At 48.0% G+C, this 72,089-nt stretch overlaps 1 protein-coding gene across 1 annotated transcript; it reads right to left on the bottom strand.

Moving 5' to 3' along the window:
- Positions 1–24,668: 24,668 nt before the first annotated feature.
- On the bottom strand, positions 24,669–34,119 carry LOC109732693 (uncharacterized). The gene is made up of 2 exons (XM_020291884.1): positions 33,726–34,119; positions 24,669–24,766 (listed from the first exon to the last, which is right to left on the bottom strand). Exons 1-2 carry the CDS (start codon positions 34,117–34,119, stop codon positions 24,669–24,671), a joined length of 492 nt encoding a protein of 163 aa, XP_020147473.1.
- Positions 34,120–72,089: the final 37,970 nt, after the last annotated feature.

The following is a 72,089-nucleotide window of genomic DNA, read 5'->3' as shown; positions in this document are numbered from 1 at the left end:
CAGCAACTCGCCGCTCCAGTTCAGCTCGATGAGGAGTGGCAAGTTGCTCCACGCTGGCACGGCGGCGAGCACACCAGTACGGGCGTCGTCGCTGCCGCATCGTACCACGCCTCCCGTATCTGTGGGCGCGCCTCCCGTGCCTGTGGCAGCGCCATGCAGGCAGAGACAGAAGCCGGGTGCGTGGACTACGACGAGTCGGTGGCCAGCTTCTCCGTGTCCACCGCCATCATCGAGGAGAAGTAGAACACGGGAGGCCGCCGCCACATGGGTCCCATGAAGGCCACCGCCGAGGTGATGACTGCGCATTCAGGTGGTTTCTTTGCTTCTTCGTCTCTTCCGAGGACCTTCGTCGACCCCGCAAAGTGTCTGCCGGACATGAGGAAGACAAAGGGATCCGCGGGCGGCCATTTAGATTATGTACTCCCTCTCCAGCTGGCGGGAAATTTTTGTTCTAAGAATGGATAAATTGTATGTATCTATAACTAAAATAAGTCTAGATACATCCATTTCTAGGACAAATATTTCTGGACGGAGGGAGTATTAATTATACCAAGATAGCCGGATTGGCACCGCTTAGTTCATGTAAATGTAATAAAATCCATCATGTTTATATGAAGATCCGGCTTTTTTATACGAAATCCTTCATGCTTATATGAAATCAGTCCGTGTTTGCATGAATTTCATCTGGTTGGTTAGAGTTGTGAAAATGTATGCTGCTGGCGTTTGATGTCGTCCTCCGCGGAAGGAAACGGGAGGAAATTTGCCGGCTGCCGTTGGAGATGCTCTTATGCTGGAAATAGTAGAGTGACATCCAATCCATTTGAGTTAATTGCGTGTATGATTGTCCCTCTATAAAAAGTTAATTGCATGTACAATGTACACGTGACTTGCAGGGTGGCTACAGCTTCGTACAGAAAGTTAAAAAGAAACAAGTCCATCCTTAATCTTGTATTCTAAGTACTCTGTGGGTTCCACTGTCAGTACAGTAGCGAAAGAAGTATATATTAAATAAGTAATATATAATATAAAAATCTAAAGTTAAAGACAGAATTCGAACTCATGTCATCGCGTTGCGAGCATCCGGCGCTAACCAGTCCAGCACATTTTTGTTGTAGAGCATGCTGCTGATATATCTCCATGTCTACTCTTATACTCCATCCGTTCCTAAATATTTGTCTTTTTCAGATTTCAAATGGACTACCACATACGGATGTGTATGTAGACATATTTTAGAGTGTAGATTCACACATTTTGCTCCATATGTAGTCACTTGTTGAAATCTCTAAAAAGACAAATATTTAGGAATGGAGGGAGTAGAAAACAGAGTTGGTGATGATGGTGTGCATGCCATCCTGCAATATAGGCCGTCGGATTTATATCTAACGGATAGGAAGAAAACTATGGCAATTTTGCAAAAATTTACCCACACCACTCTCCACGTTCGCAAATACGGCCTTCCCTCATTCATCCTTTTCTCTCACAAGATAAACTACTCATACAAATGCATCTTGATTTTTCGTGCAACGCACGGGCATCTAGCTAGTTTCTTTTAAAATAGTTACTGCGATAATTGGGTTGTGATATATTTTATGTCTGCCCCGAATGATTTCAGATTCACTAGTAGTAACAAAGAAAAGGTTGCCTTGTTAATTAACAGAAAATAGGGTGACCACTATCACATGAGGCCGGTAAAAACGAGGCACACTGGGTTCAGCGTCATCGTCACTACAACTGTGCGCGCGAGAGAAGTCTACATATCGAGGGGGCTACTGAGCGAGGCATAGAGACACAATGTTCGAGAGAGAAACCAATTGACAGATTACGATCAGATTGAGTTGCACCCTTCTGCTGTCAATTTTGGGGTGGGGGGGAGGGGGAGGGAGAGAAAGACGTATCGAGAGTGTGCGCGGTAGGCACAGAGGCACAACTAGCGAGTGTGTGTGTATGTGTGTGTGTGTGTGTGTTTTAAAGAGGAGTAGATAGATTACTATCAAGATTGAGGTGCCGCCCTACTCCTTCAGTGTTGTCGGAGTAAATGGCCACGGGTAGCCTAGCCGACTACCCCTGGCTCTTTAGGAAATTTATCAGGCCTTTGGGCCTTCAAAGCGCTCCAAGCACTTGGGTCGCCTTCCCTGGCCGGCTACCACTAAAGCCGACTCCCGGAAGGCGGCCCAGCCTCACCGACTCCAAGAAGCCGGCCAAGAAGGACGCCGACTCCTAGAAGCCGGCCAAGACCACAACCACTCCTACATAACGGCGACCTGATGGGGTATGGCCACAGTGCGGCCCACGACCCCTGAAGCCCGAGGCGGGCATGGCTACAGGAGGCCGTACGGGAGGGACGTCTCCCGTGCGGCTCGGCACTGTAGCCACGCTAGCCTCGACGTCATCCACGACCCACTCCTGTACGGCCCAAGGACTGCGGGCCCCTTCAGCTAGAGAGAGGCGTGAAGGCGGCTCGGCTTTTTCCTAGTCGGCCAAGAGTATAGCTGGCCTCCAGAAGCCGGCTACTCCCTTCCTCGAAGCAGGAGCCCCATTAAGGAGACAAGACGAGGTGAGGCTACAGTGATAGCCCCCGAGGCGGCCCACTGTAGCCATGCTTACCTCGACAAAGCCCTCATCATCAGAGGCGCGGCTACAGTAAGCAGCCGCCGACAAAACCCTAGGCGGTGGGACCGGCCTGTCGACCAAGTAGCCGGCAGCCGGCGGGACCCACCAGCCGGCGGGACCCAGCGGCTGGCGGAGAAGCCGGCGAGCATAGACGCTGACGGCTAGGACCAGTTCCCAGTCGGATTACCATTGTACCCCCGGAGCACCCATGCAAAGGGTTCGCACCTCAGCATAGTTCGCTTCTAAGCATAGCACACACACACCATAGATAGAGAGAAGAGCGAGAGCTAGCCTTGCTCTTCTTCTCCCTTGAACCCAACAGTTCTAGGAGCGATTGTAGCTACCCTTTATCGATCTAGTGATCATGCGGAGACCCCGTAGAGCAGGACTAGGGGTGTTATCTCCTCGGAGAGCCCCGAACCTGGGTAAGATTCGCCGGCGTGCATGTCTTTGCCTCATCCCGTTTCCAGGCACCAGCGACGTCTTATTGGCTCCCACAATGATAAGCCATCCCTTGGCATATGTCGCACCAACCACCAGACATTTGGCGCCCACCGTGGGGCCAGGTGCACCGTCGTCCGGAGACCTGTTCTGGACGGGAACCCTCTTCCTTCCCCGCGAGTGCAGCCAGCCTGCTGCGCCCGATGGCGTTTGCCCCGACGCGCTGCAAGGCGTCGACGACGCCTGCGCAGCGAGCCGTCTCGCCGATCTGCTTGGCGAGACTCGCATCTCCGACGAGCCTGCGTCCGACGCAGGCACCGACTACCCCGAGAGCCGCCTCGTCAGCCTCCTCGACCAACTTCACGTCTCCAGCGAGCCCGCTGCGGACATGGAGTCGGTCGGCTCCACCGACCCGATGCTCATCGACTCCGACACCGCGTCGCTCGACGCCTACCCCTCCGATGTGGTGGTCTTCGACGACCCCCTCCCTCGAGCTGACAACGGCAGCAGCGCTGTCACCGAAGTGCTGGTCATCAGCCACGTCTCCAACTCGGGCGAGAACGCCCGCGACGCTCAGCAAGCGGCGATGCACGACCTCTCCGTCCCCATCCCGGCCGACGCCGACGCCGAGACCCTGGAGGCACGCCGCCTTGCCCTCATCGCGGAGAGCAAGAAGATAGCATCGATGAGACGCCTCACCGAGGCCCACCAGCGCGAAGTCGACCGCGCTGCCTTCGGGACGCCGCCGCCTAGCGGCCCGAGCCGAGCCGGCTTCGTCCAGAAGCGCGGCGCAGCCGTTGCCAGCATGCTGGGCGCAGATCGCCCCGTCTACGCCACCCCGCTCGAGAATCTGCGAGCCGCTCAGGCGGCTGCAGAGGAGCTCAATGGGCTGGGAGCTGACGAGCTCCCCTACATGACAAGACGGATCCAGCAGCTGATCGACGCGGCTGCAGAACGGCACGAAGCCAGCGCCCGAGCTGATAGCCCTCCCCCGCGCCGGGAGCACGCCGCGGCGTCCCGCTCGCCGACTACGAGCTGTGCGCGCCAGAAGAAAGACAAGGAGCTGGCTGCCAGCCGCATCCGGACTCGCATTACCATCGAGCGCGACGCGGATGGCCGCCCTCGAGCTGTAGAGCACCAGGGAAACCTGCCTCCTCCCCCGCCTCGAAGAGAAAGACGCCTCACTCCACCGCCAGTCACCCATCCGACTCTCGGCGACCGACTCGGCCGCCGAGAAGGAGTCGGCGAAAACGACGCCCGCCACAGGATCGACCGCCTTGCTCGATCCTTGGCGTTAGAAGAAGAAGACGATGTCGGCCCGCCATGCTTTGGCCCCCGCATCCGCGACGAGCCCTTCCCCAAGGGGTTCTCGCTTCCCAGAGACACGCCCAAGTACAACGGCTCGGTGAAGCCGGAAGATTGGCTCATCGACTACTCCACAGCCGTCAGCATCGCCAACGGCAATCGGCGCGTCGCTGTGAAGTACGTCCCCTTGATGCTGCAAGGCACGGCGCGCACGTGGCTCAACAGCCTCAAGCCCTACAGCATCAACAGCTGGCTGGACTTCACCGAAGTTTTCGTCCGCAACTTCACGAGCACCTACAAGCGGCCTCCCAAGCCTCGCCAGCTCTCCCTCTGCGTCCAAGGCCCCAACGAGTCGACCCGCGACTACCTCACGCGATGGGCCGAGCTCCGCAACTCCTGCGAGGGAGTGCACGAGGTCCAGGCCATCGAGTATTTCACCGCCGGGTGCCGAGAGGGCACCCTCCTCAAGCACCGACTCCTCTGTGATGAGCTGGCTACCCTCGATGAGTTGCTGATCACCGCCGACAAGTATGCCACAGCCGACTCCTCCATGAAGACCGAGCTCCGAGTGGACGCCTCGGGGAAAGTGATCGCTCCGGCTCCCAAGACGCCGGCTGGCGACCCTAACCGGCGCCCCTACCAGAACGACCACAAGCGCAAGGGCCCCATGCCGACTTCCTCTAGTCGGCAGGTGGCCACCATTGAAGACGAGCAGCCCGAAGAGCGGCCCGCTCCCAAGAAGAAGGGTGGCCGGCCGCCTTGGCAACCGTCCTTCTCCTACGAACAAGCACTCGATGCTCCCTGCAAGTTCCACAGCGGCGCGAAGCCGTCCAACCATACGACACGGAAATGCCACTGGCTCACCCGCATCACCAAGGGCGAAGGGATGGTGCCGCCTCCGCCTCCCGGCCCGCCGCCTCCAGCTCCCCAGCAGCCGGCGGCCCGGCCGGCAGTCGGCGCCATCCAAGATGAGTTCCCCGAAGCGCACGACGCTTACGTCGTCTTCACAAGTCAAGTCGACGACAAGCGCAGCCGACGCCGGCAGCACCAAGAAGTAAACGCAGTCGCCTCTAGCACCGCCGAGTTTATGCACTGGTCGGAAAGGCCCATCAGCTGGAGCTAGGCCGATCACCCAGAGGTGATGCCTTCGCCTGGCTCCTATGCTATGGTCTTGGACGTCACCCTTGCGACAGAGAGGCGAGCTGCCAGATTTTCCCGCGTCCTGATAGACGGCGGAAGCAGTATCAACATACTGTACCGCGATACCATGGACAAGCTGAACATCAAAGCAAAGCAGCTCATGCCGAGCCGCACCGTCTTCCATGGTATCGTACCCGGCCTATCTTGCTCTCCAATCGGCAAGATCAAAATGGATGTTCTCTTCGGAGACAAAGATCACTTTCGCCGGGAAGCAATATGGTTCGAGGTGGTGGATTTGGAGAGCCCCTATCATGCACTACTTGGCCGACCAGCGTTGGCCAAGTTCATGGCTGTGCCCCACTATGCTTACCTGAAGATGAAGATGCCGAGCTCCAAGGGGATCATCACGGTAGCCGGCGACTACAAGAAGTCCATCGAGTGTGCCATGGCCAGCAGCCGGCTGGCCGAGTCCCTCGTGGTGGCAGAAGAGAAGAAGATGTTGGAACGGGTTGTGGCCATGGCCGGCAAGCAGCCGGCCTTGTCCCCCAACCCCAAGGACTGTGATGCGCAGGGCTCCTTCCAGCCTGCCAAAGAGACGAAGAAGATACCTCTAGACCCGGACCACCCGGAGAGGTTCACCGTGATTGGGGCGAACTTGGACAGTAAATAGGAAGGCGAGCTCGCCGACTTCCTCCGTGAGAATCGAGACATCTTTGCATGGTCCCCAAAGGACATGCCGGGTGTCCCGAAGGATTTTGCCGAGCACAAATTACATGTCCGAGCTGATGTGAAGCCGGTTAAGCAACCCCTCCGCTGACTATCAGAAGAGAAGCGAAGAATCGTGGGAGAAGAGATAGCCCGGCTCCTTGCAGCCGGCTTCATCATGGAAGTGTTCTTTCCAGAATGGCTTGCTAATCCAGTTCTGGTTTTGAAGAAGAATAACAAGTGGCGCATGTGTATAGACTACACAAATTTGAACAAGGCCTGCCCAAAGGATCCGTTTGCTTTGCCACGGATTGACCAAGTGATAGACTCCACAGCCGGATGCGAGCTGTTAAGTTTCTTGGATGCATACTCAGGGTATCATCAGATCAAGTTGGACCCGGCCGACCGCCTGAAGACTGCCTTCATCACACCCTTTGGAGCTTTCTGCTACCTGACAATGACATTCGGCTTGAGAAACGCCGGTGCCACTTTTCAGCGTTGCATGCAGAAATGTCTCTTGAAACAACTCGGCAGAAATGCCCACGTCTACGTAGACGACATTGTGGTGAAGACAGAGAAGCACGGTACCTTGCTGGAAGACCTGAAGGAAACATTTGCTAACTTGCGCCGATTCCAGATCAAGCTCAACCCCGAGAAGTGCGTGTTCGGAATGCCAGCCGGCCAGCTGCTAGGCTTCCTGGTCTCCGAACGCGGCATTGAGTGCAACCCTGTCAAGATCAAAGCCATCGAGAGGATGGAGATTCCCACCAAGCTGCGAGATGTGCAGAAGTTCACTGGCTGCTTAGCCTCCCTGAACCGTTTTATCAGCCGACTAGGAGAGAAAGCCCTCCCCCTGTACCGACTCATGAAGAAGTCCGCTCACTTTGAGTGGAATGATCAAGCCGACCAAGCCTTCCATGAGTTGAAGAAAATGTTGACCACTCCGCCTGTCCTGGCTGCGCCGACTGAGAAGGAGCCCATGCTCCTCTACATCGCCGCGACAAGCCGAGTCGTCAGCACTGTTGTTGTGGTCCAGCGCCCGGAGGAAGGCCGAGCCCAGCTGGTCCTGAGGCCGGTCTACTATCTCAGCGAAGTACTGTCCAGCTCAAAGCAAAACTACCCGCACTACCAGAAGATGTGCTATGGGGTGTACTTCGCTGCCAAGAAATTGAAGCCCTACTTCCAAGAGCACCCCATCACGGTCGTGTGCACTGCCCCGCTCGCCGAGATCATAGGCAGCCGGGATGCATCCGGCCGGGTGGCCAAATGGGCCATTGCCTTGGCGCCCTACACGATTTTCTATCAACCCCGCACCGCCATCAAGTCTCAAGCATTGGCCGACTTCCTCGTCGACTGGGCTGAGACCCAGTACTTACCGCCGGCTCCCGACTCCACCCATTGGCGGATGCACTTTGACGGGTCCAAGATGCGCACCGGCTTGGGAGCCGGCATCGTCCTCACATCTCCCAAAGGCGACAAGCTCAAGTACACGCTGCAGATCCACTTCGCCGCCTCCAACAACGTGGCCGATTACGAGGCGCTCGTACATGGGCTCCGGCTAGCCAAAGAACTCGGCATACGCCGGATCCTATGCTATGGCGACTCAGACTTGGTGGTCCAGCAATCATCTGGCGACTGGGACGCCAAGGACGCAAACATGGCAAGCTACCGTTTCCTCGTCCAGCAGATGAGCAGATACTTCGAAGGGTGCGAGTTCCTTCACGTGCCAAGGGCCGACAACGACCAAGCAGATGCCCTAGCACGGATCGGCTCCACCCGACAAGCCATACCGACTGGCGTCTCCCTCCAGCGCCTCCTCAAGCCGTCCATCAAGCCGTCTCCAGAGTCGGATTCCATCTTCGTACCGCCTGCGCCAGAAACAGCCGGATCCGGCTCAAGAAATCCCGCAGGCGGCACGGGGACTTCGACGACTGCCCCGGGGACTGACGTAGTCGCACCCGGCCCAGGGACTTCAGAACCCGGCCCGGGGACTGCAGCAGTCGGCCCGGGGACTGCAACGACACAAGAAGCGGTGGTCGACTCCAATGCAACACCCAACCCACCCACCCGAGTCATGGTGGCCACATTAACAGAAGAAGAAGTCACAGCTCCCTCATGGGCCCAGCCCATCCTCAAGTTCCTAGTCAGCAGAGAGCTGCCGGCTGATGAGATCGCAGCAAGACTAGTGCAACGACGAGCCGCACCATACACAATAATCAATAGGGAGCTTGTGAAGCGCAGCGTCACTGGAGTCTTCCAGCGTTGCGTCGAGCCAGAAAAAGGAGTGGCAATCCTCAAGGACATCCACCAAGGCGAATGCGGCCATCACGCCGCCTCAAGATCCCTCGTGGCCAAGGCTTTCCGCCATGGGTTCTTCTGGCCGACTGCCTTGGAGGATGCTAAAGAAATAGTCAAGAGCTGCAGAGGATGTCAAGTTTTCAGTTCCAAACAACACCTGCCGGCTTCTGCCCTCAAGACCATTCCCCTCACCTGGCCTTTTGCCGTCTGGGGACTGGACATGGTGGGCCCTTTCAAGACAGCCCGCGGTGGCTTGACACATCTACTCGTTGCTGTGGACAAGTTCACAAAGTGGATTGAAGCCAAGCCAATTAAGAAGCTGAACCGGCCGACTGCCGTGACATTCATCACTGACATCACTACTCGGTACGGCGTGCCGCACAGCATCATCACCGACAACGGCACGAACTTCGCCAAAGGCGCACTGGCACGTTTCTGCGCGACACAGGGCATCCGACTGGACTTAGCGTCCGTTGCCCACCCGCAGTAAAACGGCCAGGTCGAGCGAGCAAATGGACTTATCCTCTCCGGCATCAAGCCCCGACTGGTTGTACCACTAGAGCGATCGGCCGGCTGCTGGCTCGAAGAGCTGCCGGCTGTCCTCTGGAGTCTACGCACTACACCCAACAAGTCAACCGGCTTCACTCCATTCTTCCTTGTGTACGGTGCCGAGGTTGTCATCCCAACAGACATCGAGTTCGACTCGCCTCGGATCACCATGTACACGGAGGAGGAAGCCAAAGAAGCAAGAGAAGACGGCGTCGACCTACTGGAAGAAGGCCGGCTGTTAGCCCTCAGCCGGTCCGCCATCTACCAGCAAGGCCTGCGCCTCTACTACAACCGCAAGGTCAAGCCAAGATCCTTCCAAGAGGGCGACCTTGTGCTCCGGCTGATCCAGCGAACAGCTGGCCAGCACAAGCTCTCGGCCCCTTGGGAAGGCCCCTTCGTCGTCAGCAAGGCACTCGGCAACGACTCCTACTACTTGATCGACGCGCAAAAGCCAAAAGCACGCAAGAGAGACGACTCCGGCAAGGAGTCGGAGCGACCATGGAACGCAAACCTCCTAAGACGATTTTACAGCTGAAAAGCAGTATGTATCACGCTACCCCTTTTGTATTAAGTTACAAACCAACAGGCCCCCCGAACAGTACTCGGGGACTGCCTTTTATTTATCTATGAATGACGAGTGTCATATCCATGAATGTATTATTACATTTCGAATTCCTGTCCGGCACCGGGTCTGACTAGTCGGCCCGGGGACTGGCCGCCTTGAGCTATATTCTAAGTTCTTCCCGAAGTCAGCAAAGTAGTGCGCCGGCTCCCAAGTCCTCTCTTGTTGAAACTCGCAGCTCAAAGAACTGACTGTCCGACTAGCAAGAGAGAAGACAGAAAGGACGCCCACACGAAAAACGGCTAAGGAACAACTAACCTATATGGCAAAAAGACGGCCTCCATATATGCCTGCCGGCTGTCACAGCAGCCGGCTGGCCGGCTTCCTAAAAAACTTAGCTTAAGTCCGGCAGAGCTAAAAGTACTTCCCCCTACCCAATCGGCCAGGCACTCCCCGGCTACAGATTGCAGAGCAACTGTTTGACTAGGGAGGCGGCAACCAAGGGAGGGCGGCAAAGGAAAAAAGCAGAAGGACAAAAAGCGAAAGTACAAGGAAAGACCGATTGCATAACTTATATACATAAAGCCACCCACAGGCCGGCAACAGACTTAAGTTTGAATACACCCAGTGGGTGGAATTGTGCAGACTTAACCAAACATTGTTCAAAAGTAACAAGACAGGAAAACAAAAGAAAGAAGACTAAGGCGCGACTTGGAGGCCGAGCTGGTCGGTGAAGGCAGCTCGCTGGCTGAAGGAGTGGCCGCCTAGCTGGTCCCGGCTTGACCGCCTCCCGCGGCAGGAGACGCACTCGCACGCGACGTAGTGCTGGAGGCGCGGTCAGGCTGGCCGGCTTCTCCACCAGCCGGCTCGGCGTCCTCACCCTCCTCCTCCTCCTCCTCGCCCTCGTCGCTGGAGTCGATCTCCTCCGCCAAGTCCTCGCCGTGCGCCGGGTCCAGCCCAAACCAATCTTCCGGCTGGGCGACTCCATTGTCGTCCACCTCAGGGGCGAAGACGTTGGTGTCGGTGTAATCGGCGATCGCTGAAGCCCGCTGAATGATGGCCGGCCGCGCCGGCTCCAGCTCCGTGTCGGCTTGCTGCCGCCAGGTCGCCAGCTGGTCCAGGTTCAGGCCGGGATACCAGGCCTTGACGAACTCCAGCGCCCGCCTGGCGCCGGAGCGAGCCGCTGACGCCTTCCAAGCCTCGAAGCGGCCGACTGCCACCTCCAGCTAGTCGGCGGTCCGACTGGGGGTGCGAGGGACCACTTGGCCGGGCCAGAGGGCGGCCAAGACCTGCGATCCCGCGCGCTGAAGCCGGCAGAGCAGCCTGTGAGCCGGCTGGATGCGAGCCTGGATCGCCAGGAGCTGTTCCTCCAGTGAGCGGCCGGCGGTTGGCGAGATCTCGAAGCCGGCTTGCCTCTTCGCCTGGCGACGGGCTTCGATGGCCTGGTTGGCGGCAGTGGAATAGCCGGGGAAGTACTCTGCGCGAAGAAGAAAAGGAAAGAAAAACACCAAAATCAGAAAAACAAGTCAAAAGGCAGATGGCAAGAAAGGACGAAGGGGTAGACGACTTACCGTCAACCAGGTCCTCAATCTGGCCATAGCCGGAGACCAGAGTCTGCCTGGCCTCTGCCCAGCCGGCCGCCTCCGTCTCGAACTCGGCCTGAAGGGCGGCTTCGCGATCCTGCGTAGCCTTCAGCGCAGCCTTGTGGCCTTCCTCCTGGTCGGCCAGCTTCTTGACCAGACGGTCGCGCTCCTGCACCAAGGCGGCGAGCTCCGCATCCTTAGCACGAAGAGCAGTCTGGGACTCCCCCAGCTATGCCCTCAGACTGGCGTTGGCCGCTGCAGAGATAGAAGAAGAAGAAGAACAATGAGAAATTATCAAGGAAGATCCGAGCTGACTGCTCAGCAATCGGCCCGAATCTCGGGGACTACACCCAGTGGGTGCGCTGACGCGCCCCCACATGAGAAAAAGATCAAGTCACATATCTCGGCTTTCAGTGAGATCGGCGGTTTTCTGAGTCAGCTCCCGAGCCTGGGAGTTGAAGGCGGCCGCTCGGAGGTTGTGGTAGTCCTGCAAGACGGACAAAAGACCGACGTGAGAACAAAAGCAGCAAAACCAAAATCTCCAAGAAGTTCCAAGCCGCCTGCTCAGCAGCCGACTCGGAACTCGGGGACTACACCCAGTGGGTGCGCTGACGCGCCCCCACGAGAGAAATCAAGTTCAAGAAAGAACAAGATGAGAATACTAACCCGGATGGCTGCCCGCGTGGCGAGGAATTCGTCGGTGAACTGCCTCAGCGCCGCGGCTTGGCTTTGCAGCCGGGTCCGGACGTCTTGCGCAGCGACGTTCACCACGGCTGACCCTCCGCCCGGCGTCCACCCCGAGGTAGCGCTGGCCGCCTCCGCGTCTCGGGCCGACGAGCTGGAGCCCACAGCCGGCTGTGGCTCCGACGCAGCCTTCTGCGGTTCAGACGCGGCCCTCCCTGCACGCCGGCTTGGCGGAACCCGGACCGCCACCTCAGCCCCCGCGGCCGGCTCGCCCTCCGCCGGCTGAGCGGGCGCAGGCTCAGGCTGGCGGCCTTGGGTTGCCCTAGTCGGAGGAGTCGGCCCTGGCGCCTCCCCCAAGATGACGACATCGTCGCCGCTTCCTCCCAGCCCCGGCTGGGAACCGCTGGCTCCCTCTGGCGAGGGATCCACGTCTCCGGGCGCCATGGTGCGCAGGGGGTGACCATCAAAGCCTCCCCTGCCGCCGCTTCGGCCTCGGCCTCTGCCTGGGCCTTGGCTGCGGCCTCGGCGAGCGCCTTCGCCGCCTCCTCCTCCCGAGCTGCTTGGGCGGCGGCTGCCCTCCGTGCCTCCGCCTCCCGCGCTTCCTGCTCCTCCCGCGCCTCCCGCGCGTTCCTTTCCGTCGCCTCCAGGAGGGCGGCGCGGGGATCCACGCGGCGGGTGGTGCTCCCAGAGCCCCCTGGCGACTCGACGACGGAGCCGGCGTCCGCCCGCTCAAGTGATAGCGGAGCTCTGACCAATGAGAACGAAGAAGATTCAAGAACCACCAAAGGAAAGAAAGAAGGACAGTACATAGAAAGAGAGAACTTACGCCGACACAGTCTGCGGCTGCTTCACCACTTTGCGGAAGTGAGCCGCCTTCGCGGCCGCCTCTTCCCGCCTGGTGGCCGCCGCCCCACCCCTGGGCTTCTTCGTCCGGCTACCGAACATGCCCTGGGTGGCGCGACGTTTCTGGCCTCTACCCCGAGCAGGCTGCGCGCCAGAGGAGCTCGCACCGCGTCCGGATGCCGGCTGGCGATGCGGGACGGCTTCGGCTTCGTCCTCGTCCGGCCAGTCGTCGAAGGTGGCGGTGAACCCGGAGCCGCCTGCTTCGCCGCCGGCTTGGCCGCCGGCCGGCTCAGCGGCATCCTCCATATGGACCGCCCCCAGGTCGGGGTCCTCCTGGTCGTGTTCGGTCCGGTCGGGGACGAAGCGGCGCTCCACGTCTGTCCCGCCGGCCGGCCGAAGCAGAGGACTCTGTCAGAAGAGCAAGCCGACTGAGTTAGAGTCGGCCCAGAGGAACTCGGCGACAAAGCTGAGAAAGAGAGAGAAAAAGAGACGAGGGGAGCGTACCGTAGGCGGAGGATTGGCGCGGCTGTATGGCTCCTTGTCGAATTGCCAGTCTTCGGAAAGTTGGCAGTTGGCGAGGTAGTTCACCATGTCGGCGGCGTCGGGCTGCGGCATCTCCTTGGTGCACATCCGGCTCGGATCGAGCTGGCCGCTCATCTGACAGATCAGATGAGGCCGGCTCTGGAGCGGAAGGACCCGGCGCGTGACGAACGCGGCCAGGAGGTCGGGCCCCGTCAGGCCCTCCGACTGGACCATCACCCGCAGGCGGGCGATGGCGGCGTTTCCTCCCTGCGACAGCGTCACGGCCCGGAAGGACCACTGGGGCAGCCTGCCCGCCGGTGGGCCGGCCACGTAGGCCGGCAGGTTGAGGTAGTCGCCCCGGGGAGCGATGCTCCACACGTAGAAGTATGACTTCTGCCACTTCTTCACCGATTGGATCAGCGTGATGACGGGGAAGGGGTTGTTGGCGCCTGATCTCCGCGACGCGATGAAGGCGCCGGTCTGAGCCGGCACGCCCCGCACGCGCATGCCCAGCTTCGACTGGAAGAACTCCCCCCAGAGCTCGAGGGTGGGGAGGACGCCAAGGTAGCCCTCGCACAGGGTGACGAAGGCCGACAGCAGCACCACCGCGTTGGGGGTGAGGTGGTGCGGCTGGAGCTGATAGAATTCCAGCCAGGAGCGGAAGAAGGCGCTCACTGGCAGGCCGAAGCCGCGCAGGAAGTGCGAGCGGAAGACCACCCGCTCGCCCTCCCGCGGCGCCGGCCTGAATTCCTTCTCTGGCGCGAGGCGGACCTCCACCTTGTCCGCGCTGGGCAGACGCCGGGTGTCGCGGAGGAAGTCGATGTGGTCGTTGTGGACGATGGAGCCATCCCAATCCCCGCCAAGCTGCTCTACGTGGGGAGGCATAGCGGAAGCTAGCACGGCGGCGAAGGAGCGTGCGGAGGAGGAGCACGGCGGCGAGGCGCTGTCGCGAGAACGAGCAAGGCAAGAAGACGGTGGAAGTAGGAGGAACGTGCGAGGGCCTGCCGCCCTCTACCTCCCCCTACTTATAGCCTCACGCGGCCGAAGAGGCCGGACATGGGGGGAAGACGTGGGATTAACTGCGCCCACTCCCCCCACATCTCGCGTTTATTGCGTGTAAGTGCGAGCCGAAACTGCCGCACGGAACGTGCGGGCGGTTTCGGGATACAAGGAATCCGCGCCTGGGCCGGGGCGCGGACGTGGCGGGCCCCCTCCCTGCGGCGACGTCCCGTCGCGCGCGTGGGCTGGCAGGCTTTCAGGCCACGTGGCACGCCAATGGCCCGAGGCCGGCCCGCGGCCCGGTGCACGCGCCTGTGGGTTCCCGCTCCCCGACTCCAGAAGAATTCGACTAAGGCGGCACGCGTGACCAAGGCCGGCTCCCAGCTGCCGGCTCGTCACGATGGGAAGCTGATCGAGCTTCTTGAACCCCACTCCACCTCGAAGCCCAATCAGCTTCGGGGACTACTGTCGGAGTAAATGGCCACGGGTAGCCTAGCCGACTACCCCTGGCTCTTCAGGAAATTTATCAGGCCTTTGGGCCTTCAAAGCGCTCCAAGCACTTGGGTCGCCTTCCCTGGCCGGCTACCACTAAAGCCGACTCCCGGAAGGCGGCCCAGCCTCACCGACTCCAAGAAGCCGGCCAAGAAGGACGCCGACTCCTAGAAGCCGGCCAAGACCACAACCACTCCTACATAACGGCGACCTGATGGGGTATGGCCACAGTGCGGCCCACGACCCCTGAAGCCCGAGGCGGGCATGGCTACAGGAGCCCGTACGGGAGGGATGTCTCCCGTGCGGCTCGGCACTGTAGCCACGCTAGCCTCGACGTCATCCACGACCCACTCCTGTATGGCCCAAGGACTGCGGGCCCCTTCAGCCAGAGAGAGGCGTGAAGGCGGCTCGGCTTTTTCCTAGTCGGCCAAGAGTATAGCCGGCCTCCAGAAGCCGGCTACTCCCTTCCTCGAAGCAGGAGCCCCATTAAGGAGACAAGACGAGGTGAGGCTACAGTGATAGCCCCCGAGGCGGCCCACTGTAGCCATGCTTACCTCGACAAAGCCCTCATCATCAGAGGCGCGGCTACAGTAAGCAGCCGCCGACAAAACCCTAGACGGTGGGACCGGCCTGTCGACCAAGTAGCCGGCAGCCGGCGGGACCCAGCGGCTGGCGGAGAAGCCGGCGAGCATAGACGCTGACGGCTGGGACCAGTTCCCAGTCGGATTACCATTGTACCCCCGGGGGGTAGGCCTATATAAACCCCCCGGAGCACCCACGCAAAGGGTTCGCACCTCAGCATAGTTCGCTTCTAAGCATAGCACACACACACACCATAGATAGAGAGAAGAGCGAGAGCTAGCCTTGCTCTTCTTCTCCCTTGAACCCAACAGCTCTAGGAGCGATTGTAGCTACCCTTTATCGATCTAGTGATCATGCGGAGACCCCGTAGATCAGGACTAGGGGTGTTATCTCCTCGGAGAGCCCCGAACCTGGGTAAGATTCACCGGCGTGCATGTCTTCGCCTCATCCCGTTTCCAGGCACCAGCGACGTCTTATTGGCTCCCACAATGATAAGCCATCCCTTGGCATATGTCGCACCAACCACCCGACAAGTGTCGGGTAGTGTGTGTGCGTGTGTGTGTCTGAGAGAGAAGCCAGTCGATAGATTAGTATCAAGATCGAGGTGTCACCCTACTCCTTCGGTGTTGGGAAGTGTGTGTGTGTGGTTGTGTGGGTGTGGGTGTGTGTGTCGGGGGGGGGGGGGGGTGGGCAGTGACACTTACATATCCCTACTCATATAAAAACAGAGTTGGTGATGATGGTGTTCCTGCCATCCAGCAATATAGGCCATCCGATTTATACCCGACGGATAGGAAGGAAACTGTGGCAATTTTGCAAAAAGATACCCACACCCCTCTCCGCATTTGCAAATAAGGCATTCCCTCATTCATCCTTCTCTCCCACAAGATAAACTACTCATACAAATGCATCTTGATGTTCGGTGCAACGCATGGGCATCTTGCTAGTAGGGAGAAGGAGTTTGTGTGACACATATCTAGCTATATTAAGGGATAGGTAGATAGCATTTGTGCGAGGCATACTTAAAGCATCACGAAGATAAACAAAATTATGCGCATGCAAGTGCCGGAAAAAATGAAGCGAGAAACAATGTGTTGGAGAGAGAGAGAGAGAGAGAGCGCAATCTCAAAACAAAAGGTGCTCTGTTGGAATCCCATTGTATGTATTCATATGGTTCCGGAACTCGAGTTAACCTTAGGCATATGTGTGAGAGACATTATTATACTTTGAGACAGTAGTGGCTGTGGGTGGGCGGAATTAAAGGGGTGGGCGTGTTCAACAGAGAGAGCATGTGTATTTCTGTGTGAGAGACTTGTAGGACGGGGTAGAAAGATGAATTCTAACCTTGACGGACGGAGAGAAATACACGAAGTGCGCGTGTGTGATTCCGATGACCACAGGGAAATGAGATATGTATGCGTGTGAGAGAGATTGCACAATTCATTCACGTAACACTATCTAGCGATCGTGGACGTGCATCGCTTGAACATAAATCAATATCTACTTCGTATCGTGGCCAAAGGTACAATATCGATTCAACGCTATAAAGATTGGACACTCACATATCACATTTTTTCTATTTAAATAAACCTTTTCAGTTGTGCATGCCAAAGTTACAGTGATGTTTCTTCAAACAACCAATGTAGCTATCATGTACATGCACCATTTTTACTCTTGCATTCAAAATCATTAGTCTTGGATGATTTAAGGTTCTATTATGAAGTAATTTATGTAATATTCATATATGAATTCAACGGGTACGCAATTTATGAAATGGAGGCTATGTAATCATATGAGGTAACACTTTTAAGTAGCGGACTTCTTTTTGTGCGCCTCTACACTAACACGTCAATGCATTATGTTTAAAGTAAATAACCCATTGCACTAAATTATCTATTTACACGAGAAATACAAAGGCTGAGCATTTGATCCCTTTTTTTGTGAACGCGCCACTACACCCGTACGATTGGCCGCACCCGTGTGAACGTCCAAGTTATCGGCGCATCATCCCGCGTTATTGTCTTTTTTTCTGGGGTGGACACACCAGTTATTAACTGCTGACGCGTGCCCCGTGTACACAGTTCTCGCATGACCTTCCCGCTAGCACGGTCCAAAATTAGTTGAAACTGGATACGAACGATCGCGCGGGCGGCAAAATCTCCTGCCTCCTTCTAAAATTTCTGCCACCTTAGTCTTTAGCATGCGAAATTCCCCTTTTGTCCTTGGTGCACGGAGACCAACAGTTACAATACCGCCCTCATCTACATAATAGGTCGGGGCTGCTTTGGTAACTTCCGGTTCCCCCAACTACGCGGCACCCCCATTTCCTCTCCCCCTCCCGCAAAAACGACTAACTCCACAGCACCAGAGCATCTCACATCACGCCGTCTGTACTTCATCGGCCTTTCTCCCCTCCCCTCTCGAAACCCTAGACTGCTCATCCACCGGCATACCAGAGCCCATTCACTGCCCAGCGGCGTCCACCTCGCCGGATCTGCTTCTGCGGCCGCATCTACCCCTACCACCTCCCCTAGAAACAAGTAGACTGCTCATCCACCACTTTACCACAGCCCATTCAGTGTCGGCCTTGTCCACGGCGCCGGATCTGCTTCGCTGGTACTCTCGTCAACCGCAGCGCATCTGCAGCGGCTCATTCGTACTCCCCACCGGAGACGCTTCGTCCACACCCCTCCCGGAGCCGCCCCACCGACGCCCCCATCGACGGGCTCTGATCCTCTTCGCCGACACCTTCCTCAACCCTACCGGAGCCGATTCACCGACAACATCGTCAACCCCACCGGAGTAGCTTCGCCTATACCATTTTCAACCCTACCGGGGCCGCTTTGCCAACTCACAAGTCCACGGCCTCAGATCCGCTTCCTCGCACCCTCATCCAACCTACTAGAGCAGCTTCTGACGCCCCGTCCACGGCCGCAGATCAGCATTGTCGACACCATCCTTAACCCAACCACCGGAGCAGCTTCACCTACGCCCTTGTCCACGGCCACAGATCCGCTTCGCCCACACCGTAGTCCACCCTACCGGAGCCGCTCCACAAACACCCTACTCGACGGTTCTAGATCTCCTTACCGGACCCCTACAGCCAGCACAGCGTCATCACCCTTGACGTTTCTAACCTAATTCCCACCGTCTGGCAAGATGCCAAGCACCCGCCACGGCCTAGGTACTTGTCACCTTTAAACCCGTCCAGCATCACCTGCCCGATGTACTTCAAATATACTAACAGTTCGCTTTTACCTGTTATGCAGCTGGCAAAAACTACAAGGACGATGTTTCTTCTGGATCTAACAGCTTGGCCAACCAAGATCCTGGACCGAGGCATTGCTATGATCTTGTAAGCGTGTCTCTCTCTCTTGTATTGTTCTATGCCTGCCAGCGTGCTTTGCTAGGATTTTCGACCAGTAATCCCTTTGTGCAGACAATGATTTCTACTACTGGCTGCTAAATTAGATATGTAGATGTCATACATGATACTACCTCGTACCTCCGTTCCTAAATATAAGTCTTTCTAGAGATTCCAATATAGGCTACATACGGAGCAAAATGAGTGAATCTACACTCGAAAATGCATCTATATACATCTGCATGTGGTCCATACTGGAATCTCTAAATAGACATATATTTAGGAACAGAGGTAGTACATTACACAAAATCGTAGGTGGCATGTAGGAATTACAGTACACTACATTAGGCTCCCTTAGAGTGCATGTAGGAATTCCAGCACACTACATATATCAGTTCTATTGGCCAAGTTTCTTAGGGACAGTTATTACGAGTTATCCTAAGAAAATAAGCACATATGAATATAAGCTCCATGTAATAAGCCAACCAGTTCTTTTCATTGCGTTTTCAGCTTATCTTTGGTATGATAAGTGAAAAGTCTACATTGCATTATATTTTTTCATTTTGCTGCTCATATGAAAATTAATTTGACTTGCAAACATCACAAATTGAACCCAGTGCATTAATTAATATGATAGGAAAACAGACCATCACTATTTGCTCAAAATGGAAATACAAAGATACCATCTACTTGGCACAATCTACTTTGGTCAATGTTTTCCATAGAGATCCCATTGCCTAATTTAAACAAAAAACGCATGACCCACATTTAAATGAAGAATATTTATTTATTGAAATTCGATGGTCCAAGTGACTGGTTATTATCATATAGCACCACCACCTGAAAGCATCATATAGCAGCAGCAACAGCTCATAGCAACTCATCATACAGCAGCAGCAGTGTGCAATTCATCATATACCAGCAGCAGCTCATAGTAATTCATCATATAGCAGCAGCAGGAGCAACTCATAGCAATTCATCATATAGCAGCAGCAGGAGCAGCTCATAGCAATTCATCATATAGCAGCAGCAGGAGCAGCTCATAGCAATTCATCATATAGCATCAGCAGGAGCAGCTCATAGCAATTCATCATACAGCAGCAGCAGGAGCAGCTTATAGCAACTCATCATATAGCAGCAGCAGCAACTCATAGCAATTCATCATATAGCAGCAGCAGCTCATAGCCATTCATCATATAGCAGCAGCTCATAGCAATTCATCATATAGCAGCAGCAGGAGCAGCTCGTAGCAATGCATCATATAGCAGCAGCAGAAGCAGCTCATAGCAATTCATCGTATAGTGGATCAGAATGAAAATTTGGCAAAAAATCAGAGGAGATCCTCACCTTGTTGGATGAGCTCATCCTTCAAGAGCACCTCAAGGTCACGACCTGGGAGGTGGGGAGGGGGAATAAGGTGCCTTCTGCCGCAGTGTGGCATCAGCCATAGTTGTGCAGCGCCTGCCGGAGCAGTGCGTTGGACGAACCACAGTGGAGCAGCTGTTGGAGACCATGAGAATGAGGGGCGGCACCAGAGGGAGGAGCAACCAGGGAGATTTGCCCCTACCCTCCGGCCATGTAGCCTAGCTGGACAGAGCATCGTCGAGGACCAGGCCAGATGGGACCAGTGGCGATGGCTTGCTGGAGGAACCCTAGTGTTGCAGGCAGGGGATTGAGGTAGAGGGAAAGGGGAGAGGAGATGCAAGCGGGCAGGGCAATGAATGCATGCGTGTTTGTTTTTACTTGAGGGTGAGGTGTGACGCGGGCGTCACCAGTTGCATTTTGAGTGTAATATAGGCAGACAACAGAGTCATTTCACTATTCCCCTTCCCTTCAATTTTTAGTGAGGTTCTACCCGAAACACCCCCCTCCAAAGCGAAATTAGTTAAGCCCAAGCCCATAACTCAAAAATGACTTCTTTACATCTTTTATGGCTTATTTTGACAATAAGCCCTGAAAAGGCGGAATAGAACTGACCCTTAACCTGCAATTCAATTGTGCGTGCAATGATGAATCACTCCTGCCTGCTATAGTGTACATTTAGGCATCATCATACATGACATAACCTAATACATGTGCATTCCATTGTAGAATCTGGAATATGCAATGTTTATGTTAGTTCATACGTTGCACATGATGTTTAAATGCCCCTTAAATCTGGTCAGTCAAGTGATAGTCTTTAAGCCTCCTTCTTTGCTTCTTTTCTTGATATGTAAGATTTGCTCACACATCTGTTCAATTGCTTGTTTGCATCAGCCAGCCATACTAGGACTGTTTGCTTTGATTACTTGCTGTTCTTGACCTAACACTCTAACAGAGCTTGTCAACGATTTAAACACTAAGGGCTGCTGTATTGGGGCCTTTTCTAACTCATAGGTGGCATAAAGGTTTGGCTGTACACTAAAGTAGGCTCTCCAAGAGTACCTGGGGATCCAGTTTGAAGGTATGCCTACTTTTTACATAGTGCACACATAGTAAATGCTCATTTCATTGTGTGCAAGTGCAAGAGATGCGGCATGTTTCATTATGTGGTGTTGTTTTGTTATAATCTCATCCTTTTGTGTTCACAGAGTGGAAAGTATGCATATTTATCTTCCAAGGAGACGAGTAACTAGTTTGTGTCACCTTGCAGAGGGGGTGCAATGAAGATAAGATTGAGGATTTCCAAGTACAAGATGTTAGGAAGGAGCCTTGCAAGAGAAGTAGGAGTTGCGCTGAGCCTCTTCAACCTGTTAAGGTAAGTCACTGTATCCAACTCAACAGTTCAATTCCTTGTTTGTTTTAGGCATAGTTAATTTGCGCTTTTCAATTGCTTTATTTGTCCTCAGTTAATGAGATGCCCAAAGAATGATGCCTGATGTTGGGTACTTGTATAACTATTAGTTGACATAATTAAAGGCCTTACCGTTTAATTACTCTGCCGAAGTGTGCCTGAAGCTTTGAAGTCTATTAACCAACTATTATTGAATGAGGCTCACAATCTAGTTCATACCAGGCTAATGATTGCATAGTTTTGCTTGTTGTAGTATGTTTGTATGAAATCCTCTGCTGTTCATTATGCTCCCTAAGACTTTAATTGAGCTACAGAATGGCCAACTTCTTGCTTACTTCTACGCAACGTGCTGTCTAAATTTGTAATTTGTCCGTGTTTTGGATTGGGCCCCAACATCATGCTCCTCTGGTGAGCTAAGAGAGATTTCTGTATGCAGGCTGCACAGACTACCTTTTTTATAATTTTTAAAATATCACCTGCTTATGCTTCATGACGTGTAACATTATTGTTAGTCCTGTTTTGCCATGTACAAAATAGTCTGTCTTGCTCGCTTCACTGTTGTAACTATATTTTTGCCCTAGTCATGTGTACTTACATAAACATTTCAGGATGAAGTGACATCAACACAAAGATCTGCGAGCAATGCGGCATGGCCATTACCGAATGATTATGGATTGGAATTGGAATGTGCTGATGTTCTCGAGCACCAACTAGAGGTGGCAAGACAACGTGTACATGATTCTGAACGTACAATCAACAAGTTGAGAATGAACATGCAGGTATTAGATGCAGGAGTCAAAAAAATGAAACAAGACACTGAGGTAACAACGAAGGAATTGGAGATTTTGTAGACTGAAATTTCTGCTATCTAAATCCGGCCAACCCTATTTTCTGAAGAGATTATAGTTCAAATGGTAAGTTATGTTGATGCGCGTCCATGATGTATGAGCTGTATTTGCCCAGTGTATGTAATTTGCTATTTGTGTATGCTTTATTATCATTGGTGCCGAACCATAATGCCCAGTGGGTATAATCGGCTGTAATTTCTTTATTGTATAGTGTAGGATTATTCTACGTTTCTATGCCTTAGTCTCTTTATTGTATAGTGTATGTTTTTTAGAGGTGATAGTATAGAGTAGGATAATTCTTTGAATATGCTATATCGTTCAAACGGGGGCCAACTCGCCCAAACATTGTAGTGACCATGGCCCTCCACAGGCCGTACGTTCCATGGGCCATCTACGGGACGGACGATCCCTGGCCTTCTGTGGCCGTCGAATTCGTGGGCCTTCTATGGGCTGTCGGATCCGTGGGCCTTCTATCGGCTGTCAGATCCATGGGCGTTCCATGGGCCTTCCATGGGCCGTCGGGTCAATGGGCCTTCTGTGGGCCGTCGGGTCAATGGGCCTTCTACGGGTCGTCTCATCTATGGGCCTTGTATGTGCCGTATAAGGGGCCGTAAACGGGCTAGGGTGGAAATCGTACGTTTTATGGGCTGACCATAACAGGCCGTTAAACGGTCGTATTTGATGATGCTATGAAAATGGCCCAACAGATTAAGGGGCCACAAACGGGCCGACTGTATCCACGGGCTGAATTTGGCCCACAAGCAGAAAAGGCCTGTAACCGGCCGTAAGTAAACAAATGCTGGAAATGAGCCCAAGAATAAATGGGCCCTGAGAAGGCCGAAAGATAACATGGGCTGGAAACGGCCCAACGGTATAATGGGCCGTTACTGGGTATAAAGTGATACACTGTTCATCACGGGCCAGTTTTACAACGGGCCGTTAACGGGCCGAGGGTTACTAAGGGCCTCAGATGGGCCAAAAGACGTCATGGGCCATACATGGGCCGGAAGTTAAAACGGGCTAGAATTATATTGGACGGCCCAGATGCCGCTACTGGGCCTAATTCAGATAGGCCGTAAACGGGCCCTGGTTAGCGGGCTGTAAATGGGCTATATGCGAACAGGCCGTTAACAGGCTTGCCGTGGGCCGGCACGCCACCTTTTGACCAAGTCAAACGGGCCGGCCTTTTCACAGGAATGGGCCTCTGTTGGGCCGTGCCACGTGTCGACGTATCATAGGCGCTTTGGGTCCAATGAGTGGATGACATCTGTCCCAACGGTGAGCCGACACGTGTTTCCTCCAGCCAATGATGATTTTACACGTGGAAAATCCCCATTGGTCGGGGCTGTTAACGGGTTATCGGATCCAAAACCGGACCCGATAGCTTAACGGTGTTCCGTTACGGTGGATGCCATGTGTCGGTCACCCTTGACGAAAGCACTTCTATGACGCGCGATTTATCGTCATGGAAGTGGACACTTCCGTGATGATAATTTTGGTAATGTCATGGAACACTTCTACGACAGCACATGTATGACTATCTTGATTCTGTCATAAATTTGTCATGGATGTACATGCATGACAAAAAACGCGACCTACTGTGACAAACACGTATCATCACGGAAGTGTATTTTTTTGTAGTGTCGCCCGTGGAATTACATCGGAGAATCACCATGCGAGTCCGGAGGTCCTTAACAGAGAAACCAAATAAGTTAAACTCTATGGAAACAGGATTGTCACGGCAAAGTTGACGAACAGAGAGGAGATTTTTGATCAAAGAGGGAGCAACAAGAACATTGCGAAGCTGAATAGGGGAAGTGCCAGAAATTAAGGAGCCAGTACCAACATGAGTGATTGGGAGATGTTCACCGGTACCAACGATGATGTTTGAAGGAGAGGTAGGGGGTGAACGGAGTGGAGGTTACTAGGGTTGTTTGCCATATGCGAGGCCGCGCCGGGGTCCAAGTACCAGTCAGAGGTACTGCCCGATGATGAGGGACCAGCTGTGGCATTGTGGAGGGCCGCCTGGAGAGAAGCCATGTCCAGGGGTTGCGGGTGTTGCTACTGAGGCGCTCCAGGAGGTGGGCCGCAGCCGTACTACGGCGCGTGGCCGGGCGGCGGGCAAGAGCCATAAGCTCCAGGTGCAGCAGGGAACGGCGCAGCGTACATGGTTTGTTGAGGCGGCGTCCCGGGACGGGGGCCGGGAACACCAGACCCCGGTGCGCGCCACGGCATGGGCCAGGCCTGGACGAGGCCGGACCAGGAGTTGGTGCCTGGCGCTGGAGCGGGCAGGCCAGGTGCACGAGGAGGCGCGATCTAGGACGGGGTGACGCCCGCGGCCACCGCGCGCACGCAGACTCCGGTGGCGTCAGGCGAAGCGGCAGGGGGTGTAGCAGGTGGCGAGGAAGAAGACGGAGCAGTGCCACGCCCGGCGAAGAGAGCGTGGGCAACTTGGAGGCGTGCGGTCTGTGATAACCCACAAGTATAGGGGATCGCAATAGTTTTCGAGGGTAGATTATTCAACCCAAATTTATCGATTCGACACAAGGGGAGCCAGAGAATATTCTCAAGTATTAGTAGTTGAGTTGTCAATTCAACCACACCTGGATAACATAGTATCTGCAGCAAAGTATTTAGTAGCAAAGTAGTATGATAGTAACGGTAACAGTAGCAAAAGTAATATTTTTGGGTTTTGTAGTGATTGTAACAGTAGCAACGGAAAAGTAAATAAGCGAAGAACAATATGTGAAAAGCTCGTAGCATTCGATCGGTGATGGAAAATTATGCCGGATGCGGTTCATCATGTAACAGTCATAACATAGGGTGACACAAAAATAGCTCCAATTCATCAATGTAATGTAGGCATGTATTCCGAATATAGTCATACGTGCTTATGGCAAAGAACTTGCATGACATCTTTTGTCCTACCCTCCCATGGCAGCGGGGTAATAATGGAAACTAAGGGATATTAAGGCCTCCTTTTAATAGAGTACCGGACCAAAGCATTAACACATAGTGAATACATGAACTCCTCAAACTACAGTCATCACCGGGAGTGGTCCCGATTATCGTCACTTCGGGGTTGCCGGATCATAACACATAGTAGGTGACTATAGACTTGCAAGATAGGATCAAGAACTCACATATATTCATGAAAACATAATAGGTTCAGATCTGAAATCATGGCACTCGGGCCCTAGTGACAAGCATTAAGCATAGCAAATTCATAGCAACATCAATCTCAAAACATAGTGGATACTAGGGATCAAACCCTAACAAAACTAACTCGATTACATGATAAATCTCATCCAACCCATCACCGTCCAGCAAGCCTATGATAGAATTACTCACGCACGGCGGTGAGCATCATGAAATTGGTGATGGAGGATGGTTGATGATGACGACGGCGACGGATTCCCCTCTCCGGAGCCTCGAACGGACTCCAGATCAGCCCTCCCGAGAGAGATTAGGGCTTGGCGGCGGCTCTGTATCGTAAAACGTGATGAATCTTTCTCCCTGATTTTTTTCTCCCCAAACACGAATATATAGAGTTGGAGTTGAGGTCGGTGGAGCTCCAGGGGGCCCATGAGGCAGGGGTCGCGCCCTAGGGGGGCAGGCGCGCCTCCCACCCTCGTGGACAGGGTGTGGCCCCCCTGGCCTTGATTCTTTTGCCAATATTTTTTATTATTTCCAAAAATAATCTCCGTGAAGTTTCAGGTCATTCCGAGAAATTTTGTTTCTGCACAAAGATAACACCATGGCAATTTTGTTGAAAACAGCGTCAGTCTGGGTTAGTTCCATTCAAATCATGCAAGTTAGAGTCCAAAACAAGGGCAAAAGTGTTTGGAAAAGTAGATACGACGGAGACGTATCAACTCCCCCAAGCTTAAACCTTTGCTTGTCCTCAAGCAATTCAGTTGACAAACTGAAAGTGATAAAGAAAAACTTTTACAAACTCTGTTTGCTCTTGTTGTTGTAAATATGTAAAGCCAGCATTCAAGTTTTCAGCAAAGATTATGACTAACCATATTCACAATAACATTTAGGTCTCATGTTTACTCATGTCAATGGCATAATCAACTAGCGAGCAATAATAATAAATCTCGGATGACAACACTTTCTCAAAACAATCATAATATGATATAACAAGATGGTATCTCGCTAGCCCTTTCTGAGACCGCAAAACATAAATGCAAAGCACCTTTAAATATCAAGGACTGACTAAACATTGTAATTCATGGTAAAAGAGATCCAGTCATAGTCATACCCAATATAAATTAATAGTAATGGATGCAAATGACAGCGGTGCTCTCCAGCTGATGCTTTTTAATAAGAGGGTGATGACTCAACATAAAAGTAAATAGATAGGCCCATCGCAGAGGGAATCAGGGATTTGTAGAGGTGCCAGAGCTCGATTTTGAAATAGAGATAAATAATATTTTGAGCGGCATACTTTCATTGTCAACATAACAATCGAGAGATGGCGATATCTTCCATGCCACACACATTATAGGCGGTTCCCAAACAGAATGGTAAAGTTTACACTCCCCCTCCACCAACAAGCATCAATCCATGGCTTGCTCGAAACAACGAGTGCCTCCAACTAACAACAGTCCCGGGGGACTTTTGTTTGCAATTATTTTGATTTGGTTTGCATAAAGCATGGGACTGGGCAAACCGGTGACCAGCCATTTTCTCGTGAGTGAGGAGCGGAGTCCACTCCTCTTGAGAATAACCCACCTAGCATGGAAGATACAGACATCCCTAGTTGATACATGAGCTATTCGAGCATGCAAAACATAATTTCATTTGAAGGTTTGGAGTTTGGCACATACAAATTTACTTGGGGCGGCAGGTAGATACCGCATATAGGAAGGGATAGTGGACTCATATGGAATAACTTTGGGGTTTAAGGGATTGGATGCACAAGCAGTATTCCCGCTTAGTACAAGTGAAGGCTAGCAAAAGACTGGGAAGCGACCAACTAGAGAGCGACAACAGTCATGAACATGCATTAAAATTAATAAACATCGAGTGCAAGCATGAGTAGGATACAATCCACCATGAACACAAATATCATGAAGGCTATGTTGATTTTGTTTCAACTACATGCGTGAACATGTGCAAGTCAAGTCACTCGAATCATTCAAAGGAGGATACCACCCTATCATACCACATCACAACCATTTTAATAGCATGTTGGCACGCAAGGTAAACCATTATAAACTCCTAGCTAATTAAGCATGTCATAAGCAACTATAATCTCTAATTGTCATTGCAAACATGTTTATTCATAATAGGTTGAATCAGGAACGATGAACTAATCATATTTACAAAAACAAGAGAGGTCGAGTTCATACCAGCTTCTCTCATCTCAATCAGTCCATCATATATCATCATAATTTCCTTTCACTTGCACGACCGAACGATGTGAATAGTAATAATAGTGCACATGCATTGAACTAAGCTGGAATCTGCAAGCATTCAATAAACAGGAGAAGACAAGGCAATACGAGCTCTTGGTTAAATAAACAATAATGCATATAAGAGCCACTTTAACATTTTCATTATGGTCTTCTCCTCTCGACCCCTAAAGAAAAGAAAAAGAAATAAAACTATTTACACGGGAAAGCTCCCAACAAGCAAAAGAAGAACATGAAATATTTTTGGTTTTTCTTTTTAATTATTACTACTACAGCAAGAAAATAAGCTAGCTAAAAGCTAGTACTAATTTTTTTTAGTTTTTCTTAAAGTTTATTAAACACACAAGAAGAAAGCATAAAAAAGGAAAATAAACTAGCATGGATAATACAATGAAAGAGTATGAGCACCGACAACTAGCAATGAGTGTGTGAACATAAATGAAATGTCGGTGAGAAATACGTACTCCCCCAAGCTTAGGCTTTTGGCCTAAGTTGGTCTACTGCCACGGATGGCATGGCGGATATCCAAAGTTGTAGTTGGGGTCGTACTGAGAAGCAGCGACTATTGCATCGTGGGCTGCAGCTTGGAGGCGAGCTGCCCTCGTCCTCCTCTTATACTCGTCCGCCTCCTCTCTGGTTATAAAATATCTCCCTTTTGCCTCCTCACAAAGGAATCAGTGAGATAGGGGTACCGACGGCACTTATCTGCCTCGAAGCTCACAAGATCAGCGTTACGCACATATGCGTTAAATTCTTCCTTGATTCCTGCTCGATCAATAAAGTCCTCCAAAGGCCATTCACAAGACCGCACTTGAGCTTCCCTCGGTGGTTCACCGTCCGCATCGCGTATTGCGGGCCTGGGCCCTTGCTTCCTTGAAGGACCACCTTGGTACATTTTCCTAAACATATTTCTTCCTCTGAAAAATTTCTGAAAATTTTAGTAACTTCAAATAAAAGTGAACCAAACTCAACAAAATTGATAGAAACTACTCCCACATGTGCCTAGAGACTATATCATGCATTAGAACTACTTGGGACCAAATAAATTTGACATGCAAGCTCAAGAACATGGTCACCTAGGCAGCAAAACTTTGCAATGAATAAAGCACTAGAACAAAAACTAATTGGACCATTGGAGGAGTTACATACCAAGGAACAATCCCCCAAAGCAGTTTTGTGAGAGGTGCTTTGAACAAGGAGATCGAAAATCGCAGCAAAATGAGCTAGAACTCGTGCTTGAGCTGGTTGGTGATTTTTTTGGGAGGAAGAAGGAGTGTGTGGTGGCTGGATTAAGTGGAGGGGAACCACCATGGGCCCACGAGGCAGGGGCGCACCCTGTAGGGGTGGGCGCGCCCTGGACCCTCGTGGCTAGGTGCCAGCTCCCCCTGCTGTGTTCTCAGTGCCAGATATTCTCAAATATTCTAGAAGAAAAAAAATCATATTTCATTTTCGGGACACTTGGAGAACTTTTATTTTCGGGGTATATTTTTTATTGCACGAATAAATAGGAAAATAGACAGAAAATACTATTTTTACTTTATTTAATCTAAATAACAGAAAGTAAACGGAGGGTACAGAAGGTTGTGCTTTCTAACTTCATCCATCTCATGCTCATCAAAAGGAATCCACTAACAAGGTTGATCAAGTCTTGTTAACAAACTCATTCCGAATAACATGGAACCGGAGAAATTTCGAATAACACTATGTTACCTCAACGGGGATATGCACATCCCCAATAATAAGAATATCATATATCTTTTTGATAGTAGGAAGATGGAATTCAAAACCTCCAATGATAATCGATGGAATTTTTCCAATAGAATTGATACTGTGGACTTGAGGTTCTTTCCTCGGAAAGTGTACCATATGCTCATTACCATTAACATGAAAAGTGACATTGCCTTTGTTGCAATCAATAACAGCCCCTACAGTATTCAAAAAGGGTCTTCCAAGAATAATAGACATACTATCGTCCTCGGGAATATCAATAATAACAAAGTCCGTTAAAATTGTAACGTTTGCAACCACAACAGGCACATCTTCACAAATACCGACCGGTATAGCAGTTGATTTATCGACCATTTGCAAAGATATTTCAGTAGGTGTCAACTTATTCAAATCAAGTCTATGATATAAAGAGAGAGGCATAACACTAACACCGGCTCCAAGATCACATAAAGCAGTTTTAACATAGTTTCGTTTAATGGAGCATGGTATAGTGGGTACTCCTGGATCTCCTAACTTCTTTGGTTTTCCACCCTTAAAAGTATAATTAGCAAGCATGGTGGAAATTTCAGCTTCCGGTATCTTTCTTTTATTTGTAACAATATCTTTCATATACTTAGCATAAGGATTCATTTTGAGCATACCAGTCAAACGCATACGTAAAACGATAGGTCTAATCATTTCAGCAAAGCGCTCAAAATCCTCATCATCCTTTTTCTTGGATGGTTTGGGAGGAAAAGGCATGGGTTTCTGAACCCATGGTTCTCTTTCTTTAGCGTGCTTCCTAGCAAAAAAGTCTCTCTTATCATAACGTTGATTCTTTGATTGTGGGTTACCAAGATCAACAGCAGGTTCAATTTCTACATCATTACCGTTACTAGGTTGAGCATCAACATGAGCATCATCATTAACATTATCACTAGGTTCATGTTCATTACCAGATTGTGTTTCAGCATCAGAAATAGAAATATCATTGGGATTCTCAGGTGTGTCTACAACAGGTTCACTAGAAGCATGCAAAGTCCTATCATTTTTCTTTTTCTTATTTTTAGAAGGACTAGGTGCATCTACATTAGTTCTCTGAGAATCCTGCTCAATTCTCTTAGGGTGACCTTCAGGATACAAAGGTTCCTGAGTCACTTTACCCCCTCTAGTTGCAACTCTAACAGCAAAGTCATTATTCTTACTATTTAATTCATTGAGAAAATCATTCTGAGTTGTAAGTACTTGTTCTACTTGAGTGGTAACCATAGAAGCATGTTTACTAATGACTTTAAGTTCACCCTTAACTCTAGACATATAATCACTCAAGTGTTCAATCATATAAGCATTGTGTTTTAATTATCTACCAAAATAAGCATTGAAGTCTTCTTGCTTAGCCATAAAATTATCAAACTCATCTAAACATTGGCTAGCAAACTTAGTAGGCAGGATTTCAGCTTTACATATCTATAGAGAGAATTTACCTTTACTACCCATGTCGGGTTATCAAGACCATGTGTTTCTTCAATATGTGATGAATTAAAACCATGTATTTCTTCAACAGGCGGTAAATTAAGACCATGTATTTCTTCAATAGGAGGTAAATTCTTAACATCTTCAGCTTTTATACCTTTTCTTTCATAGATTTCTTTGCCTCTTGTATATCTTCAGGACTGAGAAATAGAACGCCCCTTTTCTTTGGAGTTGGCTTAGGAGTTGGCTCAGGAATTGTCCAATTATTTTCATTTGTCAACATATTATTCAATAGAATTTCAGCCTGCTCAACAGTTCTTTCCTGAAAACACAACCAGCACAACTATCCAGGTGGTCTCTGGAAGCATCGGTTAGTCCATTATAAAAGATATCAAGTATTTCATTTTTCTTGAGAGGATGATCAGGGAAAGCATTAAGTAATTGGAGAAGCCTCCCCCAAGCTTGTGGGAGACTCTCCTCTTCAATTTGCACAAAATATAATATATCCCTTAAAGTAGCTTGTTTTTATGAGCAGTGAAATATTTAGCAGAGAAGTAATAAATCATATCCTGGGGACTACGCACACAACCAGGATCAAGAGAATTAAACCATATCTTAGCATCACCCTTTAATGAGAACGGAAATATCTTAAGGATATAATAGTAGCGAGTTTTCTCATCCTTAGTGAACAAGGTGGCTATATCATTTAATTTAGTAAGATGTGCCACAACAGTTCCAGATTCATAGCCATAGAAAGGATCAGATTCAACCAAAGTAATTATATCAGGATCAACAGAGAATTCATAATCCTTACCAGTAACAAAGATAGGTGAAGTAGCATAAGCAGGATCATATTTCATTCTAGCATTCGGAGTTTTTTGTTTAAGCTTAGCTAATAATTTCTTAAGATCACTTCTATCATTGCAAGCAAGAAAGTCTCTAGCAGTTTCTTCATCCATAACATAGCCCTCGGGCACAACAGGCAATTCATATTTAGGGGGAGAATCTTCATCATCACTTTCATCAATATTATCAGTTTCAATAATTTCATTCTCTCTAGCCCTAGCAAGTTGTTCATCAAGAAATTCACCAAGTGGCACAGTAGTATCAAGCATAGAAGTAGTTTCATTATAAGTATCATGCATAGCAGAAGTGGCATCATCAATAACATGTGACATATCAGAATTAATAGAAGAAGCAGGTTTAGGTGTCGCAAGCTTACTCAAAACAGAAGGTGAATCAAGTGCAGAGCTAGATGGCAGTTCCTTACCTCCCCTCGTAGTTGAGGGATAAATTTTTGTTTTCTCGTCTTTCCAGTTCTTCATAGTGACCAGCAGATATAAATCCCAAGTGACTCAAAGAATAGAGCTATGCTCCCCGGCAACGGCGCTAGAAAATAGTCTTGATAACCCACAAGTATAGGGGATCGCAACCGTTTTCGAGGGTAGAGTATTCAACCCAAATTTATTGATTCGACACAAGGGGATCCAAAGAATATTCTCAAGTATTAGCAGTTGAGTTGTCAATTCAACCACACCTGGATAACTTACTATCTGCAGCAAAGTATTTAGTAGCAAAGTAGTATGATAGTAATGGGAACAGTAGTAAAAGTAATATTTTTGGGTTTTGTAGCGATTGTAACAGTAGCAACAGAAAAGTAAATAAGCGAAGAACAATATGTGAAAAGCTCGTAGGCATTGGATCGGTGATGGAAAATTATGCCGGATGCGGTTCATCATGTAACAGTCATAACATAGGGTGACACAGAACTAGCTCCAATTCATCAATGTAATGTAGGCATGTATTCCAAATATAGTCATACGTGATTATGGAAAAGAACTTGCATGACATCTTTTGTCCTACCCTCCCGTGGCAGCGGGGTCCTAATGGAAACTAAGGGATATTCAGGCCTCCTTTTAATAGAGTACCGGACCAAAGCATTAACACATAGTGAATACATGAACTCCTCAAACTACGGTCATCACCGGAAGTGGTCCCGATTATTGTCACTTCGGTGTTGCCGGATCATAACAGATAATAGGTGACTATAGACTTGCCAGATAGGATCAAGAACTCACATATATTCATGAAAACATAATAGGTTCAGATCTGAAATCATGGCACTCGGGCCCTAGTGACAAGCATTAAGCATAGCAAAGTCATAGCAACATCAATCTCAGAACATAGTGGATACTAGGGATCAAACCCTAACAAAACTAACTTGATTACATGATAAATCTCATCCAACCCATCACCGTCAAGCAAGCCTACACTGTAATTACTCACGCACGGCGGTGAGCATCATGAAATTGGTGATGGAGAATGGTTGATGATGATGACGGCGACGGATTCCCCTCTCCGGAGCCCCGAACGGACTCCAGATCAGCCCTCCCGAGAGAGATTAGGGCTTGGCGGTGGCTCCATATCATAAAACGCGATGAATCTTTCTCCCTGATTTTTTCCTCCCCAAACACGAATACATAGAGTTGGAGTTGAGGTCGGTGGAGCTCCAGGGGGCCCACGAGGCAGGGGGCGCGCCCTAGGGGGGCAGGCGCGCCTCCCACCCTCGTGGATAGGGTGTGGGTTCCCTAGCCTTGATTCTTTCGCCAATATTTTTTATTATTTCCAAAAATAATCTCCGTGAAGTTTCAGGTCATTCCGATAACTTTTGTTTCTGCACAAAGATAACACCATGACAACTCTGCTGAAAACAGCGTCAGTCCGGGTTAGTTCCATTCAAATCATGCAAGTTAGAGTCTAAAACAAGGGCAAAAGTGTTTGGAAAAGTAGATACGACGGAGACGTATCAGTCTGCTCGGCACGATGCTCCTCGAGAAGCAGCAAGGAGCGTGTCTGGAGAAGCGAGGGCAGCGGCGACTGTGCTGTGATGTGAGGAATGGCACCATGGAACTGGCGGTTGAGCCCACGGAGGAGGTGGAAGACCTGGTGCGGCTCGGACACCATCTGGCCAAGATCTCGGAGCTGATCAGCGTACGTCTTCAGTTTAGTACAGTACTGCATGATTGTCAGATTACCTTGCACCACGGCATGGTATTCGGCATCAATGTAGACGGCGCGGGCGAGCTGGTTGTCGCGAAAGATGCCGTCGATCACTGTCCAGACGGTGAGGGCGGTGTCCTCGTCCACCATCACGATGTCCAGTAGGTCGGGGGCGACGGTGGTGTTCAGCCAGTGAACGACGGCGTGGTCCGCCATCGCCTAGTCAGGGTCGTCGAAGCGCGGAACGGCCTCGGCGTCCACGTGATCGTGGAGGCCGAACATGCCGATCGCCGTGTCGAAGTGGCGGCGCCACCGCGCGTAGTTGCCGGCAAGCAGATCGAGGGTGACGGGGATGTGACGGCGGATGTCGATGGTCCGCAGGACCGCCGGGGGGACGGTGGTCAGAGGCGGTGACGGAGCGGCTGCGACAGCAGGAACGCCAGCGACGGGGCGGGCCAGAGGGAGGGCAGGTGGTGCTGGAGCTGGGGCAACGGCAATAGGAATGCCGGAGCCATCGGCACCAGGGGAGGAAGGAGAGCTGGGGCTGTCACCCATAGCGGCGGAAGCGGGATTGTCGGCCGGAGCAAAGGGATTGGTCCGGTCGCCGGTATGTGATACCGGCCATGATAAGGGGAGACTAGCTATGAGATTCAACGCACTTCATTAGCTCTTCGGCTGGGGCATATATACAGTTTACAGGAACCTCCAGGGAGAGGGATCGTGCGCCACTAATGGTGATCGTGCGCCACTAACACACGCACACGATCACAGGTACTCTACTCGTATACATTTTTTTTGAAAAGGGAGGACTCCCCGACCTCTGCATCGGAACGATGCATACGGCCACTTCGATAAATAAAATTGGTTCAACAATGTCGTAGAGTCGTAAAACAAAATAAAGTCGAGCTCACATAGACCTCAACGAGAACAGAAAAAGGCCATAAAGCCACAACCGGCTGGCATAATAAAGATAGGAAAACTAATTGCCTATCCTATTACATGACCGCCATCCAAACCGGTTGAAGATATCCCGTGCTACCATCTCCCACCGGACAGATCCAGTAACCAAACGCTCCCTGGCCTCCGTCGGAGTGAGTAGGGACCACATACGGATTAGCGCCGTAGCACGGAATACAACCTGCAAAAATGAATAGTAGTTATTCTGTTAAAAGCCAAATCATTTCTGCAGTTCCAAATTGCCCATAACAACGCACAAACTCCTACATGAATGTGTCTAGCTGTAACGGACTCTATCCCATCCAGCCACGTTCCGAATAATGACCCGACCGAACTCGGAGGAGTAATGTTAAAGGAAATTTGCATGGAGCGCCACAAAATTCTCGCCAACGGGCACTCAAAGAAGAGATGCTTGATGGTCTCATCCCGATCACAGAAACTACACCTAGTAGATCCTGTCGAATTGCGCTTAACCAAGTTGTCGTTTTTTAGAATGACCTGTTTATGGACAAACCACATAAACACTTTAATTTTCAAAGGAACCTTGACTTTCCAAACATGTTTGGAGCTAGGAATGACACTCGAGTTAATAACATCGATGTACATCGACTTAACGGTAAATTGTCCAGACCTAGTAAGTTTCCAACACAACTGATCGGGCTGATGATGTAGCTGAACCTCCATTAGTCTACGCACCAGATGAAGCCAAGCCTCCCATCTATTACCAACAAGCACCCTCCTAAACTGGATATTAAGGGGAGTGGCCTGCATAATCATTGCCACTAGCGCATCACGGCGATGTACAATACGATACAGAGTTGGGTACTGTAATGCCAAAGGTGTATCACCAAGCCAAGTGTCCTCCCAGAAGCGAGTATCGTTGCCATCTCTGACAATAAACTTTGTTCTATTAAAGAAGGCTGCCTTAACTCTCATAAGCCCCTTCCAAAATGGCGAATCAGTTGGTCTCACTGTCACATGTGACAAAGTTTTGGGTTGCAGATACTTGTTACGAAGAATCTGTGCCCAAGTCGCATCAGTCTCAACTGATAGCTTATATAGCCACTTACTAAGCAGGCATCTGTTCTTGACCTCAAGATTCTCGATACCTAACCCCCCTGATCCTCAGGACGACAAATAGCATCCCACTTGGCGAGTCTATACTTTCTCTTAAGATCATCACTCTGCCAAAAAAATCTTGATCGATAGAAGTCCAGCCTTTTCCTAACCCCAACTGGAACCTCAAAGAAAGATAGGAGGAACATCGGCATACTTGTGAGCACCGAATTAATAAGAATTAACCGGCCTCCATAAGACATAAGTTTACCCTTCCAGCAACTAAGTTTCTTTTCGAACCGATCTTCGATACGTTTCCACTCTCTGTTCGTGAGCTTACGATGATGAATGGGTATACCTAGGTAAGAAAAAGGTAAAGCCCCTAATTCACATCCAAACAATTGCCTATAAGCCTCTTGTTCCTCCTTGGCTCTAGCAAAGCAGAACAACTCGCTTTTATGAAAGTTAATCTTTAAACCGGACAATTGTTCAAATAAACACAACACCAGCTTCATGTTTCTCGCTTTTGCCAAGTCATGCTCCATAAAGATGATTGTATCATTAGCGTACTGCAAAATGGACACACCCCCATCAACTAGGTTAGGCACCAAGCCACCTACCTGACCGACGTCCTTTGCCCTGCCTATGAGAATTGCCAACATATCAACCACAATGTTGAACAAAATAGGGGACATTGGATCTCCTTGCCTCAGGCCTTTGTGTGTCTGGAAATAATGCCCTATATCATCATTTACTTTAATTCCAACACTACCTTTTTGCGTAAAGGATTCTACCTGGCGTCGCCAAGCCTCATCAAAACCCTTCATGCGTAAGGCCTGTTGAAGGAATGGCCATTTGACTTTGTCATACGCCTTTTCGAAATCCACTTTGAAAACAACCCCATCCAGCTTTTTCGTGTGGATTTCATGGAGCGTTTCATGAAGGACCACAACCCCCTCAAGGATGTTCCTGTCCGGCATGAAGGCAATTTGGGTAGGCTGCACAACAGCATGCGCGATTTGTGAGAGCCTATTGGTCCCGACCTTGGTGAAAATTTTGAAACTAACATTAAGAAGACAGATTGGCCTGAATTGCTCAATTCTCACAGCCTCTGTTTTCTTAGGAAGAAGGGTGATCGTTCCAAAATTTAGCTGAAAAAGATGAAGCTGTCCAGCAAACAGATCATTGAACAAAGGCAACAAATCCCCTTTAATGATATACCAGCATTTCTTATAGAACTCCGCTGGAAATCCATCTGGGCCCGACGCTTTGTTATTTTTCATTTGCGAAACGGCCTCAAGTACCTCTTTCTCGGAGAAAGGAGCCGTAAGAAAATCATTCTCCACAACTGTGAGCTGAGGAACATCCTCAACCCTGGACTCATCCAGAGACACACAGTTATTTTCTGGAGGGCCAAACAACTGCTTATAGTACTCAGTTATGTACAATTTTAGGTTTTCCTGTCCTACAATTGTACCTTCATCTTGCTCAAGCTGAAAGATCCTCTTCTTTCGATGCTTACCATTAGCAATCATGTGAAAGAATTCAGTGTTCATGTTCCCCTGGACTACTCGCCGGACCTTGGCCCGCAACGCCCACTTCAACTCTTCTTCCCTAAGAAGTTCTTTCAGCCTCAATTCTGCGTCAAGCTTGGCATGAAGCTCCGCGGCCGGCAGTATCGTGGTTTCTGCTTTTACATCTAGGGACTGAATAAGGGACAGAAGCCTTTCCTTTTCAACCTTATAAATCCCGCTAAGATGCTTAGCCCATCCACGCAGGAAACTCCTCAAGTGCCTGATCTTATTCTGCCAGCGCTAAAGCGCAGTCTTTCCTCCTGAATCCTTAGCCCACTCTCTAGCCACGAGATCAAGGAAGCCTTCACGTTCAAACCAAGCCATCTCAAAGGAGAACACATTCTTGTTCCCCAAGTGGGAGGGCTCACCAGAGTCCACAAAAGCGGCGTGTGGTCAGAGATACCACGGGACAGGGCCTGGACTGTTACTAGAGGAAACTTTTGTTCCCAATCGACACTGGCCAACACACGATCCAACTTCTCATACGTCGGATTTGGCAGCGCATTAGCCCAGGTGAATTTTCTGCCCGAGAACTCAATTTCTCTCAGGTTCAAACTTTCAATGATAGTATTGAACATGAACGACCATCTGCCGTCAAAGTTATCATTGTTCTTATCCTCACGCCTTCTAATAATATTGAAATCACCCCCCACCAGGAAAGGCAACTGCTCGGAACCACACATCCGAACGAGATCAACCAAGAAATCGGGCTTGAGCTCGGGCTGCGCAGCCCCATATACCGCAACCAGAGCCCAGTTAAACCCATCTTCCTTCGACCGCACCCGGAACTTGACTGCAAAGTCACCCATAACCACACTGCGAACCTCAAGCGTTTCGCACCTAACGCCGAGTAAGATTCCGCCCGATCTCCCTCTCGGCGGCAAGCAATGCCAATCAAATTCTATACCCCCCGACAAAGAATTTAGAAATTGAGGCGCAAAATTATCTCTACCCGTCTCCAATAGAGCGATAAAATCTAAATGATGCTCGACAGACGCCTCAGCAAGAAACCTTATTTTAGCCAAGTCCCTTAGACCTCTGCTATTCCAAAAGATTCCTTTCATAGTTCATCATGGAATTTTTTGCCGAACGAATCCTAGCACTCCTACGCACTACGGACAACGGGTATACCTTCCGTTTCCACTTGCGCTTTGGGATAGCTTGACTCTGCAACTGGTCCTCACAACCAGTGTCAGAAGGGCTTGCCAAAACTATCTCAGTAGAATCATCCTCTACATCCGCCTCAGAACTAGGAGGCAAAAGATCCGCACAAAAATTGTCGAGCACCCTGACCCCGAGCGCATCAACCTCTAAATCACACATGGGTTTAACAGCCGCAATATTGCGAATCATCTCTAAGGCCCGCTCAGCCTCTAGATCTAGTAGATCATTGATAGAATTAGAAATTTCAGTGTCATTACTACCTAGAGAAACTCCTAATTGATTTGCATTATCAACAATCTCATCATCTGAAAAATGCAAAATGGAATTAGAAGTATTGACCGACATACGAGTAGTGACCTCTACATCATGAAGCTTGGCCGCCCTCATGGCGCACCGCTGCTGAATGTATACATACACAGGTACACTACGTACACACACATGTGGTCTAACAGCATGTACGCTTGATTGCTGCCCTCCTTATTCCCTCTCCTTTGATCTTCTCTTCCACACCTGATCGCTTCATCTCCTTTTCCTCCACCCACGCACACGTACAGTTTCATAACTTCAAGGGAGAAGAGGAAACCTACATGAGAGAAAGAGCCCCTCCACTAACTCCTTTAAATCTCCATCATTTTCAGTTTTGAAGATATAGACATGCTACACGATCTCCTCTTCCACCCCTGTAGAAACTTCTGCCTCTTCCTTCCTCGTTCTCTCCAGAACACCCTGTGCTCCATGGACACCGGTGTTCGACCCCGATGAAGGAGGCCATCCCCATCCGTTTCCTTGTGCCAGGAACTTCTCCTCCAAGCCACAACTCCGTTCAGAGAAGAAACAACAAGTTCCGTCGACCACACACGAACAATTTTATATGTCCGTCCACACTGTTCGTCAAGTTCATCGCATCGATTCATTGCGCTCGGTGAGCCTCCGCCTAATTCCTTTTATACGCATGTTATATCATATCCTTAGTACGCTGTAGACATCTCTTTACATCCTATGATGGTAGTTGGCCGCGCCAATGCCGTCATGTCCATGAACCAGAGGTCATCCGATGGTATTCAAATTTTTCTTTAGTTTCATTCGCCATATGACTTTGTGCCTCATAGATGAAATATTTCCTAGGACATTCTTAACCCCATGGAGGTGTTAGATTACTTGTTTGGTCAATTGGATGTACTGTAGATTTTATTGTTTGTTGATTGATGATATTCTTTTTGTTTGTTAAATACGTTACTTATCGTATGCTCATGGCATGCCTAGTAGTCACTCCTAATTATTTCTTAATGTTAGGAGTAACATATGATTTACTAGAATTACTTTACTCTTGTTAAAGTTGTTTAAATAGTTGTACATATTGTTTCGGCTTGATGATTTGTGGTACAATATATAGTTCTCTTTTATGCGGGCGTACTAATTTTGTGAATTAGTTCCGTCTTTAGTATTTTGTACTATTAATATAGATTTTCTATGAGTTGCTAAATATTGTTGACGTGTTGTTTCATGTGATATTTTTCTTTCGTGTGGTACGTAGTCGTATGATATGCCTATGTACAAGTTTTTACGATTTATTACCATGTGTAGGTTTACGTAGGATTATCTTAGGCTTTGCATGATTATAGAATATTTCATGTTTGATTTATTTTCGTTTTCGTTTAGCATGAAAATATTCTACCTTATGGTTTACTATTCGTTATCATTCATGTCCCATGTTTGTTTTGGTTTGAAATCGTGCCAATGTCTTTCATAGATGCTTATTTATTGTTTCTAATATATGTTATTGCATATTTCACTTCGTGTTAGAGATCAAATGAAATGCCTTGTTGTTTCGAAATAAGTGCATTATAGTTCATTGCGTAGAATATAATTTCCTAGGTATTCATCTTCTTTTCTATATGTTTGGTATCCAGATTTCATGGTGGATGCTTTATGTCATGATTCGTATTTGCATTGCTATATATAATTTATTCTTGTGACATAGAACTTACTTTATTACATCTTGGTAATTATCATGTGTGATCATTTACCTTAGTTTATTACCTTGCCATGCTAGAACTCGTTCAAATGTTGAATGCATGTTTTATTGTATGATTTCCATTTGTTATAACATTGCTAGGGTTTACGATTTGATGGTGTATATTGTTAGAATATGCTTTGTAGAGATACATGCTAGTTGTGTATGATTCCATCTTGCTTGATCAATACCATTCCATGATGCTGTGACAATGTAACTAGATGATAGTGTGTGTATCAATTCATGTTATAGAACATTCCTGCTTATGTAGCTTATGTCTTTACAAGTGTAAGTCATACTTGATAGAAATGCATGTTGTCTATGTTATTCATGCTATGATATTTCATTGCTTGATTTGGTTGATGCCATGATCTAGTTGTTTACTTGTCTACAGGCTTGGTATGCTTCCTCGATGTGCTTATATGTCACAACTTGAATGTACGGTGGTGTGTTATTGCCATACTTGATAGTCGTGTAAGTTGATATCAACTAAATTATGCCATAGTTATGAGTAGTACGTATTGGTAGCATAGTCTCGTATCTCTTGTGATGATCATACATGTCTACTTGTCATATCTACTTTATCTAGTTGTTACATTTGTGGTATGCTTAAGCTTAGATATCTAGTCATGCTAGTAACCCTTCATGCCTTATTATACTCCATGTTTTTAGTTATTCTAGTGTTGCTTATATATGCTTAACCTGTCGCATGTTAGTATTATGAGTGTTCTATACTTCTTATAATAGTTCATCACATGCATGGGATAGTTACCTTTCATGTTAGTTGAGTTGTATCTTTCTCATATGCTTAGTGTGCATAGGTTGCTTTGTTATTTCAAGCACGTGGTTATTGGATATTTGTTGTTTCTTATTATAAAGAGCATGTTCTAGTTTAGTACCTTATCATGATCACTCGTATGTGTGATGCTTGTGTTATTCGTTGAGAACTCTAGTGATGGTGTACTCACATGTGTTGTATGAGATGTGTGCTATTATTAAGTTGTTTAATTAGTTTCAATCTTAGTATTGGTTTTTCTTATTCTATAGAAATACTTTCTAATAGTTGTTATGATTGATGTTTAGACTTTCCTTGTTAACCATATTATAGATATTTAGATACTTTTAAATATTTATTTGTGGTTAATTGTTACTTTTAATCATGCCATGTTGTGCTTGTGTAGTTAAGATGCATAAGATAGTTCCATTTCATGTGTGTTGATGCCATTGTGTTTGTTATATGATAGTTACCTATTAGGCGCGATGTGTAGTGAACACTACTAGTGGTTAGTACACAGTCCGTATCTAAACATTAGTCATGTTGGCAAGCCATCCATAGTCATCGTCAACCAAACATTGTCCCTTCGTTGAATCCTATCTCTTATCTTTCTATCATGCTGCCTCATTTCGGAATCCCCATCTTGATATCTTTTCATCTATCCACCCTTAATTTGTTTTGGATGATATTTGGATTTACTATTGCTTTGGTATTTATTTATTTTCTATCGTTACGAAGAGTAGGGAGTGGCGAGGTTGGACATGGACAGAAACAAGTTGCCGAAGAAGGACTCAACAACGAAGGCATGCCTCCTTCTTTGGTCATACTTTTCCTATGTTTTAGAAAATTGCATTTTGTTTTATGGTCACTATATGCATGCTTTTTAATCTCATAGCTAGCGTGCCGATTGACACATTACCTTGATCCGCTTGTCGCCTATTCACTTGACACCTAAGTAGAATTATAGTATTTTGGTAGAGTAGAAATGCTTAGCCATGCTTAATACTCAATATGTGCTTTGTTTAATGACCTTTAGGTCATTGGCATTTGAAACTTAACGTTGAGCTAGGCAAGTTGGCCCTTGTTGACCTTCTCTATCCTCTTCTGCTCTGGGTGAAACTTACCATCTGAATACTGGCGCGGACGACAGCTGAATCAAGGATTGAAGGAGTGGTTAGCTGCCCTTCATAAGTTGAAGGGGGCAATCAGTCGTCCATGCCGCATGAGGCCTAATAAGTCTTGGATTTGAAGATTGTGTAAACAGTACAGCCACATGCTATATGGGCACTGGCTTGGTTGATTAGTTAGTTCACTCTTATTGTCATCATTGCCGTACCGCAGATGGGATAGCTGCCTTGCGAGGAGTGTCCTCGGCACAAAAGGGGGGCCCGGACTGTGAACTGCGGTTACTTCCGTGTTGAAACCTAGTGGGCTTGGCACAATAAGTGTGGTCTAATGAAAGACCTCGTCACAATCTCCCTGCCGGTATACCAAATGGTGTACTACGCCAGCAACCACTCATGACAACAAGTTGAGATTGTGTCATATGGGTAAAGTGTACAACCTCTACAGAGTGTAAAACTATTCGAATAGCCGTGTCCACAGTCATGGAGGACACATGAATCTTTCTTGACATACAAGACCTGTCTTGCTTATTCCCTCTTTTCCCCTATTCTTGAAACCTATGAAGGACGTGAGTTGATCGAGGATCCTCACTTTGATGAAAGTTATTCTGGAGATAAACCATGTTTTCATCTAAAACTGCTTTTATCCAACTACTATGTTATTTCAAACAAAATTAGCTTTACACAAATGAACCATACAGCCTTCCTTTGAAGCCACATGTAGCCATTAGGTCCTTCCCCAAGGGAGGCATGTTGAGTACATAATGAACTCATGGCAATAATTTTGTTGACAATAGAGTTCCATGAAGACGAAGGTGATGACTACGACAACTATGGCGATCCGTAGAAGTGAGGTCACGTGGACTACATCGACCACCTGTGGCTGAGGTGGAGTCGCTACGCATTGTACTTTCCACGGTTTTTCTGATTGTAATAAATGTCATGTGACATTTGACTAGGTACGTCTTGTGACAAATATACTACTTATAATACTTTTACGTATTCTGCAATGATACCATTTCACTGTGTTGTCAACAATGATCCCGGGGTTGGCAATTAAACACAGGAGGACCTGGAAGATAATTCTGGGTTCTCACAGAAGTGGTATCAGAGCCGATGTCGACCTAGTTGTGTGGCCTTAGTTAGAAATGGAAAGCCTTAAGAACTATTTATTTAAGAAAATTATTTGCAAGGAAAATATTCTCGTAGTATTCTTTTCCACTATTTCTCTTCTTGCCTTATCTTATTCAAATAAAGTTTAACTCTACTTTTCTACCTTCTTCTTTGTAGTATGTGAATCCTCTTATTCCTTCCCATGGTGTTGAAAAGTCAGAAGCTTCAGAAGACGTGCCAAGAATGCCAAGAATTTCAACGTAACTTCAAGACTTGGAGCTCTATGTAGCAGCATTTATCCGAGAGAAGACACCTCAAGGACTCAAGATGTTCACAACCATTTATCATGCTCCAGTCGTCAACGTTGAAGATCTACACCAAGTTATAGTGTGACCTACCATATAGGATTAGGTTGGTTAACACCCTTGTAGTGGTAGGACCCGTAGCTAGTAGACGCAAAAACCTTTTTGTGTGAGTATTGTGTGCATATATTTCTTCTGGCTTTTTCCTATGCAGTCATACTAAAACCCTAATTACGAAAATGAGTTGCTTTTGAGTTTTATTTGGATAGCTTCATGGTTATCTCGGAGTTATCTTTTATTTATCTTTTGGGGTATCTCCTCCTTGTGTAGGATTCTTTCACTCTTATGCTCTTTCCCTCTTCTCTATAAACCCTCGAGGACACTTTGAGAGGAAGAAGTTGCAACATCATGCTTTGAGGTTTATTATCACTATGTACCCCATGGAAAACCTCTTTTAAGGGGGGGGGGTAGTAGACGATTGTTCATGTCAAGATCGAAGATTTCAAGACTTCCATTCGCAAGGAACACAAAGATTCGAATACCATCAGTACATCTACCATAATGTTCAACTTGAAGGAAGGATCAATGAGTCCAGCCGGACCAAAGCTTGACCTAAAGAAGGAAAAGACCAAAGAATGATCAACCACTCAGAGGAGCTATCATATTACCATTGCGAAAATTGAAGGATTGTTTCCAGCCACCAGTCAAGATAGCATAAATTTTTACAACAGAAGTATCTTCAATCGAGACCGCAAAGCTGCCTACCACCAAGTTAAGAACCAACCGTGATTTTCACAAATTTTTGAGTAGAACTTCGTCGAAGATGAAGCTTACCCAAACCCATTCTCTTTAGTCAACCTGAATCTCAGGGACGAGATTTCTTTTAAGGAGGGTAGATCTGTAACATCCTGATTTTTGGAATGTTTAGAATTTCATTTCCAAAAGTAGGACCCAAAAAATTCGTTTGTTTTATTTGTTATCAAATCTTAAATTGTATTTTTAAAATTCAAAGTATTTATTTGAACTAAGGTGAACCTAAATTAAAATTTGTGTTTACTTCTTTTCTTTTCTTTAATTTGGATTTTATTTTCTCTTCTTCGACATATTATAATATGCGCCTTTGAATTTTATTTGGTTGTTTTCGTTCTAAAATTTCCTTTGATATTTGTTTGAGCTTATTTTCCTTTTCTAGATTTTTCTGAGAGAAAATCAATTTATTTTTCTTTCTCAAACTATGGATTGAATTCCCTAGCTGAATCTATCTTCTCTTTTCATCTCTCTCTATTTGTTTTTCTCACACGAATGGGCCAAACCCATTTGTGTTTTTTGTCATTTCCATGCTCTCTCTTTTGGGCTACAGCCAAGCTCCCCCTCTTTCTCTTTCTTCCTTCTTTCTCATAGGCCGAGCCCATATAGGCCATCTCTCAAGCGAGCGCCTCCTCTCCTCCTCTTTTCTAGAGAGCAACTAGTTAATGAGCGCTCCTTCGGAGCGCTCGTAACGAGCGGTTCGGGAGCGCTCCACGCGTGACAAGTGTCGCGCATGGAGCGCTCCTGCAAGGGAAAACCAACTAGCGCGGTTTGTTCCTGGTTTTCCCTTTCCAGTTTGTGGTTTTGTGCATTTTGCAGTTTGACCCTCGAACTACCAGAATTTTCTGTTTTCCCCTTTCCGCGCGATAAGACAAAGAAAATACCGGCCAACCGCGTTGGTTCCCCGTTTCCCCTTTTTCCCTTTCTGTTCCCATTATATTTCCGGGAAATGGAGATTTATGGGGTAGTTGCGGGCGGGGGACTACCAACACTATCAAATGTGTTCTTTCAAATAAGGAAAAAACAACAACTTTTTCATGCAAACGAAGACTGCAGAGCATCGTTCAATCCTGAGAATTCTGTATAGGCACACGTGTATACTAGCAGAGGCATGGTTTGTATAACTTTACTAAATTGAAGGATGGTGCCTCCGGCGCGAGGGAACCTCCTGCTCGCCTTCGGCTCGTTTAATTTTCATAAACATCTTGAAGGGGGGCATAGGTCGAAGTGTGTGTTGGTCGTGCAGCGTGCTGGTTTGTGCGGCGCGTTGTCCGTCGTGGTGTGACACGGCGCCTCCGGCGCGAGGGAACCTCCTGCTCGCCTTCGGCTCGTTTAATTTTCATAAACATCTTGAAGGGGGGCATAGGTCAAAGTGTGTGTTGGTCATGCAGCGTGCTGGTTCGTGCGGCGCGTTGTCCGTCGTGGTGTGACACGGCGCCTCCGGCGCGAGGGAACCTTCTGCTCGCCTTCGGCTCGTTTAATTTTCATAAACATCTTGAAGGGGGGCATAGGTCAAAGTGCGTGTTGGTCATGCAGGGTGCTGGTTCGTGCGGCGCTTTGTCCGTCGTGGTGTGACACGGCGCCTCCGGCGCAAGGGAAGCTCCTGCTCGCCTTCGGCTCGTTTAATTTTCATAAACATCTTGAAGGGGGGGGCATATGTCAAAGTGTGTGTTGGTCATGCAGCGTGCTGGTTCGTGTAGCGTGTTGGTTCGTGTGGCGTGTTCTCCGTTGTGGTGTGACACGGCGCCTCCGGTACGAGGGAACCTCCTGCTCGCCTTCGGCTCGTTTAATTTTCATAAACATCTTGAAGGGGGGCATAGGTCGAAATGTGTGTTGGTCGTGCAGCGTGCTGGTTCGTGCGGCGCGTACTCCGCCGTGGTGTGACACGGCGCCTCCGGCGCGAGGGAAGTTCATGCTCGCCTTCGGCTCGTTTATTTTTTATACAGCAGGTCATGCAAAAGGCCAGCTCCTTTGCTTGGAAAGGCACGGGTTTGAAGCATGTGCAGTCACATCTGCATATCAGCTAGCCATGGTTTGGGCTCTAGAGGTATGTGCGTGCATGCACATGTGTGGATCCTACGAAGGCATTGGTATGTCGCCTCCGGAGGCACGGGTTTGAAGCATGTGCAGTCACGTGTGCGTAGCAGCTAGCCATGGTTTAGGAAGTAGAGGTATGTGCGTGCATGCACATGCGTGTATTGTCCGGAGTCATGGGGCCTTGTCGCCTCCGGAGGCACGGGTGTGAATCATCTGCAGTCACGTGTGCGTAGCATCTAGCCACTGTTGAGGTGCTCTTGGTATGTGTGTGTGTGGATATTGTCCGGGGGCATGGTGACCCGGGCTTTGGAGGCACAGGGCCATGTTGCCTCTGGAGGCACGGGAGGGTGGTCTCCAGAGTCATGTGTAGGAGTTCGTTTTGGGAGTCACTGCTGTCGTATAAATAAAAAGAGGCACTGTTGTTTATAGTGTACTGGCACTCTCTGATGATGTTCTCTTTTCAACATGAACACGCAATTTGTAACTACATTACATACAAATATGAGTCATTGATAAACTGTTTTGTCACGTCTTGATGAAATTGGCCTCGCTGGCTAAATCAAAAGTTTTAGTCTTCATTCTTGCTGAAGGTCTTGCTAATCTCGTCACCCATTTCATTAGCTTTGATTTGATTCATCTCTCTATGTCAAAGAATGTACATTGCCTCTGCCCTCCAGTCTTCGACTTCATCCTGTGAAATTTTGCCGAGAAGAGAAGTATATTATTAGAGTTGGTGCATAAAAGTTGTATATAAGTAAATATATATAGACTTACTATCAAATCTTCCAGGTCTTCGATGAACTTTTCACCATTGTAGAGGAATGCAAGCTTTAAAACAGCAAATGGTGATTCTCCCTTTTCTACCACTGGAACATCTTGCACGGTATGACACTGCCATCTTGTATTCTTGGGATTCAATTTTTGTTCTAGTATGACGTTGAAGACTTCTTTAAACAAAGGTACCTGGGAATTGCATTTTGTAATTGTTTTAATATTGTAACTTGTAAAATTGAAAAAATTGTTATGTACAAATGCTTACGATTGCCGACTTATGAACATGATATTCTTGAAACTGTGTTTCTCTTTCTTTTTCAGCGTCTTCATATTCCTGAAGAACTTGTTCTGCTTCAAGTGGATCCAATTCATCCATGTCTATCTTTTCTTTCTCAAATACCTCTGGAGTCGCTTCTCGAGGATCAATAATGTGAACTTTGTGTTTATATTTGTCCAGCATATATAGTATGTAGCGGTCATCCTTCTCCATTGAAATGAATATCTGCGTACAAAATACTTGTTGCTTACATGACAGTTTAATATAAGGTATTTTGATATAACACATATTTTGTGATTTTGTCTTGGAGGAAAGGGCTGTACCATGTTTGCTGTTGAGAGCTTTTTCCGTTGATTTTCTTTGAGATACATGGGAACCAGCTGATTCTTTGTTTTTTACAATTCACTTTTAAACTTTGCAATAGTAGTTTTGTGTTCTTTAAATCCAGTATATGTTGCAAAAATAATTACGATGAAAAAAACTGTTAGAAAAAAGAGATGTGTAACAATATAAAAAGAGTAGGTGTTGCAATATAGACAAGATTTTGCTTTTTAAAATTTTACCTATGCAAAGTTTGGGCCTAATATTACTCTGTCACTCTCTTTTGAATCTTGTATGCTTTCCCAGATTTCTGCTATATCATCGAGCACCCTCTTTTCCATATGATGTGGTATGTTCGCCTATGCTGGTCTAGGACCAAATACTGCCTTCAGTTGGGCTCCAGTAAGTTGCGTGCTTTCACTATCTCTACGGATGCGCCTAAATATAGTTTTGCTGTGACAGGGAGATAAAATAATTTTGGAGGTCAGGGTCAGTGAGAAAGAGATTTTTATATTATTTTTGGCCTCAGTCCAACTATTTTGAGGTCCAATAGAAAACAACTCACTTTTTGAGTTCCTCCTGCCAGCTGTCGCTCATGAATATTTGGAAGAGGTCGGACGCTTCCTTTGTGTGTTGGAAGCAATGTGAATGTTTTGGGTATGGATTGGTGCTTCGTCCTTTTTTCCTTTTTGTTGCATCTGTTTCTGTCAGCGGAAGCAGATATGTAATATGTAAGTTCTTGTGATACCAAAGACATTGGTCAACCATGGGATGGGTAGGTCATTACAAAAAAACATAACCAGAAACAATTTTCTTACCTTCGTTGGTGGAAAAGAACTTTGAAGTTCCTGGTTTGAATTCTTTGATTCTTCCAGGTAGTTGCTCGCACTTTACTTCATTTGTTTCACCAAATATGGCTGTAAAAAGGAACTCTGGTTTCCACTCGACATCTACCTTGCTATGCTTCATGAAGGTCATCGGATATTCTTTTATTTTTCTTTGATGAGATAATTGAAGTATTCAAGGAGTGCTGCTTCTAAAAATAAAATTGTTGCTCTCGTACTATTCACTTACATGGAAATCCTCATCATCTTTTGTGAGATCAATGCCATTCCAGTATTTTGCAAATTGAACCATGAAGTGTCCGCATTGGGTACCCTGTTGTTTTGGCACGCAAAATCTGTCAGGTGTTTATGCTATCCTCGACCAGTTTGGCTCACTGTTGGCTCGTAGTTCCGCTTCGCCATAATGCTTCTTCATGAGTGCGTGCATCCCTTTAATCTGTGATTATGGTTTGGTTTTATTGTTGGATATTGCCATTAACAAAGGGAATGCAATAATTAGAAAACCAATTAGAAAACCAAGGTTGAATTGACGCACCAGTTCTATGTGATCCTTATGGTGTTTTTTCCATGTCTTTTTTCCTCCTCCGTGTCTGTAATTCAATGAGTCAAGTATGTCGATGGAGCTCATGTACTTGTTGAGCACGTACAATGTGAAGTGTTTAGCTGTGTTGTGAGGTATCATAATCTGTAGTGTTTGGAGACAGAGTGAGTTAAAGTTCATTCTTGTCAGGAGAATTAAATGACATGTAAATGTGCAATCTATAGGAATAATGAATTATGTTTGTATATTTATATTAACTTACCAGCTTTAACTTTTAAAAGTTCCTTCCCTCCTACAAGGGGTACAAACTGTTTCAATGCTTCGTCCTTATTGAATTCTGCTAGTCCTCCTTCTTCTCCAGTATTAACACCAAGCACAATCTGCGACAAAAAAGTTTTCTACTTTTTAGTTCAAACTTGTAATTACTGAAATGATGCAAGTGTTTTTGTCCAATTGGACTTCGTATGTTTGCAAATTCTACGGGGAGTATGGCTTTATCGGTTGTGTTGTATTGTTGCTGCCCTGTCCATTCTTCGAACAATGCATTTGCGATGGAGCCCTCCATCTGTCCATCTCCTTTTTGTAGCTGATCCATTATTTGTTCTCCTGTAATCCAATCGGGTCGCTTTGAGCTAATATATACGTTTAGTCTTCAAGCAGAAAAAGTTTATACATTAGTTAGGTGTCTTTAAAAAGGAGCAACATTTCTTTGTTTTTTTGTTTTGACAAGAGAAAATACTTACTTTCCGCATTCTTTCTGTCCTTCTTCGCTGAATAGGTATTCATGAAGTGCTTTGGCTTTGTTCATAAATTTGAAATCTCCTGGGACAAATGTAGGAATCATGATTTTTCCATGGAGCCTGCTTGAAGGCTTTACCGGCCTCTTCTTTACTGAGATTTTCTTGTCTGAGCTATTCTCAGATGATTGAGCTATTGAATGTTCTCCTGATTCTTGCTGCAAGATTGTTAGATACGGCGTGGCATTTTTGCCGAATTCATAGTTTTCATGGTCAAGCAATCATGTTTTGAGTACATCGAATTCATAGCCCATCTGTACAAACTCATGGTATTCCTGTTGTTGGAGCGGGTTAAGGCTTAAAAGAAATTCATCAACTTCTTCATGCTTTTTCCTTGTTTTGGGTTCTAGAAAGTCTAAAGAGATGGTGTTGGAGGTGCCTTGCTGATTGCTTGTCGAGCCTGTTTCTTCTTGAAGAAGAACAGTTTGTTTCTTCTGCTCGGAAACCTGTTCTTGTGTATTTGGTACGTCGTTGCTTCTGTCATCCTCTTTTAAAGCAGTGCCTCTTTGTTCAAGTTGCTTTGTGCTCGGGATATTGCTGTTGATATTTTTCTCGTTAGTGGTGTCCGTTTCCTCTTCAGGATGGTGTGGTATCTTGTCTTCTGGTGGCGGTTGATCTTGGTGGATCCTTTTCTTCGTGGTATGTGCAAGATTCTTGAGCGACGGCGTGGCTGCTGACATGCATAAGCTCTTTGTGTTTACTGGATATATCAATAACTTCACACTCTTGTGTGGTTGTCGCATGCATAATATGTTCCTTTGGCTCGGGATTTGGCGGAACCTCTTCTAGTACGCAACATTCTGCCTGTTGCATTTCTTTGTCTCCCATATCGACTTCATACTTCAGCATATCTGTTAGAATCAAAAAGTAATAATTAAAAAAACTTATTACTACTTGTAGTGTGACAAAATTGTAAGGTTTTGTTTCTAAAAAGACTAACCTGTTGTACACTTGATTAACGACAGTGCGGTATTGCCTCTATGTTGACTGATTAGTTGATATAGACTTTTCTTCCTCAACTCTACTTGTTCTGGCTCTAAGGTCGATGCTCTTCCATCTTTGGAGTAGTGCTTCAAGTTCATGTACATATAGAATGCACAGTCCATTCTGCATGTAGAGGAATGGTACTAGTAAAATTGTTGCATTTGAGAAATGGAAAGAAGAGAAATGTTGGAGCAATGGTAGTAGTAATTGTTGGATTGAAAAAATGAAATAACAGAATTATTTGAGTAATGATAGTAGTGAATCTTGCATTGAAAAAAAGAAAGAAGAAAAATGTTGGAAGTGCTTACATGTCTTCTCCTTGAAGTGGCACCTGTAGGTTGACCTTTTTGAAATGGCCGATGCTTCTTTGTGAAAGTTGGAGCTCTGTACTTACATGCTTCCAGATTTTCATTAATTTGCTGGTTACATTGTTGAAGAATTCTATTGTGCCTGGATATCCAGTTGAAGAGTCAAGGAGTTCAAAGCGCTATTTTTGCATGTTAACTGTAATGGTGAAGTAATGACTTATAGTTTCGTCTTTCTCAAACCCGCGCAACGAGCATGGTAGAAGGAACTGCAAAACACAGAATAAAAAGAAAACATTTGGAAATCTTCTTAGATTTAGAAACATAAAATAAAAATAGAACTTTGCATAACATACGCATTTGTATTTTGTTTTTGTAATAACTGATCTGCTTACCATGTTATAATCTTGCAGTTTTTCTTCTTCTTCTAGGTTGAATAATGCTCTAAGCCTGGCAAGTAGTAATTTTTTTCTAATATGTTCTTGATCATTATTTTTGTAGCACATTGGATCTTCCTCGTCGGCTTCCTTTATTGAGTGCTACTTGTTTTGTCACAGATACACAAAGGGAATTTGTCAGTTCAGTAATAGGGGAAGTTTATCTATTTATAAAGTCATATTTATCGTTTTAAACGTGATTCTTTTGCCGCGATCTTTAGTTACAATGTTGCTTAACGACAGAATCTTTCTCCCTGTGCCATTGAGTTGTTTTCTCAAGATCGTTAGCATGGGATCGATTGCTTCGCTGCTCACTGGTTTACCGACCTTGAAGCTTTCGGCGACATGGCCTAGATTGACATCAAACTTGTCTGTTGTAATGAAAAGCTCATCCCTGCAAAGTGTATTTACAAAAATGTTTTAGTTTATACTTGATACAGTTAAAATAATCGCATGTAAGAATGTGTTGTGTGTTAGTTGCATGAACTTACCTTTCTTTCTTTGTCCATGGCTTGCATACAACGTTGTACAGGTCTTCGATGGCTTTGTTGACGGAATCACTATGTTTGCCCCCTTTCTCTGTTGTGCCTGCGATGATTTCGAAATTAATGTAAATAATTTCAAGTCACAAGGTAGCAATAAAATTTCTATTGTCTTGCCTGCTTTGATGCTAGAAGATATGTCATGTCCAGTGTTGTTCCTTTCTTGTTCTCGTTCTGCTTCTTGTGGCATGTTATGTTCTCCTTTTTGCGTTGTACCCTTTTATCCAGTTTCTGCTCCATCCTCATTTGAGTCGTCTGTGCTTTTCTTAGCATCATTGATACGTCCATTTTGCATCATGCTTTTATATCGATATTTATTGCATTATGGGCTGTTATTACACATTATGTCACAATACTTATGCCTATTCTCTCTGATTTTACTAGGTTTACATGAAGAGGGAGAATGCCGGCAGCTGGAATTCTGGGCTGGAAAAGGAGCAAATATTAGAGACCTATTCTGCACAACTCAAAAAGTCCTGAAACTCCACGGAAGTCATTTTTGGAATTAATAAAAATACCGAGCGAAGAAACTACCAGAGGGGGGCCACCCACCATCCACGAGGGTGGGGGGCGCGCGCCCCTGCCTCGTGGGCCCCCTGGCAGGCCTCCGGTGTCCATCTTCTGCTATATGAAGTCTTTTACCCTGGAAAAATTCATAAGCAAGCTTTCGGGACGAAACACTGCCGCCACGAGGCGGAACCTTGGCGGAACCAATCTAGGGCTCCGGCAAAGCTGTTCTGCCGGAGAAATTTCCCTCCGGGAGGGGGAAATCATCACCATCGTCATCATCAACGATCATCTCATCAGGAGGGGGTCAATCTTCATCAACATCTTCACCAGCACCATCTACTCTCAAACCCTAGTTCATCTCTTGTATCAAATCTTTGTCTCCAAACCTCAGATTGGTACCTGTAGGTTGCTAGTAGTGTTGATTACTCCTTGTAGTTGATGCTAGTTGGTTTACTTGGTGGACGATCATATGTTCAGATCCATTATGCATATTAATACCCCTCTAATTATGAACATGAATATGATTTGTGAGTAGTTACGTTTGTTCCCGAGGACATGGGAGAAGTCTTGCTATAAGTAGTCATGTGAATTTGGTATTCGTTCAATATTTTGATGAGATGTATGTTGTCTCTCCTGTAGTGGTGTCATGTGAACGTCGACTACATGACACTTCACCATTTTTGGGCCTAGAGGAAGGCAATGGGAAGTAATAAGTAGATGATGGGTTGCTAGAGTGACAGAAGCTTAAACCCTAGTTTATTCGTTGCTTCGTAAGGGGCTGATTTGGATCCATATGTTTCATGCTATGGTTAGGTTTACCTTAATACTTCTTTTGTAGTTGCGGATGCTTGCAATAGGAGTTAATCATAAGTGGAATGCTTGTCCAAGTAAGGACAGCGCCCAAGCACCGGTCCACCCACAAATCAAATTATCAAAGTACCGAACGCGAATCATATGAGCGTGATGAAAACTAGCTTGATGATAATTCCCATGTGTCCTCGGGAGCGTTTTCCTTCATATAAGAGTTTTTCCAGGCTTGTCCTTTGCTAAAAAAAGGATTGGGCCATCTTGCTGCACTTTATTTACACTTGTTACTTGTTACCCGTTACAAATTACTTTATCACAAAACTATCTGTTACCGATAATTTCAGTGCTTGCAGAGAATACCTTACTGAAAACCGCTTGTCATTTCCTTCCGCTCCTCGTTGGGTTCGACACTCTTACTTATCGGAAGGACTAAGATAGATCCCCTATACTTTTGGGTCATCAAGACTCTTTTCTACCGCCGTTGCCGGCGAGTGAAGTGCCTTTGGTAAGTGGAATTTGGTAAGGAAAAATTTATATAGTGTGCTGAAATTTACTGTCACTTGTTACTATGGAAATTAATCCTTTGAGGGGCTTGTTTGGGGTATCTTCACCCCAACCAGTAGAGCCAAGAGTTGCTCCTCAACTTGCTGAACCTACTGAAAATGTTTACTTTGAAATTACTTCGGGTATTGTCGTGGAATTGTCACGGCAGATGTCCTCGAGCTAGGACTTAGTCGTGGAGCCATCGCAACTAGGAAGCTTGAAGGGGTTAAGTGGGACAAGGAACACGAGGGTTATACTGGTTCGGCCCCTTACGGTGAAGGTAAAGCCTACGTCCAGTTTGAGGTGATATTGATTAGGGTTTCGATGACCAGGGAGCTTAACTGCTTGGCCTGGCTCTCGACGAGATCTTTCTTGTCCCTAAACCGCTGCCGGGTCGTCCCTTTATATAGGGAGGCTGACGCCCAGCAGCTCTCAGAGTCCCGGCCGGCTCATAAGAGTGTCCGGCTCGGACTCTCAACTATTCTTGCCTTACACTACAAGTTCTACCATAATAATGATTGTAACTACGGGCCTTAAGCCATATCCGGGTCTTAGGCCCATCTCTAGCCCATCGTCTTCAGGCCTGGCTCCGGGCTTCTGGCAACGACCATACGAGTAACCCGGCCCTCCTGGCGGGTGACTCTAAGGTCTATATCCTCAACATTAGGCCCCAGATTGATTTGAGCTGGCTCATGTCAATCTTCAATCCCTTCGACAGAAAATCGCCGGCTTACAATTGTGTGAAGACCATAACCCGGCGTGACGTCATCCTCTGGACTCTGGATAATCCGCCATGACGTCATCTTCCATTAAGCCCATTTTTTACTCCGCCAGATCCGCAACGGATCTTTACATTTACTGTCATCCCGAAAATCGAGGCGTTTCATGAGGAGATAACCACGCCGTGGTCTCCTTGATTCTCGCGCCCACTTATGAGCTCTCCCTTATAAATAGACCGGCCCGACGGGCTTTCAGCCACTTCTCTCTTCTCCATCTTCTTCCTCGCGCCACTTCTCCCCTGCTCAAGCTCTGCTGCTGCCGCCGCCGCGGGTCTTCTCGTCGTCACCAACTCAGGCCGCTGCATCACCCTGATTTGACCAGAGAAACGCGACGACCTCCACGACTCACCAGCCCCTGTAAGTTTCTTCTGCCCTGTAGAACAGATCTGCAGTAGGGTTCGAGTAGTTCATCCGTGTTCCTCGCAGTTCATCGCGGGCCTCAGTAGATTTGATTTTTACTGCCTCCTTTTGATCTTAGACCTGCATAGAACTATTGCGGTGACTTTTTAGCACCCATTTTACATGCAAGCAGCCCTCTTTTCACTGCATAAGAGCCTTGTTCGAGCCAAAGAACTCCCTCACTTCTGTTTCTAGGTCTAGAAACTTTTCTTTCGCCCGACCATTTTGATCCAAATTTTTTACCGCAATGCGTGAAACTTGTTTTCACCATACTTAGTAAAACACTACCCTCATTGATTCATGGCAGTTTACATTTCCGGCTTAAAGAAACCACACACCAAAGAACCTTCCGGCTTAAAGAAAACCATGCTCCGTAGAATCCGCCGGCTTAGCTGTGATAAGGCCGTAGACAATCAAATTACTCTTAATACCCCTGCGGCTTAAAGAACCCGCTGTACTTAGGTATATACCATTAGTCCCCTTCACAAGCCGCCACTTTGACTTTGAACTGTAGATTTCCTCCGGCTTATAATAATCCGGATGTTTTCCTTTTTGTCATAGACTGCCGACTTTCACCATGCCTCCCAAAGCTCCCAAAGCCTCCATCACTTGCAACTGGATGAGGTCCAATGTCACCAGTGATACACTAGCAGATTTTGTTAAGTCTGGATATCTGCCCAAGAAGGACGTCATGTCCTACCGTGCCCCTGACCCGTCAGAAGAGAGACCATAGCCAAAGGATGGGGAGGTAGTGATTTTTGCGGATCACATGAGGCGGGGCTTCGCACCGCCCGGCTCAAAGTTTTTCAGAGACGTTCTGAATTTCTTCGATCTGCGGCCTCAGGACACAGGACCCAACTCAGTGTCCAATATCTACAATTTCCAAGTGTTCTGCGAGGTTTACCTTGGGGAAGAACCCAGTCTGCTGCTCTTCAGAGAGCTTTTCTATTTAAACCGTCAGAATGAGTGTGCCAACGGGCCAAGTCTGGAGCTAGGCGGCATCTCCATCCAGCGGCGGAGGGACTGTCTTTTCCCTTACGCAGAGCCACCCAGCCACCCCAAGGACTGGAATCTGACGTGGTTTTACTGCCAAGACACGTCGCCGGCTGATGAGAGTCCGTTGCCCGGCTTTCGCCCCTCGCGTCTGGAGCCGACTCACCCACTGTCAGACAAGCTAACTCAAGTGGAGCGCCAACCTCTGCTCCCCACTATCAACAAGATCAAGGCTCTCCTGGGCAATGGTCTGAATGGAATCGATCTGGTCCGGGTCTGGATCTCGTGGCGGGTGATCCCATTGAGCCGCCGCCCGGCTTAATGTGTGAGTACACGGGTCGAAATGATGACCCTCAGAGACACAGCCGCAACGATCTTCCTGAAGACGTTGCAGAAGATATGACCAAGGCTCTTTTGAACGAGAGCCTGGCAGACTGCGGAAGGACCGGGCCCCAGCGGAAGATATGACCAAGACCAACCCAGCCCCAGCGGTAAGCCGCTAACCTGAACATCTTATCTGTACATAACTTTTATCTGAACCGTTTTAAGAAAACCTTATTGCATTTTTCAGGCTGATGATAAGTTCTGGCGGGTCAAATATGACCATGAGGCGGCCAAGAAGGCCAGAAAGGCGAAGAAAGCCGCCCCTCGCAAGAAAGGAAGCAGGCCTACTGCTTCAGAGCTGATGCAATTAAGCGACAGCTCCGAGTCAGAGGTAACCCCTGAGCCTTTAAGTCCTTGCTATATTTGTTGTTTGCTGTTGTCCACCTTATCAATACTTGTTCATTGACAGGATGACACCGGCGCAAGTAACCCGGTGGTTGAAGAGGTAATGTCACTTTCCTCCGACTCGGAGCCCTTGCCAAAGCTGAAAGTCCGAAGGGTAACCCGGAAAGTAAGCTTTTCACATCCTTTAGCTTATCAAGACCCTCAATTTATTTTGAAGCGACAGGTTCATGAAAGCCGGCGGCACACCCGGACTGACAAAAGCACCGACCTCTCCTCCGGGTTACCTGACGCATCGAGGAAACGCCGGACCGAGGTGATCTCAAAATTGTACCCTTTTCATCCTTTGGCAGGTGTTATACATTAACCGCTCAACTCTTCTGACTCAAATTATCAGGAAACTTCCCCCTCTTCCGGTGACTCTATGCAGTCAAGCCTGCCGGCTTTCAAGACCGTGCTCGGGTAATGATAACCATCTCATGTTATACTTTTGTCTTCACTTACCTATTATGCTTAATCATTTTGTCCTTTCAGTGCCCAGGCCAAGATCACCAAGAGGGCGAAGAAGTCCAAGCCGGTCGATGAGCCGGACTTGCCTGAGCCAGAGGCAGCCGCTCAAGAGGCACCAGCTGCCTCTGCACCTGAGGCCGCAGCCCCAACCACCAAGACAACTACAGAAGCTGTTGTTAACCCGGAGACCTCCAGCTCGGCTCCCCTAGCTGATGACCCGGACGTGGTAATCACCCGGATGGAGTTCGTTGAGCCGGGGAGACCTACCGTGCTGGCCAAGTGCTCCGCCAAAGGGGAGCTGCTAGAGTCGCGCCGGGTTAACCTGGACCTCACCGACTACTCCAACTTGAACATTGCAGAGATCGTCTCCGGCTTCATCAGCCAAGTGCACAAGAGCCGGGACGCAGAGATTGCTATGGTGACCCAGATCCAGCAGAAATCTGAGGTAATATTCTTCTGTCCTCTTACTTACTGCTTAGTTACCTGTACCATGCTAGCCACCAAGTCGACGACTTATGATTGAGTATGTTGTAGACTTAGGTTCCGGCTTACTCCATTTGAACCGGCAATGTGTAGATAGAAACGTTCAATATGCATTAGCCCCCAAGTGCCAAGTGTCTTTGCTTGGAAAACGCTTGGGACTTTAAATTTGTAGAGTAATTGTTCATGCCATAACCCGGAAATTTATACAGGCTGCTGGCAAGAAGCTTGAGGCTGACCTTGTTGATCTCAAGAACTGGCTGAAGATGCAAGAGATGGAAACCCGGAAGGCAAACGCCAAGTTCGTGTCCAGCATCGCCGCGCAAGAGAAGCTGAAGACGGAGTTCGACGCTGAGCAGAAGGCGTGGGCTGAAGAAAAGGCCGCATTGGTGAACCGGGCTGAACAGGCGGAGAAGGCTCTATCCGAGAAGACCGCCGTGCTCTCCGGCCTAAAGCGCCAAGTGTCCCAGATGGTGGCCGCAATCTTCGGCAAGTCGTCTCACCGGCTTTCATCAAGTTTAGAATGTTTATATCTCATAATTTCATCCTTGTCGGCGGCTTATCTGACTCTGTTAAATAGGTCCCAGAAGTGCCAACCTGAATCAGAGTGTGGTGACCAAGCTGAAGGCCGTATACACCCTAGTGGAGCAACTCTACACCGGGTCACAACGTGCCTTGGCTGTGGTGGCCCTCTCCAACGAGGTGCCGACTCACCTGGCGGAAGTCCTTCGCCGGCTCGCCGTTCTGCCTCAACGGATCCAAGAGCTGCGACGGGCCTCTGCAAGAGCCGGAGCGATCGCTGCGCTGAGTCGGGCCAAGGCGTTCTTGCCAGAGTTAGACCCGACGGACATCGCCCTCGGCTACCCAAGTCTGAAGGAAGACGGCACCGCCTTTGATCAGAAGGACTTCGCAGCTTGCGTGAAGGCCGTACGCCCGGTGGCCACTCTTATTGGCAACGATACCGATCTGACCAAGTATCAGCCGGGCTACGACGCAGAAAATCAGAGGATCCCTACTCCGCGCTATGAAGCCCTCAACTTGATCCCACCGGCTCGTCAGCACACTTTCGCCCCGGAGATTGACCCGGCCGGGTTAATTGACGAGGAAGCCCAATTCAAAGCTCTCAGCGGCATCGACTGGAAGTCATCAACTTTCCGGGTCTTGGGATCAGCCGGAGGAGAAGAGAGGAATGAGCCAGAGACTTCAACTCAGCAAGCGTTGTAACTCAGCTGGCGTCTTATCAATCAATGCTTCACCCTTTTGGACTCAATGAGTCTTTGTAATAGAGTAGGACCAATACTTTTATCCTTGCCGTGCCATCGTGCACGCCCTGAATGTTAAAGTCTGATTTAGTTGTCTCCTTTATGTTTCTCCGGGTCATAATCAATCCTTTGTTTTCCTTAATCTCAAAATAGCTGCCTTTAACTATCCTGCATAGAAGGGCAAATCACAAGTCTCGAGGCGGCTTACCGCCCTGAGAATCATAAGTTTTAGATATATAACCCGGAATATGAATCAAAAAGGACTGAGCTCCAATTATATCCTTAATGCAGCCGTAATATCATACTTAGCGGCCTGCAAGCATACTTCTGGTTTAGATAACCCGGGTAATAAGGTTGGCACCTCAATTCTGGTTTACCTGTCTTAATAACACCCATTGTGTCCAACTATCACTGGAAACCAAAGTTTAAACCGTCCAAGTGAGACCCGGCCGTACACACCTTGAAATGATCAGAAGAACCCTATAATGAAACAAAAGAACTTAGGGGCTTCCGGTTCGAATACGACCAGAGACCCGGCCCAAAGGGGTTATGCTAAGATTCGAATACGATCATATAGCCCCCAGTGGGTGTGGCGATGCCAATCAAGAGGGTATCGACAGCTATGTTCTCTTTGGTTCGAATACGACCCATGTTTGAACAGGAAGCCCCCAAGTGATTTTAAGAATTGTTTAACGACGCTGATTCGAATACGATCCACGTCGGTTCCCAAAGGGGTGAAACAATGATTCAAATATGATCAAGGAAAACTCCCCGATGAGCTCGGCACTTTGCCAATCAAATGGGTATCGACAGCTATGTTCTCTTTGGTTCGAATACGACCCATGTTTGAATAGGAAGCCCCCAAGTGACCTTATTGCTTACGGCTAGATTCGAATACGATCATAAGCCGGATCCTCCTTCAAGTCATCATGTAATCTTGCAATGAAAACAACACGTGCATATTTGGAGGAGAAAAAAGGACAGAGGTCCTGCTTTATTGCTTATCATAATATATACATGGCTGAGAGAAATATGTACATCACGAGAGCTGGTGGCTCAAGTGTAGTAAGGCCGAAGCTGAGCTATGTTCCACGGCCGACGGGTTTCTTCCTCCGACTTACGTGAATCTTTATGCTCCCAAATGTCAATGAGGTAATATGACCCGTTGTGCAAGTTCTTGCTGACCACAAAGGGTCCTTCCCAAGGCGGGGGGAGCTTGTGCGCATCTGTTTGATCCTGGATGAGCCGGAGCACGAGATCGCCTTCCTGGAAGACCCGAGTTTTAACCTGGCGACTATGATAACGGCGCAGGTCTTGTTGGTAAATCGCGGAGTGAGCTGCGGCCACATCGCGCTGTTCGTCCAATAAGTCAAGAGCATCTTGGCGCGCCTGTTCATTGTCCGCCTCGACATAAGCCGCCACTTGAGGTGAGTCATGACGGATGTCACTGGGGAGGACGGCCTCTGCCCCATAAACCATGAAGAAAGGCGTGAAGCCTGTAGACCTGTTAGGAGTAGTGTTGATGCTCCATAACACGGAGGGCAACTCCTCCACCCAACAACCCGGCGTCCGTTGCAAAGGGACCAAAAGCCGGGGCTTGATGCCCTTCAGAATCTCCTGATTAGCTCTCTCAGCTTGACCATTGGATTGTGGATGAGCAACTGAGGAGACATCAAGTCGGATATGCTCTCGTTGACAAAACTCTTCCATGACGCCTTTGGATAGATTGGTGCCATTGTCAGTTATGATGCTGTGCGGAAAGCCAAAGCGGAAAATCACCTTTTTCATAAATTGAACCGCCGTGGCTGCATCGCACTTGCTAACTGGCTCGGCTTCCACCCACTTTGTGAATTTGTCAACTGCCACCAAGAGGTGGGTCTTCTTATCCTTGGACCTTTTAAAAGGCCCAACCATATCAAGCCCCCAGACCGCAAAGGGCCAAGTGATTGGGATCATCCTCAGCTCCTGAGCCGGCACATGAGCCCGTCGTGAGAACCTCTGGCAACCATCACATTTACTGACCAAGTCCTCCGCATCAGCATGAGCCGTCAGCCAATAAAAACCATGGCGAAAAGCCTTGGCTACAAGAGACTTTGACCCGGCGTGATGGCCACAATCCCCTTCATGAATCTCATGCAAGATCTCTTGACCTTCCTCAGGGGAGACACAACGCTGAAACGCCCCTGTAACACTGCGATGATGCAACTCGCCATCGATAACAATCATTGACTTAGCCCGCCGGGTTATTTGTCTGGCCAAGGTTTCATCCTCAGGCAACTCACCCCGGGTCATGTAAGCCAAATAGGGCACTGTCCAGTCCGGTATGATGTGGAGAGCCGCCACCAGTCGTACCTCCAGGTCAGGGACAACCAAGTCTTCCTCCGTAGGCAGCTTAACAGAAGGATTATACAGGACATCCAGGAAAGTATTAGGTGGCACCGGCTTTCATTGAGAGCCTAGCCGGCTTAACGCATCAGCCGCCTCGTTCTTCATGCGATCAATGTGCTCTACTTGGTAACCCTGAAAGTGCCCAGCAATGGCGTCAACTTCGCGGCGATAAGCCGCCATGAGAGGGTCCTTAGAGTCCCACTTGCCTGATACTTGTTGAGCCACCAGGTCTGAGTCACCGAAACACCTTACCCGGCTCAAGCTCATCTCCTTAGCCATCCGAAGAACGTGGAGCAAGGCCCCGTACTCAGCCGCATTGTTAGTGCAAGGAAACATCAACCGTAATACATAATGGAACTTGTCACCTTTAGGGGAAGCCAATACAACTCCAGCCCCCGAGCCCTCCAACTGCCTGGACCCATCGAAGTGAATAGTCCAATATGTGTTATCCGGCTTTTGCTCGGGCACTTGTGACTCTGTCCAATCATTGATGAAATCCACCAAGGCCTGAGATTTAACAGCAGTGCGTGGCACATATTTGAGACCGTGAGGTCCCAGCTCTATAGCCCACTTAGCCACTCTCCCTGTGGCCTCTCTGTTTTGAATGATGTCACCAAGAGGGGCAGAACTGACCACAGTGATGGGATGACCCTGGAAATAATGCTTAAGTTTCCGGCTTGCCATGAACACACCATAAACAAGCTTCTGCCAATGCGGGTACCGCTGTTTGGACTCGATGAGCACTTCGCTGACATAATAAATCGGCCGCTGAACCGGATACTCCTTACCCTCTTCCTTGCGCTCCACCACCATAGCTACACTGACAGCCCGTGTGTTCGCCGCCACATATAATAATAAGGGCTCCTTATCAACCGGAGCAGCAAGGACTGGAGGCTCTGCCAGTTGCTTCTTCAACTCCTCAAAGGCAGTATTAGCTGCATCATTCCAGACAAGGTTATCAGTTTTCTTCATCAACTGATGTAATGGCATGGCCTTCTCTCCCAAACGGCTTATGAACCGGCTTAAAGCAGCGATGCGGCCCGCCAAGCGCTGAACGTCATTTATACACGCCGGTTTAGCCAGGGAGGTGATGGCCTTGATCTTCTCCGGGTTAGCTTCAATGCCTCTGTCAGAAACCAAAAAACCCAAGAGTTTGCCTGCAGGAACACCAAAAACACACTTGGCCGGGTTAAGCATCATCTTGTAGACCCGGAGGTTATCAAAGGTCTCCCTTAAATCATCTATCAGGGTTTCCTCCTTTATGGATTTAACCACAATATCGTCCACATAAGCATGAACATTGCGCCCAATCTGGTTATGAGGACAGTTCTGTACACAACGCTGATAAGTCGCCTGTGCACACTTGAGTCCAAAAGGCATAGATACATAGCAGAAGACTCCAAAGGGAGTGATGAACGCCGTCTTCTCCTGGTCCTTAACTGCCATTTTAATCTGATGATATCCAGAATAAGCGTCTAAGAAACTTAAGCGCGCACAACCCGCCGTAGCATCAATAATTTGATCAATACGGGGAAGTGCAAAAGGATCAGCCGGACACGCCTTGTTTAAGTCCGTGTAGTCCACACACATCCGCCAAGTGCCGTTCTTCTTGAGTACGAGCACTGGGTTAGCTAACCATTCCGGGTGAAAGACTTCAACAATAAACCCGGCCGCCAAGAGCCGGGCCACCTCTTCACCAATAGCTTTCCGCCTCTCTTCATTAAACCGCTGAAGGAACTGCCTGACCGGCTTAAATTTTGGATCAACATTGAGAGTGTGCTCAGCGAGTTCTCTAGGTACACCTGGCATGTCTAAAGGTTTCCATGCGAAGATGTCCCTATTCTCACGGATGAACTCGATGAGCGCGCTTTCCTATTTCGGATCCAGATTGGCACTGATACTGAACTGTTGAGATGAATCTCCTGGAACAAAATAAACAAGCTTAGTTTCATCAGCCGACTTAAATTTCATCGCCGGCTCATTCTCTGTAGTTGGCTTTTTCAGAGAGGTCATATCTGTTGGGTCAACATTATCTTTGTAAAACTTCAACTCCTCTGTTGCACAAACAGATTCTGCATAAGCCGCATCGCCTTCCTCACACTCCAGAGCCCTTTCCGGCTGCCGTGAACCGTAATGGTCCCATTGTGACCCGGCATCTTGAGCTGTAAGTACACATAACACGGCCGTGCCATGAACTTGGCTTAAGCTGGCCGTCCAAATATAGCGTGGTATGGGCTTCTTATCTTGACCACCTCAAAGGTCAATTTCTCCACCCTGTAGTTGTTCTCATCTCCAAAGGCCACTTCCAATTCAATCTTGCCGACTGGATAAGCCGACTTACCAGGTACCACACCGTGGAAGATAGTGTTGGACTGGCTGAGGTTTTTATCAATCAACCCCATACGACGGAAAGTCTCATAATAGAGGATGTTGATGCTACTGCCTCCGTGCATGAGCACCTTAGTGAACTTATATCCTCCCACCTGAGGAGCCACCACTAGGGCCAAGTGACCCAGATTATCCACCCGTGGAGGGTGATCCTCCCTACTCCACACTATAGGCTGCTCAGACCACCGCAAGTAGCGTGGAACCGCCGGCTCAACAGCATTCACAACCCTCTTATGAAGCTTCTGATCTCGCTTACACAAACTGGTGGTAAACACATGATATTGTCCATCGCTAAGCTGCTTTGGATTAGTCTGATAACCCCCCTGCTGCTGTTGATGACCCTGACCAGACTGTTGATTAAAGCCCCCTTGACCGTTCGGAGGACCAGAATTTGAGCTGCCGCCCGGACCATGAAAGCCGCCGGCGCCTGAGCCGCCGCCCGGGCCGTTGTAATTCTTAAAGGCCTTCATGATTGCACAATCCTTCCATAGATGAGTCGCTGGCTTCTCCCTAGAGCCATGCCTTGGACAAGGCTCATTCAACAGTTGCTCCAGCGTCGGGCCTGACCCGCCGCCTCGGGGAGGGGGCCTCCCCTTGCGTCGCTGGTTATTACCTTGTGAGCTGGCGTTGGCTACAAACTCTAGGCTGCCATCGGCCTTGCGCTTGCCTCCTCCTTGGTTCCCCGGGTTATGCTGAGGACCCTTGCCATTGCCATTCTTCTTTCCCTTCCCTGCCCTTTCATCATCTGAAGGGGGATCCTTGGTACCATCAGAATCGGCGTACTTGACAAGAGCCGCCATTAGTGTACCCATATCACTGCAGTCGCGCTTAAGCCGCCCGAGTTTCATCTTCAGGGGTACGAAACGACAATTCTGTTCCAGCATTAAGACTGCAGAGCCGGCATCCATCTTATCTGACGAATGTATGATCTCCTTGACCCGGCGAACCCAATGCGTCGTGGATTCACCCTCCTGCTGCTTACAGTTAGTCAAATCCACAATTGACATAGACTGCCTGCAGGTATCCTTAAAGTTTTGGATGAACCGGGCTTTCAGCTCAGCCCAAGACCCGATGGAGTTCGGTGGTAGCCCTTTCAACCAAGTGCGGGCAGTCCCATCCAACATCATGGTGAAGTACTTGGCCATTGCCGCCTCACTGACCTCCAGTAGTTCCATGGCCATCTCGTAACTCTCGATCCAGGCTGCGGGTTGTAAGTCAGCCATGTAGTTGGGCACCTTCCTAGGGCCTTTGAAGTCCTTGGGTAAATGTTCATTGCGGATAGCTGGTACTAAGCAAGGGACACCCCCAGTCCTGGTAGGGATACCCACATCGACGGACGTCGTCGGATAAGCCGGGGGAGTCTGGTAGGCCATCAACTGAGGCACCTGCTCCGCCTCTTGCCGCGCTCTGTCTTGGTCTGCTGCGTGAAAGGCTCCGTTATGAGCCGGGCCATGGCCAGGGGGCGGGTCATGGCGTCGGACGTTACTTGAGCAGGTCACTGAGACCATGTGCCGGCTGTAACTCGGGCTCCGGCCTGGACGAGGGGTCGAGTGGATCCTGTCCCGGCTGTAGGAGTACGCCTCTTGCTGTGCCAGTGCTGTCTGAAGGAGTTCCCTGACCCGACGGGTTTCAATAGCCGTCGGAGAGTCGCCGTCGACCGGGAGAGCCGCCAGCTGTGCTGCTGCAGCGACCATGTTCTCCAGCGGGTTGTTATAATGACCCGGTGGTATTGGCACGTACTGAGGCGGGGCAGGGGGCATCTGGGGAGGCCCCATTACTTGTGGCTGAATAGGGGTCCCCGACCCGGGCACTATGACCCTTGGCGGGTTACTAGACCCTGCACCTGGCATGTTGAAGAGGTTGCGTGGATCGTAAACCGGAGGGAGTCGAGATTGGGCCTTTTGATGCCTCCTTCTCAGGACCTCATTGGACGCGTTTTGATCCATCGTGAGCCGGAAGGACTGCGCTTGAATCAACTGGGTTTGGGCATCGAGAGCCGCCCGCTCTGCAGCCATCCTGATCCCTTCCGTTGCCAGATCCTCCTTAGCCTTCACTAGATCCAATTTTAACTGTGCCACCTCCGCATCATGCTGAGCTTGATCCGCTGGGTCAACCGTGGCGGTTAACAGGGCCGTCATCTTGTCCGTGAGATCCATCAGTACCTGAGCCGGAGAAGGCACCGGGTTTCCTACTCCGGCCGCGGGGTTCTGAACAGGCTGTGCGCCGGCCATAAAGATTCCCACCCGGCTTGGCGGCTCAAATAGGTCCGGAATACTGTCACCATCGGAACAACCCATGAGCTTGCGATCTTGAAGTTGATATAACGAGTTTGACTCATCGGTGGCCGACTCGCCGTCAGAGCCGGCGGCCGTCTCATCACCAGATCCAGATCGATCAGAGAGTCCTCCGTGGATACACCCCACAAAAGCATGCTTTACGGCAGGCCGGGCCCGGGCGGGTCGTGCGCGTTGAGCTACCTCGATGAGATCGGTGCAGAGATCCGGCTCAGGGCCCGGGTCCCCAATCTTGCCGATGAACACATGAATTCCACCGAAGGGGACCCGGTACCCGTACTCAATTGAGCCGGCGTCGGGGCCCCAGTCTGCATCGTCGATGTAAAGCTTGCCGCGACGACTCTTGGTCATCCGGCCCACAGCGTATCCCTTGAGCCCTTCGAAGCTGCCCTTCAAGAACTCAAATCCACCGTGCGCTGGCCCCACGGTGGGCGCCAACTGTCGTGGAATTGTCACGGCAGATGTCCTCGAGCTAGGACTTAGTCGTGGAGCCATCGCAACTAGGAAGCTTGAAGGGGTTAAGTGGGACAAGGAACACGAGGGTTATACTGGTTCGGCCCCTTACGGTGAAGGTAAAGCCTACGTCCAGTTTGAGGTGATATTGATTAGGGTTTCGATGACCAGGGAGCTTAACTGCTTGGCCTGGCTCTCGACGAGATCTTTCTTGTCCCTAAACCGCTGCCGGGTCGTCCTTTTATATAGGGAGGCTGACGCCCAGCAGCTCTCAGAGTCCCGGCCGGCTCATAAGAGTGTCCGGCTCGGACTCTCAACTATTCTTGCCTTACACTACAAGTTCTACCATAATAATGATTGTAACTACGGGCCTTAAGCCATATCCGGGTCTTAGGACCATCTCTGGCCCATCGTCTTCAGGCTTGGCTCCGGGCTTCTGGCAACGACCATACGAGTAACTCGGCCCCTCCTGGCGGGTGACTCTAAGGTCTATATCCTCAACAGGTATGGTAGAGAAACTGCTAGCTAATCCTTTTACAGGAAATGGAGCGTTGCATAACGATTTACACCTAATCTATGTGGATGAAGTTTGTGGATTATTTAAGCTTGCAGGTATGCCCGAGGATGTTATCAAGAAGAAGGTCTTCCCTTTATCTTTGAAGGGAGAGGCATTGACATGGTATAGGCTATGTGATGATATGGGATCATGGAACTACAACTGATTGAAATTGGAATTTCATTAGAAGTTTTATCCTATGCATCTTATTCATCGTGATCGTAATTATATATATAATTTTTGGCCTCGCAAAGGGGAAAGCATCGCTCAAGCTTGGCGGAGGCTTAAGTCAATGTTATATTCATGCCCCAATCATGAGCTCTCAAGAGAAATGATTATTCAAAACTTTTATGCTTGGCTTTCTCTCAATAATCGCTCCATGCTTGATACTTCTTGTACTGGCTCTTTTATGATGAAGACTAGTGAATTCAAATGGGATTTATTAGAAAGAATTAAACACAACTCTGAAGATTGGGACCTCGATGAAGGTAAAGAGTCAGGTATAACACCTAAGTTTGATTGTGTTAAATCTTTTATGGATACCGATGCTTTCCGTGAATTTAGCACTAAATATGGACTTGACTGTGAGATAGTAGCTTCTTTCTGTGAATCCTTTTCTACTCATGTTGATCTCCCTAAGGAGAAGTGGTTTAAATATAATCCTCCCATTGAAGTAAAAGTAGTTGCACCTATTAAAGTTGAAGAAAAGACTATCACTTATAATGATCCTATTGTCCCTACTGCTTATGTTAAGAAACCACCTTTCCCTGTTAGAATAAAGGATCATGCTAAAACTTCAACTGTGGTCAAAAAAAGTAATATTAGGACACCCAAACCCCCTGAGCAAATTAAAATTGAACCTAATATTGCTATGGTTAAAGATCTCTTGGCTGATAATATCGATGGGCTTGTTATTTACTTCTGTGATGAAACTGCTAGAATTGCTAGACCCGATACTAAAAATAAAAATAGACCTGTTGTAGGCATGCCTGTTATTTCTGTTAAAATAGGAGATCATTGTTATCATGGCTTGTGTGATATGGGTGCTAGTGCAAGTGCAATACCTCATTCTTTATATCAAGAAATTATGCATGATATTGCACCCACTGAGTTAGAAGATATTGATGTTACAATTAAGCTTGCCAATAGAGATACTATTTCACCAATCGGGATTGTTAGAGATGTTGAAGTCTTGTGTGGGAAAGTTAAATATCCTGCTGACTTTCTTGTTCTCGCTTCCCCACAAGATAGCTTTTGTCCCATTATATTTGGTAGACCTTTCTTGAATACTGTTAATGCCAGAATAGACTGCGAAAAGGATGTTGTTACTATTGGTTTAGGGGATATGTCTCATGAGTTTAATTTTGCTAAATTTCGTAGACAACCCCGTGATGAGGAATTGCCTAGTAAGGATGAAATTATCGGTCTTGCTTCTATTGCCGTACCTCCTAATGATCCTTTAGAACAATATTTGCTTGACCATGAAAATGATATGTTTATGAATGAAAGAAGGGAAATAGATGAAGTATTCTTTAAATAGGCACTACAAAAAAATACACTTCCGTGATGATACGTGTTTGTCACAGTAGGTCACGTTTTCTGTCATGCATGTACTTCCATGACAATTTTATGACAGAATCAAGATAGTCATACCTATGCTGTCGTAGAAGTGTTCCATGACATTACCAAAATTATCATCACGGAAGTGTCCACTTCCATGACGATAAATCACGCGTCACAGAAGTGCTTTCGTCAAGGGTGACCGACACGTGGCATCCACCATAACGGAACGCCGTTAAGCTATTGGGTCTGGTTTTGGATCCGATAACCCGTTAACAGTCCGGACCAATGGGGATTTTCCACGTGTAAAATTCTGATTGGCTGACGGAAACACGTGTCAGCTCCGCGTTGGCACAGGTGTCACTGATCCAATGGGCGAGATGCGCCTATGATATGTTGACACATGGACCGGCCCAAAAGTGGCCCATAAAGTTTAAATGGGCCGGCCCAACTAAAGGCCCGCAAGATTTTGCGGACCATAATGGGCCGGCGCAGCTAAAGGCCCACGAGATTTTGCGGACCATAATGGGCTGGCCCAGCTAAAGGCCCACAAGATTTTGTGGGCCATAATGGGCCAGCTCAGGTAAAGGCCCACAAGATTTTTGCGGGCCATAATGGGCCGGCCCGGGCGAAGGCCCACAAGATTTTTGTGGACCATAATGGGCCGGCCCAGCTAAAGGCCCACGAGATTTCGCCGACATTAATGGGCCGGCCCAGCTGTAGGCCCACAAGATTTTGAGGACCCTAGTAGGCCGGCCCATTAAATGGCTGCCATGTTTTGGGCCAAATGCCGGCCCATATTTGATCCGGTCCATTAATGGCCTGCCACGTTCCGGGCCTAACAATGGCCCATATGAGATCCGGCCCGTTAAAAGCCTACCACGTTCTGGGCCCAATTACGGCCCAGATCAAGTCCGGCCCTTTAAGAGGCTTTGGGCTAAATTATGGCCCATATCAGATTCGGCCCGTAAACTGGACCCTATGCTTTTGGGCCCACTTGCTAAAGGCCCATTTAGTAATTCGGCCTGATATTAGTTTTGGCCTGTTAAGGGCCCGTTTAACATTTCGGCCCTATATTAATTTTGGCCTGTTAAAAGCCCGTCATATAGTTGGGCCTAACTACGGCCCGGTTTGCATCCGGCCTGCTCGCAACCGATAATCTGATTGGGCCAAACAAGGACCAAGACAATTTTGGCCTGTTAAAAGCCCGTGGTTTGATTGGCACAATCATGGGCCGGGGTCCATTTCGGGCTTCTGCCGTCCCGTGAGCTGTTCGACACGTTTCAGGCCCAACCTACTTCTCAGCCTCCTAAAAGCCCATTGAGTTTTCTTGCGAAAAGAGGGCCGGCGGTTTACTCGGCCTATTAAAGGCCCGAATCTACTAGTGGGCCAATTTACATTTAGGCCTTCTAACGGACCAAGATGACGGGGCCCATGATGCAGATCATACATCGTGATTGCATGACGGCCCGATTATGTACCGTAATTTTACGGTTTGGCCGGTTTACTACGAAGACAGGATATATATACAGTAAAATAACTGCAGCATTGTGAATAAGAAAAAACCTAGACTATACAATAAAGAAATTACGGCATATTACATCCACTGGGCATCAAAGTTCGCCACTATGATAATAAAGCACAAGCAGACAGCAGATTACATACACGGGGCATCAAAGATTGCCACCGGTGCAACTAAACACGCCAACAAAATAATATACAAAACCGACATCACTTCAATAGAGTTCAAGAAAGGTTAGCCCTGCTGGGGAGCTGCAGCGCAAGCAGCTGAGCAAGCTAATGAGACTGCGCTTGTTTAACACTTATATCCTCCTCACTCTGAAAGATAAACAAGCAGACAGATGATAGGTTTTGCACATAAAAGTATCAGTGCTGACAATTCATCACATATTTCTTACTGACGAATAAAGTGACACAGTTTAAAATTGCATTAACACAATATGCTATTGTTCAGGTCAAGACATGGTAGGAAATGACATTGTGAAGGAGTTGGCAGCTTCACGACACCACTCGATTACAGATCAAGAACTCATAAGTATCAATGGTTAGTGTGCTGTCAATTTATCACATTTCAGATTGGCAAATAAAGAGACGGCTTAAATAATAGTAGAATGATATGACATTGTTCATAGTTAAGACATTGCAGAATATGACATTGTGCTGTAGTGGGTAGGTTCACCACACCACTAGATTACGGATCAAGAACATAAGCATACATGCAGTGCAAAAGAAGATCACTTGCTCTGTATAGTTTAATTTACATGCTTTGAAGAAGGAACTTGGTTGTACAACTGAAAACTTAAATTGAGAAGGACAAACTTTTGTTTATGAACTACATAATAAACTTTAAACATGCAATTTAATGCAAACACCAAAAATAAACAGCTGTTGCAGTCATGCCTAACCAAATATACACAACAAAGTTTGAAGGCTTGAGAAGGACAAACTTACATTATTGGTGAAGGCAGGCTCTATAAAGCCCTTGTCCATGCTGATGGGGGGGGGGGCAATTCAAGAAGTTTACCACAGAATCTTCTTCATAAGCATTGCCTTTATTCTACACTTTGTTAAGAGTAAATATAGATGTGACAATATAAGAAAAAAATGGAGAATATTTAAGATAAGATGAAGAGTGATGCTACATAACCAAGTAGCTATAAATGTAAGTACAGCGATACAGGCAAAAGGTACAGCCAAGAGCAATGCAGAGCTAAACTTCTTCAGTACCATCGGTGTTATCCAACCTTATGGTAAGAGTAAATATAGATCTT

This window comes from Aegilops tauschii, chromosome 1, assembly GCF_002575655.3.
Source record: "Aegilops tauschii subsp. strangulata cultivar AL8/78 chromosome 1, Aet v6.0, whole genome shotgun sequence".
Classification (NCBI taxonomy): Eukaryota; Viridiplantae; Streptophyta; class Magnoliopsida; order Poales; family Poaceae; genus Aegilops; species Aegilops tauschii.
The sequence above is the reverse complement of the archived record's forward strand: the minus strand, read 5'-3'. Positions and strand labels throughout refer to the sequence as shown.

Excerpts from the sequence above, each read along its gene's own strand:
- LOC109732693 (XM_020291884.1), bottom strand. The coding sequence starts at position 34,119 with ATGGCGGACCACGCCGTCGTTCACTGGCTGAACACCACCGTCGCCCCC. Across the intron at positions 24,767-33,725 it reads GCTGCTTCTCGAGGAGCATC|ACCGCACGCCTCCAAGTTGC; the intron begins GTGCCGAGCAGA and ends GGGTTATCACAG.